General features: G+C 41.9%; 1 long non-coding RNA gene across 1 annotated transcript; it reads left to right on the top strand.

Annotated features, from left to right (window-relative positions):
* The first annotated feature begins 24,514 nt into the window (after window positions 1-24,514).
* Window positions 24,515-48,451, top strand: LOC110075244 (uncharacterized). The gene is made up of 2 exons (XR_013545509.1): window positions 24,515-24,723; window positions 40,336-48,451. It is a non-coding gene; the product is annotated as an uncharacterized LOC110075244 (long non-coding RNA).
* Window positions 48,452-54,298: the final 5,847 nt, after the last annotated feature.

Genomic DNA, 54,298 nt, shown 5'->3' on the forward strand with positions numbered 1-54,298 from the left:
AGAGGCATAGGGTGGTTACAGGACCCAGCTTGTTTACAATGTGGTGGAAATACTGATTAAACCACGTTTCCATACTGAATGAAATGTGGTGGGATACTATTTATCATGTGATTTCTTCACAAAGAGGAAGTGTGCTCAGGTAAACCTTTATCTTGATACCCAAATGAATTTAGACATGACTTATATAGTTATCTGATTTCACATTGGAATTAATCCTAAATGTCAGCTGTAATGGACTCTTACAGACACAAACTAGGTTATAAATCTTATAGTGCTCTGAGGACTTTGAGTGTCATACATTTGATCCTGACATTTGAACACAGAGATGTCTACTAACCTAATGTACATTGACACTATTTAACAGAAAAAGGAACACTTCCCACTATTCCTGGCTGTTTATTCTGCATGAGGACAAAGTACTGTATAATAAAAAACCCAGCAATGGGTCAGAGATTTGCTTGCAAGGCCCAACAACATGTCTAGCATGCTCTGGCTGTGTGTGTTGTAGGTTATTGGAAGCAACTCAATTTATACTTGAGAAGATACATGCATTTGCAAGCAGGAGAGTATAGAATACCTCCTTGGGTTTCTTAGGGCCTATCCAGACTGGCCATTTTGGGTGTGAGCTGGATTGGGCTACAAAGAATCTTTTGAGGTTGTATGGCAAGGGAGAAGTGATGTTCCATTTGGTATGCTCCTCCTGTCTGAACATCAAACGGCCCCTTTTAGCTCAAGCAGTTGTCCATTAAGCACTTCCACTGATCGTCTGTGGAGGGTCAGGCAAAGTGAATTTCTTTTTTTTTACATCGCCCAAGTCTCCCTCTCTTGGTGGCATTCCCCCCCCGCGCTTCCCTTCCCTCATTCTCCCCCACTTTTTCTCTCCATCTCCCTCAGAATCTGCAGTCAGGATAGCTGAGTCTGTAGGGTGCTGTTATCTCCTGGCTAAGCAGGAGCGTGCCAAAAAGAATGCATGCCCTACTGCTGGGCCAAAAAGATGTGTGACAGCTCTTAAAGGGGAAGGATGGATCAGTCTAAGTAGAAGCACATGCAGATGTGGTTTTTTTTTAAAAAAAGATCCTAACTATGCCATCGGTGATCCATATATCATGTCTATGTGCTGATGTCACTTCCTTCCTTATACTAATCTCTTGTGTGCCTCCAAGAATGAGGTATCATTATTTAATTCTCTAAAGATGAAAGGGGGAGCCATGACTCCTGACATCTCCAACTTAGTCAACTAGACATAGAACTTTTATTACAAACTTCCTTTTCAAAATTGTATAGATTGTTGTTTAGAGGCTTTCCCCTTCCCTTTCACTAATACAAGGTCATAGGCATCCTTCAGTCTTGAGAGACTATGGTAGTGTGCTCCACATGGAGGACTTGGAACAATGTCTAGTGTTTTGATGCTGTACGCGAAGCTGAAGTGTCCTCTCCAGAGCACGAAGCCTGGGTAAAATAATATGGAGGATAGGCTGTTACCCAACAAGCAAACCCCCCCTCTCCACGTCACTGAGATAGTCCAATGGAAAGGCAAGAGCCAATACAACTGGTTTCAGCAACATCGCAGGAGTTGACGGAATGACACGAACTGCCTCCGGGACTCCGGCTCCAGATTTTGCCTCGAGGTTCACTCCTGAAGCCTTTTCCATCAGTGGATATAGCCACAAGGCAGTGGAGGTTTGAAATCGGAGTTTTCCTTCTCCTAGATGGGCTGCCTTCCAGGGCTGAACGAGTCCCACCTACCCGGCCTGTTACCTCACGGCATGGAGGATGATGGCGGCGCCTCAGTTGGGGTTTGAAATCAGAGTTATGGGGTGTATATTTAGTGTACAGTACGAATTTAGTGTATAGTAAGCACTATTATTTGTATTTTTGTGTTTTTGTATTTGTTTTCTGTTTTAAAAATAATAAAAATATAAACTAAAAAATTGGACTTTTACCACTTTTCTTATTCCAAGTGTATTTTTTCTAATAAACACAAACTTTCTTCTTTTCTTTGAAAGAAGAATGGATGTCATTTCTTCACCAAGAGGTAAGTGTGCTGAGGTCAACGTTCCAAGTCTCAAGGGCTAATGCCACAAATTAATGTTGTCTCGGTACGGCTGTGTGTGTATTCTTCAACAGTCTGTAAGGTGCCTGGCACAAAGAATGGACCCTCAGTGATGAATATTTCCTTCAAAAGACACTATTTTATCATTGGGGTAACAAACAATCTCACAAGACCATTAAGACTCTTCGGAGTTTATTTTGTTTTCCTATTTTGAGAGGTTCAAAACAAGGCTTCTATTGTTTGGAGCTGGAAATAATTGTGATACTATCTTTAAGACATGGTATTTGTGCTAATTATATTTTTTCACAGCTACTTGAAACAAATGTTTCTGTTTTCATGAATACATGTCTCCTAGATTTGGGAGTTCAGGTGTTACAAAGTACCCTTGCTCTTGGTTCATAACCATTCCTGTGGACAGGGGCATTTTGATATGCTGCAGTACACTGAAATTCTCATGAGATGAAAAAAATACTGCAGAGTTCACTCTGTGCAAGCTGTTTTTTAATCTGCCTGGATGAGCACTGATGATTAATACTTCAACTTGGGTCAGAAAACACGCTGGTACTCTATGGAAGTGACACCACAGAGATGGTTACAGGTCCAGACTTTCTGGTTCCATTTAGCAGCTAGGTGGCTTCGTTTTTCCCCAGCTGAAATTTCCAAGCAGTTCTCAAGAGGTCTCATATAGAAGGTGCGGCAGTAGTTCATTATGGAGATAATTACAGCATGTGTAACAAAGGCTAGATGCTGCTGTCCCTAAGAGAGCTGCAGTTGGTATAACTAGACTGAATCAATTGCCATCATTTAAACTTTTGCATGCTAGTAATTGGTCTTTGAGATTGATTGTTTTTTGAATGTCATTACCAGAGTCAAACTAATATTCAATCAATTTACCACCTATAAACACCATTCTGCATTGTCACTCATTAATAGTATTTCAATTTCAAAACCTTAACATCTCTTTTTTGGTGTTAGTAGCAGGATGTTAAGAGGAGAGATAGAAACACCTGTAACAGATGTGCTGGTGTGATAAAGACAATGTTTTCTGGCAGGCTATGATACATTCAATAACTGCCTTTCCCAATACAACATTGCAATCACAGATCTTATCTGTAAATATATCCTATTTTAATTTTTTAAAAAGCTAATGACTAATTCCTCTGCATTTCTTCTGTGACATGTCTTGTTAAACAAGTGTCCTACTTCTCTTGGGCATGAATATTCAAGACCTACTTTTTCAGGTGAATGACTCATAGCTTCAGCAACATGTGGACCCCGTAGTAAAAGAATACAGCATTACCAAATCAAACAGAGTCTGAAAACAAGGTTGGCATTTTTTTATTATTATCTCACAAACAGGCAAGCTGTCAGGTGTTCACCAGACTGGGCATTACAGAGAAGAAGAGTGCAGAAAAAAGTCCCTCAAATCATTGTGGCCAGATGTTCAGGACAGACTGTCTAGTTCAAATCACCATCCAAAATGGAGGCTGCAGCTTTTTACAACCAGCCTGAGGTAGTAACTTCCAGGTTTCACCTCAAGCAATGTAGACTTCATTGTCCTTCCTAATCTTTCTTTTAAAGGTCCATGGGAAGAAAAGGTTACCAGTCACTCAATACCAACCCATCATCCTGTCTTGAAGTGTATGGCTTCTGCTTGACTGGGCACACAGAACTACAGTGAAACCCATAGTGGAGAAGTTTTGGACAAAACTTAGTTTACAGTTGTGGCAGGCACATGAAGAATATTACTCACAGAGTGGAGGAATATGCAACCCTCAGGACAGTGCAGTCCTTTGTGGGCAATGATAAATGCCCTGTTAGTGGTTTGATAAAGTTATCACTCAGCTGTGTTTTTGGACTGTGTACAAGAATCATACATCTTTTTTCTTTTTCATTGGACAATGGAAAATACTCTGAATAGCCAACAAGGGCAATATTTACAACCAGGCAAAGACATTTACCATCACCCAAGAAGAACTGCACTGAACTGAGGAAAGCCGGTTCCCTCACAAGGCTGCAGACTCCATTCTGGAACTTCCTTTAAACAAGGCAGCTTGACCTCAACATCTGATCATGAGGATTTGGGGACATTTCCTGTTTCTTCTGCATCCCTCTTGCTTTGTAATTTCTAGTCTGGTGAAAAGTCATGCAAGATTCTAGTGGTTTAATTAAGGTATCACAATATTTTTTTTTCCAGATTGAATACAAGAACTATATGGCCTCTTCCCTTCCCTTCCCTTCCCTTCCCTTCCCTTCCCTTCCCTTCCCTTCCCTTCCCTTCCCTTCCTTCAGCCAAATTAACTGTATATTGGTGATTAGCAAGCAACAGCACAATCTGCTAAAACCTCCTATTTTTCTATGCAACATGCAAGTACTGTTGCTACAAACGGGAAGAATCCCAGTCCATGGTTGGGAAATCTGGGATGTTGCTTTGAGACTCAACCCCAAACAAACATCACATTCACTTTTGTGTTTTGGATGCCTTATCTGGTGTTTCTCTGTACTTTAACATTGCTGTTCAAACTAGGTTTGCTACAGACAACAAATAAGCTAGATTACTTGTAAAGCAATTCAGAGCACATCCTGTGGTGGAGTAATTTATTTATTTATTGGATTTCTATCTTGCCCATGTAGACCAAAGGTCTACTCTGGGCAATTTACAAATTTAAAAATGAACTCTGGCACCAACTGGATGTGGGTGAAGATTAATACCCAGGTTTTAAAGTCACAAAATACAGAAAAACAAAAATAGTGTGGCATTCACCCTTATTAAGTTAAATAGTCATGCAATAAAACCAAAAACATATGTTTATAAGTTTTTATGAATAAACATATATTTATATGAATAAAGTGGTGGAGCACCTTGTGCAGCAGTTCTAGGCATGTATGGAGACAAAACTCAGCCATTTTGGTCTGACTGGGGGGGGGGGGCGTGCAGCTTCTGCAACCAGTGGCCATCATGGCTGAGAGGAGTTGTAATTTAAAGGTGTGACATATCCAACAGATTGGGTCATACATTTTTCTGGTCGTGTAAAGTCATGTCCACCTAGATAGCCATCTCACCTTTTTTCTTCACATGATGATAAGGGGCTTCTGCGAGTTGTACTCCAACGAGCAACTATTCCAAACTGAGAGCCGCATGTAGCCAAACGGAGTATGCTAGCCCTACATAGGATAGTTTACATAATTCTTGCTTGCTCTGTCTTGATAGAAAATCAAGGCAAGTGCCAGCAAGCCGCGGAGAAAGCACAGACCTCATGAACTGTGTCTGGCTTTGCAAATCACAGATGATACCTCTTAACTCTTTATCGTGGGAGAGTAGCTGAGAAAGAAGCAGCACAATCTTGCTGAGGATGCAAACAAAACTTTGGAAAAGAAACATCAATAATTGTGCCAGTGCAAGTGGATTACCATTTTACCACTGTCGGTTAGGATCGTTCTTTGATATGGGGTGCTGCATTATCATCAGTATTATCAAACACCCTTACATAAAGCTGCTTATAAGGATGCATAAACACACACACACAAGTAGCCCAATACAGTGACTTGCTAGCTAGATTTAGATAGGCCGCTATTGGTTTCCAGATGTTCTGGCCCTGCAGTATCTATCAACCCTAGCCAACACAGCCAATAGTTAAGGACCACAGGAGTCGCAAGTCGAAAACACCTGGTCTAACAATTACCCACCACTGTGATAACCTCTTGTGATTGCCTACCTCTGAGTTTGTATAGTGGGCCAATACAATCCTGACTCTGAAGTGCCACAAATAGAGAACAGGAACTGAAAACTCACAGAAGGAGACTTAAGCCACACCCTGAAAAGCAAGCCAAACGCATATGGTCCTTGGATATACACTGTCTTGCATTTGTATCATTTCAAACAGCCTTCTCCAACTCAGACCCTTCATAGGGTTGCTTCATTCCTGGCCATAGGCCTTACTGTGCTGGCTGAATATGGTGAACATGAGTGTAATGTACCTGGCAGGGTTTGGCTCTAGAAGACTGGTTTAGACACTAGTCCTGTTTTGTAGCTGAGGAACACTAAGGCTTAGCAGTCAACAACTACAAGCCAGTGATTCCATGTCATGGATGCTTTAAGCAAATAATAAAAAGGAGAGTGGTTCTGAGCATTCAGAGTAGACATGGGGATGAATAAAAAAAAAAAATAAAATCACAATATTTGTTAAAAATTTCTGATTCATTAAATATTCATCCCTTCACATTCGTCAATTCCAGAGACCCCAACGAATACGAAGGGACGAATATTGCCCCATTTTTATTCATCTCCCATAGGGCCTTCCCATTCTATCTATGGGTCTGCCGATCAGCTGATCGGCGGGCTGATAGGCAAGCAGCCAGCCCCACAGCCGCCCACCCCGACAGCCTATACCTGCCCCCTTCCTCTCCCTACCTTAGCTGCTGCCACCATCCAGCACTGACGTCATCCATCGCCACCTGCTGTAGTAGCCTCCCCAGCCATGGCCTGCGGTAAAGGACAGTGGGTGCCCTTTGCAAAGATGGTGGCTGCGGCTTTATTTAGGGTAGGGAAGCTGCAGCTTCCATCTTTGCAAAGGGCAGCCAGTGTCTCTTACTATAGGCCATAGTGGCGGAGGTCAGCTGGAGACAGCGGCAGGGGTGGTGGTGGTGGTGGGTGGCAGCGGCAGCACAGTGGCGGCGTAGGTGTGGCATAGATGGCACGGCAGCAGGAAGGCAGTGGCAGCAGTCACAGAGTGGTGGTGGTGGTGTAATGGTGGCTGCTGCCGCCAAGGTAGGGAGGCAACAGGGGCACGGGGGCAGGTTGTGGGGGGGTTTCAGTTTTTTTTTAAAAGAGAGCCTCTCGCTGTCTAACCCCTCCCAATGAACCAACAAATAAATTTGTGTTTTGTCATTTCATGGGGGGAGCTTTGTGCTTTGTCAATTTTGATGGATCACAAAGCAGGACAAATCGCCAATATGGGAATTTGTCCCCATCTCTAACTCAGAGTGCTTTCCTTCCTTGACTGAGCAATTAAAACCACGACCACCCCCAAAGAAAAGGGAAAGGATTTTCAAATCAAAGTCCTGGTACTGCTCTCTTCTTAAATTAAGCGCAGACCCCACCACAGCTTCAATGAATTATAACTAGGAAACATGTATATTTTATTTGCCTCCTGCAACAATCTATTCCTAATTTTCTCCTCCAGAAATTCTTCATCATCATTTTTCCCCTGTAACCCACTCCCTCTTAGAAAGATCAGCTTGCCTTCCTCGCCCCCCTTAACATGTGCCAGGATCTCACCAGAATTCAGCCAGGCTACTGGAATACAGTGCGGTCTCTACTTAAGAACGTCCCTACTTAAGAACAATTCCACTTAAGAACAGCTCCATTTGCTAAATTTTGCTTCTACTTGAGAACAAAAATCTGAGATAAGAACAGGAAAAAAAACTTTCCTGCTCTTTTTTTAACCTTAGGTCATCTTAGGTTAAAAAAAAGTTCTCCCCCTAGTGGTAGAGTACGTATTAACCAGCTTTGCATTAGTTCCTATGGGAACTAATGCTTCAATGTACGAACGCACCTCTACATAAGAAAAAAACAGCCAGAACAGATTAATTGGTTTTCAGTCCATTGCTTCAAAATTAGCTTTGTCAGAAGTGCTTTTAACACTGTTCCCTGACCTAAGGGGAAAAGAAAAAAAAATATTCCTCTCTAGTGGTAGAAGGCGGAATAGCAGCTTCCCATTAGTTTCTATGGACGGAAAAGAGCAGATACAGATTAAATGGTTTTCAATGCATTCCTATGGGAAATGCAGATTCTACATAAGAACTTTTCCACTTGAGAACCACCTTCCAATACGGATTAAGTTCTTAAATAGAGACCCCACTGTATGGAAAACAATATGTTGAACCCTTCTTCCTCAGCATTAAATTGCTACAGTATGCTGCCTCTTTACAAATTTAGAAGCAGGTTGCCTTTGAGACATGCCTGGGCAGGATTTTTCTGATGAGAGCTCAGGCCAGAATCCTTTATCTCCACCAAAAAAAAAAAAAAAGAAAAAAAAAAAAGGAAAATGATGATAATAACAATAGCACTCTTTGTTACATCTGCCCCTGCTTCTCTCATGCCAGCTGTCAAAATGATATTCTTTTGCTTTATACATAAAGAGCACAGTGAAGGAAGGTAGTTCTAAAATTTGAAACTGTATTACTAACTGCTTATTTTCAGGTCTCAGTGTGCTGGCTGAGGTCCCAGGAAATTGCTCTGCTGCTCTGGGTCTCCAGGAGGGAGACAAATTTCAGGTCAAGCAGTAATGGAGGAGGACACTTGTGGCATTTGCCCCTAGTTACCCCTGGTTATCTTCCAACCACTGAGCCCATGAAGGCAAACCAAACTCCTCTTTACACACTGCCACCAGTTGATCACTAAATCAACATACTTTTCTAAAGAAAGATGAGGGTCCATTCATCACTGTCTTTTAAATAAAACAGGTTTATTGATTACAGATGTTTCGATTATCATTCATAGGTATCTTCTTCAGGTTTCTCAATTATCAATAACAATCTTCTATTTCATCTTCAGTTAGTATTCACTCTTCTGCCTAATCACACCTCAGATCTCCCAAATGTCACTCTATCTCTCATTCTACTCTGACTCACTCTGCTCTGCTCTTCACTCTCAGGCTCCACCTTTTTAAATCTCTCTCTCAGCTCCGCCTCTCAACAATATTAGCCTACAACATGAATAATGCATGACTAACATAATAAGGGACGTGGTGGCGCTGCGGGCTAAACCGCAGAAGCCTGTGCTGCAGGTCAGAAGACCAAGCAGTTGTAAGATCGAATCCACGCAATGGAGTGAGCACCCGTCGCTTGTCCCAGCTCCCGCCAACCTAGCGGTTCGAAAGCATGCAAATGCAAGTAGATGAATAGGGACCACCTCGGTGGGAAGGTAACAGCGTTCCGTGTCTAAGTCGCACTGGCCATGTGACCACGGAAGATTGTCTTCAGACAAACGCTGGCTCTATGGCTTGGAAAGGGGATGAGCACCACCCCCTAGAGTTGAACACGACTGGACAAAAATTGTCAAGGGGAACCTTTACCTTTACCTAACATAATAAGGGTGAACGCAACAACACTATTTTTGTTTTTCTGTATCTTGTGACTTTAAAACCTGGATATAAATCTTCACCCACATCCAGTTGGTGCCAGAGTTCATTGGTTCAGGAATAAACTGAACTGACATCCCCCTTCCCGCATGGCAAAAGAAGCCAACATATCTGCATTCACCTCATTTTCTCCCCATCCTTCTTCCCCTTACTCCTGGCTTTTTGTTATACTGACATTATGTCATTTGCAGCAAGGCAGGGATTGGGGCATCAAAATTCTAACTTGTGAGCCTTCTTGTTGCATATTTTCCTACCCATCGTTGTGATATCATAAGGATCCACCTTGTAATCCCATATTTTGGCCTCAGATCACCAAGAATAGGATGCTGCTGACCTGTTAATACAAAGGTAGGTAAATATAAGAATAAGGAAAATAGTCCTCTTATACTCCTACCCTTCATCCACCTTCCCTACAGGCTGTGGGAATTTTATTTCCTACTGTCTGTAGTTTGACTGCTTGAGACTATTCTGATTATCTATCCAGCACTAACCAATTGTTCCTTTCAGCCTTTGAATTACAAGAGTGCCCTACTTCTTTGCTGAGTGTCTTTCCCCTCTCTTTCTTCAGCTGGTGGCAGTTGTTTTATTTATCGTTGACCTGTTCAGCTGGTTGCTAAGAATAGGCAAGGAAAACACCATGTACAAGTCTATAATTTCAAGCAACTGCAAGTTAAAATGTGTTTTTACTGTTTCTACTACAAATGTCTCAGAGTGAGTTATTGAGACTCTATCAATCAATGAGAAAATGGTGGATTCTGGGGAACTTGTTGCTATTCTCCTCTGTGGGTCTTTATAGTTTAGAATGCATACCGAAAAGAATTTTACAGAAATTCAAAACTTCTGCAACACAAAATTTCACAACAGGGTAGATTTGGGGGAGGCAAAGAATGTTTACCAATGGAAAACCTTCTAATTTTGCATTGGAGTCTTAAGACTTTAAGCAGGTTCAGGGTGGGAAAATCCAGGAAATATATTTAAAATAATACATTTTTCACATTTCCTTCTTTTCCTCTAGCAAAAGTACTTTAAAAAACCTGTTTTTACTTTGATTTATTTTATTCCTTAAAGAAAAACATAGTTAAAACAACAAAAATATAATATCCAGTTGTGTGATCTCCCCCCCCCTTTCTGCCCCCATGAGCCCTAAAAATTTGCTTTGGGCATCTGGGAACTTCTTGAAGCCAGTTTTCAGTGCCTAAGAGGACTTTATTTGGGGAAGGAGGAGGACAAGAAAGCCCCTGTTCTCCTGGTGGTGATAGATATGGATATTCATTGTTTGATTTTGGCCAGAAGAGCTAATGACCTCAATATCTAACATAAGGCAAATACTGCAATTCTGCTGCAGCTTTATTGCAAATCTTTCACAATGGGTTTCCTCAAGTGCTGCTGGACTGGGCAAAAGTATTATCAGAAAACCAAACAGCACTCTGTTGCTTTAAATAGAAGCATGCCCATTTGGATTCCAACTTACCATTGCCTTGTACATCAGCGAAGTCAAATTGTCTGAACTCCCCCCAAGCCACCTGGATATATTTTAGAAATTGAGAACTAAGATTTGTCATAGTTGTTGCTATATCACTGCCAATAAAAACAGCTGTCTTGCAAGGAGAAAAAATGATGCATTTCTTGGCTGTTATTCTAAATGCAGCATTTCAAAAGCCTTGTTCAAAAGATGGGAGAAATAGAGCAAGGGCTTGGGCCTCCTGCAAGCGTCTCACTGTCTACAGGAAGGCTTGGATTAACACCTCTAACGCCAAAAGCAACTGTTTATTATGTGAGCCATAGCTTCAGGGTATGCAGATTGGGAGTGTTCATCATCTCAGAGTTTATCATGCCTTTATAAATAGAGAAGTAAATATATAAATTATCAATTTATAAATATAGAAGGGAGTTTGCTGAAGACAGATGGGGCAAAGCAATCCAACATCTGACTTTGTGTAATACCTGCCTTAGAGAAGAGAGCTTGATGCAACCAATTCCATGCCAATGAAAAAAAAGCAGTAGGGAGATGCAGGGCTGACTAAAAGCAAGGTGTGAGCTGCAGTCTACAGTTTGCTGACCTATCATGAACATCAGAGCACTGCTGCAGATCTTTCAAATCAAAAATTTCCCTCAGGGCTTGGCTGGATGTCGGTAGGTACTTCATCCAGCAACTGGCTCCCAGCGCTACTGTGCAATTTCCTTCCACCTGCACAGACAGTTTGAAAAGCCGTTCTTATCTGAATGAAGCTGGATCACACCCAATGAGTACGTACCATGGAATATAAAATTTTGTTGGGAACATATAAAAGCAAAGGTTGGAAGTAAGTAGTTGCAAGTACTTCATTACTTGTAACTACCTTTCCCCCCCCCCCCAGATGAATAGAAGTGGCTTATCATTACAATTCAACGAGGGAAACTATCATTTGTTTTGCAGCATTACTTTCCCCATGTTTTTCTATTTTAGTTTAAGGATGTGTGTGGCCTTACCAGATGGTGAAGGAGGGCACTGCATGGCCCCAGTGTTGCCTTGGAGTCTGTGGTGAGGTGACGTCAATAGCTGCCTCAAGTGACTGGCTCAGTCTGTCTAATGGTAGGGCTAGTTGTATATGCAAGCTATTAGGAATACTCCCAAACAAGATTAACAAAAAAGGATATGAAACAAGAATTATGAATGTATCAAGAATGTAACAATTCATTTAAATCATAACATGACATTAGCAACCAATGAATTAATCAGTCTTATTATAATTTTTTGTTTAATGTGAGTGAGATTTTAGAACTTGAGAAGTGCACTATGTTATGCCAATTAATATAACATATAGGGCTTCAAGGGATATATCTACAATCAGCATTTGTCGAGTCAGCAGTATTGGAGTGCCTCAAAGATAAAACAATGCAGAGTGCTAACTGAGACACCAAATTTGGACTACTAATTTGTGCAGTCCTCAAAGTCTGTGAAATTTGCATTTTCCAATGGCAAACTGAGTGAAATGGAATAATTACTAAACAAAACAGGGATTTAAAGTGTTTACAAGGAAGAGTGATAACCATGTTGTTATCACACTGCAGTACGTAGACCACTGCATAATCAGGTGGGAGCCACTATGTCTTCTTCCCACCCTCCCATAGCAAAATTTGAAAGAATGTGAAATGGGATTGTTGTAAGGGGGCACAAAATATGATGGAATAGGCTGATGAAATGTGCACTGTCCGTATGGTTCCAAGATTCCAAACACTACCGTGAAGTCATGGGCAGAGATATAGTGGTAAATTTAGGATTAGAATTTGCCATGCAAATCCCTGTGCTTAATCCCTACCTCCATCAAGAAAGCCCATAATTGCAAGCAGTTGAATCAGTCCATATGAACAAAGGAGAGGTGCGTATTTTGTACAGTTAATGGCTCTTAACTACTAATTTAAGACCAAACCAAATGTTTTGCATTGCAATAAAATTTTGTAAAATATCCTGTTTCAAACAAAAACCATTTCTCGCCCGGATATTGAGAGGGTTGAAGTTAAGGTCAATGGGAAAAGGGAAGCCTAGTGAGGGTGGAAGATGATGTCATAGTACCACTCCTCAGAATGACCTGGGGTTTTGACCCTGTGAGCCCTGGTTCCACTACAGCATTGGTCATGAGGGGAAAAAGAAAGATAAGTAGGTCACTGTTGCTGCATTAACATTCAATGAGGCCCTCAGTACATGACTGTCAATATTGCCCATCATTCAGCAAATATTTGCTTGTTCTAGGTCTGCTTTCTCAGTTGCTACTATGCTACAATCCCAGCCCTTTTGTTAACTGCCTTCACCTTCAGAATAAGAGTTTTGGGAGGAATATAAATCTATACAAACAATCAGCTATGTCACTCTTAAGTGAGAAATGCTCCTTTTAAAAAGAAGAACCACAGCTTATTTGTCAGTGGAGAAATTTCCACTTACAATGAGGGTGGGGTGGGGAAGAGAATATTTCCTACCACAAGAGCAGTTGTGGTCCAGTTTTGAAACCTTCAGTCCTGTTGCTAGGTGTGCCATGCAAACAACTTTCGTTCTGTAAGTACCGCCCTTTAAACAATAATGTTAACATGATCCATCCAAGGAATTTGATAAGCTTTTCGGCAACAAAGGCTCAGTCTAAACCGGCCTTGTTACGCAGGTTTCTTATGTTCTGAGTTAGGTGAAACATATAGATACCACCAGGTGGATAATCTCTTAATGCAAATATATGTTTATTGGCAAAAGCTAAAACTGTTTTTTTTGCCAAATAACATGGGATACTTTCAATTTGGCTTTCTCTCCTTCTTCTCAATCAAGACACATGTGGCTTATCCCATGTCTGACTGAGGAGAAGAAGCAGGAGGGCAGGGAGCAGAGACGGTGTTGAAGCATTTTTAAAAACATTTTCTGATTATTTATTTATTTATTTATTTATTTATTTATTGGACTTATATACCACCCCATAGCGCTACAAGCACTCTCCGGGCGGTTTACAATTTAATTATACAGGCTACACATTGCCCCCCCAGCAAGCTGGGTACTCATTTTACCGACCTCGGAAGGATGGAAGGCTGAGTCAACCTTGAGCCGGCTACCTGGGATTTGAACCCCAGGTCGTGAGCACAGTTTTAGCTTGCAGTACAGCGTTTTAACCACTGCGCCACGAGGCTCATTTAGGGTAAGACTACCTTTACTCAGTTGTTCAGGGTAGTAGAAAATTGGAAGCATGAGCAGAGGGAACCGAGTAGCCTCATCTCCTTCCCTAATTACTCTCTTCAGGTGAACAACAAAATCTGAAAAGAAAGTGGGGGAAACCTAATTTACAGAGGTCAGATTCAGCTTGTTACTTTCTAGGTGAAGAGTGCAACAAATAAAGGGACAGGGTGGTGTCCACCCTTCCTTTTGTGTGTAGTTAACCCTTCAGGGGCCGCTTTCAGGAGGACCAGCAGGAGTGCCTTGCCTCGTTTTGAATGAATACTGAAATGACCAATTACAGAGTAGCTGCCCTCAATCAGAACTTTTGTGTAGATTTAACAAGACCCTAAACAGCCATGCTTATTGAAGTCGGTGCTTCATTTTTTCCATAAAATTTTTAGAGGCAGACTGTAAAATGTGCTCATCTGATTGGATTCACTCATCCTCTTATCTCCCTTGTTCCAAATGGTGGTGGACTGTAATAAGACTGGAGAAAACTGCATAAAGTTCTGTTATGTTCCTCAGCTGTCAGGACATTGTAGTCCTATATTCAGGGGATGGAATACTTTGGTGAGTATAAACAATTTATGTTTTGATTGTTATTTAAAATGTGTTACCTTGGATAGTTACCTGACAGTGACCTTTTATTGCATAGAACTGTTTGCCCATAGATCTAAGATTATATTTTGCATCCTTGATATTTGAAAGGTAATATGATCGACCTCTTTCTGGATGATGGGGAATGAACTCCATGTTTGGAGGTTGTTAAGGGAAACACACAGAGGGATAGATAAGATCTCTCTGAGTCCTGTGCTTTATACTGTTGAAGGGAGTGTGGGCTTTAAAAATAAACATGAAGGCTGAAGCCAACAATCCCCCTTAGCAGTATGCGGCAGGAAGGAAGTAAATCTTATTTGATGGTAGATGTACCAGCTCTATTTTGAGCAACACTCACTGACAAAGGACATTTTCTAGCCAGGGAGAAGACATACACACATTTCTGTGCAACAGTTGGTTTACTGCCAGTGGATCTGGCTCAGCTTCTGCGGTTGAGCACTGACAAAGCATATGGATTGGAAAAAAGTGTAACAGGCAGGCAGGGGCTGGAGGAAGCTGGAAGTCAAAGTTGAAGAAGGATGATGGGACTATTGACAACCTATGCAAGTGTGTGTGTGCGCATGTGTATACATGTATGCAAATGTGCATGCGTGCATGCGTGCGTGCATACACACACACATACACACAGAGAGAGAGAGAGAGAGAGAGAGAGAGAGAGAGAGAGAAACACCAAGTAGAAGAGAGGTTTCAAAGAGAGCCATCCTTTAACAAATGCAGATCTTGCAGATTGTAGATTAAAGTACTGTGTTTTCCCAAAAATAAGACAGGGTCTTATATTACCGTACTTTTTGCTCCAAAAATGCATTAGGGCTTATTTTGGGGAGATCTTTTTTTTTCATGTACAACAATCTATATTTATTCAGATACAGTCAGACTATGGAATGCCCTCCCAACTGAGATTCGTCTGGCGCCTACGCTGATGACATTTCAGTGCCAGGTCAAAACCTTCCTGTTCCAGAAGGCTTTTAATTGAAATAATATCAACTGTGGGTCCTGATGGCAATTTTTAGAGTATATATTTTAATTGTATTTTAATTGTTTTTACTGTATTTTAATTGTTGTAAGTCACCCAGAGACCTTTGGGTATTGTGAGTGGCATATAAGTTAAACAAATAAACAAACAAACATGTCATCTTCTGGTTGCTGTACAATGGTGGAGGGCGGGGTTTCACTTAACTGGGGCTTATTTTGGGGGTAGGGCTTATATTACAAGCATCCTGAAAAATCATACTAGAGTTTATTTTCAGGTTAGGTCTTATTTTTGGGGACACAGGGTATGTGAAATGAGTGGTCCCGAGTTGAGGCTGGAGTGGCAGTTGGGATCCCATTGAAGGCAGGTGGAAAAAGAAGATGGAGGCCGCCACGTGGTAAGCGGCAAAGAGGGGTCTGGTCTGAGAAAACCTGCTCCGGGCCTGGCAGCACAACCCTCTTCAAGGATTGGCTGGACAGGGCAATGGGCATGGGGTTGCCTGCTGGCGGACCTGAAGAACAGGGTTTTCAGTCCGGTCCACTAGCACGTTTAAAAAGGAGGGTGAGCTGAGGTGCGGATCCTCATCAAGCCCCCCTCCCCACCCCATAACTGGTAGCATTGCATTTCTCTGCTTGTATGTTGATTTGGATTGTTAATTTGTTGGTTCCCCAAATTTGTGTTTCATTCATCACAACTTGGTAGAAATTTTCAGGCATTGTGACAGATCTATCCATTGGCTGGACAGCAGGTGGTGACCTGCAGGTCTGGGTGGGAGAGAAATCCCCACACAGGAACTGGGAGTGGGGCCGTTATCTGCCCCAGCTTGGGAGGGAGATTTGTCCCTGCCCCAGAAGGCAAGGAACCATGGAGTGGCTTACGTCCGTGTGACCTCCTGAGGGAACTGCCATCCCAGAGGTCTCTTAAGGAGATGGTGGCTTGCATCAGGTGGGCATGCGGGCCTCCCAATGAGGTAGATCCAACCCAATGCCTGGCCAGGATGATTGCTGCTGTGATCAATAGAAGTTGTGGCCTTTTTCTTCCAATTACGTTGTGTGTGTTGTGTGTCTGTTAATTCAGGCCCAGTCAGCTCAGCAGTAGGTCGTCAAGATGTATGAAGAAAGGAATCAGCAGATTAGAGGAGCTATCTTCTTTTGGCTGGGAGTCCCTGAAATTGTTGCACAAAATCTGTCATCTCTTATTTGGCAGAGGATTCATGTTAATTCCACCATTTTAATTTGGTAACACAGGTATGTACAGAGCTTGGGTGAAACTTTTGTTTTACTACTATTTCCAGAATCCTTTGTCTAGCATAATCACTGGCCATGATAGCTGGCCAGTTTGGGGATCTTTGATTAAAAATAATTAGTTGGCCAGATAGGGGGTTGGGAAATCAGCTGTGCCTCTATGGAGATAAGCCAGTCTGTATAGCCTTGGGCGAGCTTCAGAGTCCCAGAATGCCTCTGGAAATGACAATGGTAAACACCTTCTAAGCATCCTAAACCTGGAAAACCCTGGAATGTGTTGTCAGGTCAGAACTGACTCATGGGAAGATAATAATAATAATTTTAGTAATAAGAAAAGAGTAACTCCTTAAAGCTCTGTTTTCAGAACCTGGAATTAGGTCAGAGAAGAAATCTAAATACAGTGGTGCCTCACACAACGGGTGCCTCGTAGAGCGATGAATTCGCTCTACAAGGCCGGTTTTGCGATTGCAAATGCGATCGCAAAACAGTGCCTGCATAGGGCGAAAATCGCAGAGCGAAGGGACTTTCGCTTTGCGACCCGCCGATCAGCTGTTCGGCAGCTACAAAATGGCCGCCAGAAGCCCCAAAATGGCCGCACACAGCGTTTTCGCGCCCTCGTAAAGCGAGGGGAGGGCGCAAAAATGGCTGCCGGCCATCCTGAAGCATCGCTGAACGGTGAGTATTCGGCCCAATTGGACCCAATGGGTTTTTACGTTCTGTTCAACGATGCTTTCACACAGCGAGGGTTAATCCGGAACGGATTAACCTCGCTGTGCGAGGCACCACTGTACAGTCATGTCTAGTAAGTCTCAATCTACTGAGCATACACAACACTAGAAAATTAGTTGTATGCAAATCTGCTGAAATATAGTAGGACATAGTAAGACTGCCTTAACTGCTAGATCAGCATCCGTGGATTCACTACTCTGCTGCCTGAAAATATAAAATAGCAACACAGAATTATGTATTTATATGTATTTCCATGGTGCATTTACCAGAACTACCAACTAGATGGAGCCAGAGTATAGCGTTCACAAGTTCTGCATTTTTGGCATATATTGGGGGGGGGGGGGTTTCCTATTGTACATTTAATGTTGGTCTTCTAGGCTTAAATTTTTCTTAAACTTTTCTGAAGATTTATTCTCTGCTGGCCAAAATCCTGCTGTGTATGCACACTTACCAAAGGTAAGCAGCATACTGTAATTTGTTGCAGCTTCTCTCTGGCAATTCACAAATGCCTGCTTGAATTTTGAGGTTTGTACCCACCTGCTGGCTTAATCCCTGGCCAAAAATCCAAGCAGGGTGTAGTGGACACCCTGCCTTTCCACATATGGAATGGTATTAGCCTGCACCAATGGGAGCTGTTGGGAGGTGGAGCCAGCTATATAGAAGGGAGGCTGTAGCAGATAGGGAGGTAGAGAAAAGGTCTGAAGAGAAAGGAAGGTAGTTTGAGTTTGAGGCAGAGAAAGAATTTAAAGAGGAAAAAGTCAGAGTGTTATCTGTATTAGTTAAGATAGAAAAGGTTAAAGGAAAATACTGAAGCTTTGTGTAACTTTAAGAATGTGCATAAGAACTATTCCTAAAACAACTTGTAATCAATAAACCTGCTTTTATTTCAAAGTTAAGTATGAATGGACCTCAGTCTTTCATAGGAAACATAGTTGATAGTGATCAACTGGTGGCAGCAAGGTAAAGGGCGTGCTGGGATACCTTCATGAGCTCTGTGTTTGGTGAAACAAGCAGGGGTTACGGGGTAAATGTCCACACAGGGATTCCTTAATCGTCAGTGAGAAGCACCTGTAAGTTATGTTGTTTGCCTTCCACAGGTGTAACTGAGCAACAGAGTTTTGGTTTGTTCATTCCCATATATGCATACAGACAGATCATGTAGGGCAAATGAGACACTACTTCACCTCAGCCTCCATCATGTCTCCAAAACACACCCCAAACCAAAATCAATGTAAGAGTAGGGAAATTGCTAATCATGATTCATTTCCTCATTCTTCTCTTTATCCAGAAAGTACGTTGCTACCTTGGAAGCAGCAAAATTATTTATAACTTCATGCATTATTGCTTCTGAGCATGCTCCCAAATGGTTGGTCCTCATAGGCATTCTTGTCTCGAGAGACCATGGTGACATGCTCTGTATGGAGGACTTGGAATAGCGTTTAGTGTTTTCACGCTGTACACGAAGTCCTCTCCAGGGCACAAAGCCTGGGTAAAATAATATGGAGGATAGGCTGTTACCCAACCAGCAAATCCCCCCTCTCCACGTCACTGAAATAGTCCAATGGAAAGGCAAGAGCCAATACAACTGGTTTCAGTGACGCTGCAGGAGTTGACAGAATGACACGAACTGCCTCCGGGACTCTGGCTCCAGATTTTGCATCAAGGTTAACTCCTGAAGCCTTTTCCATCGGTGGATACAGCCACAAGGCAGTGGAGGTTTGAAGTCAGAGTTTTCCTTCTCCTAGATGGGCTGCCTTCCCAGGCTAACAAGTCTCACCTACCCAGCCTGCTCGCTCATGGCATGGACGCTGATGGGGGCGCCTCAGTGGGGGGTTGAAGTCAGAGTTTTCCTTCTCCTAGATGGGCTGCCTTCCAGGGCTGAATGAGTCCCACCTACCCGGCCTGTTCCCTCATGGCATGGAGGACAATGGCGGCTGTGAGGGCTGCGATGACGTCACCTGCCTATCATGGTTATGCTGGAACCCATCTGCCTATAGCAGAGCAGGAGGTGGGGCTCCAGGAGGTGGAGCTGTGTATATAAGGGGGGGGGAGTGAATGATGTGAGTCAGTTGAGAGTTGGGAGTTAAGAGTTATGGAGAGTTAGTTTTGGAGTTAAGAGTCATGAAGAGTTAAGGTCTGAGTGATAGTGTGTATGAGGGGATACTTTATTATTACTGATTGCCTTTTTATTTTAGTTGATAAAGTGATTTACCATTCCTTCTGTTGTTATCAATAAAATACAAGTTTTTATTTTTAAAATCATACATTTGTCTGAAGAGTCTTATGAAGGAGTGGTTGGTGGCAGGGTAAATAAAGTGTGAATGAGAGAGTGTCCTGACCATTGTGACGTGAAAGTGGGACGTCACAGCGGCGCCTCAGTGGGGGTTTGAAGTCGGAGTTTTCCTTTCCTAAGCACAAGCCGCTTACAAAGTGCTGGATTAAGCTGCCTTTCACCTTCCATTTCTGATTATGGTGTCATGCCTCCAATTTCATATCTTCTTCAGAGTCATTGTAACTTGTGGTCACTAGTGATCCTTCCCCGCCGCCTATTTCAGTCTCCAAACTGTTAGAATACTTCACTTGATGTTTTGTTGGAGGAAAGCTCTTCTGCTTTTGGCACTTTTTGGTTTTCAGAAGTTACCACTTCATTGCAGAAGATTTTGGTACTTCTGCAGTGAAATCAGGCTGTTAAAGCAGCCCTTTAGGATCCAAAAAACAAAGGTATATTTTAGGATGCCCATTAGGATGTTTCGGGAAACCTACAAGCAGATTTTTGAAAGGAGCACCTGGAAGAAAACTTTCCTCAACCACCTCTATGTCGGAAGCACCCTGCTCAGGTCAGTGAAATAGATTTGACTTCCTCACCCCAGTTGTTTTGTTGGAGGAAAGGTCTTCTGTCTTTTCCCCTTTTTGGTTTTGTTGCCAAGCTGCTTTCCTCTGTTGAGGACATGATGACTCTAACCTAAAGTCTCTGCTGGAGACTTTATAAAGTTGACAAAAAGTGACATCACAAAGTGTGGTCAAGGTATTGTTACCCGGTGTGGGGGTGCCATTCCCAAGGTTGCTAAGCCACATGGGTGTTGTAGAGTACCTGCACAAACATCAGTCCCGTCCATGGGAGGCAGGAGGGCTGCAGCTTTAATGAGAAACTGGGGAACAAACCTTTTCAAGGGACCCATCGGTGTAACTGGGCATCTGATCATCCATATGTTGTCTAGTGCTGGTGTAGCAGAATGCAAAAAGGTGACGTCATCCCTGCCTGTCCATCACAACAGCTAAGAGGGAGGAGCCTAGGATAGAGCAGGAGGGGCGGAGTTAGAATGACAGAGGGAGTTGAAGGACAGTTAGAGACAGAGATAGGGAGAGGTAGAAAGAGTCAGGGACCAGAAGATGTACAGAGAGTGTTAGGGTTTAGGAATAGATTAAAGGGGTTTAGGAGGGAAAATTGAAAGTAAAACACATATAACAAGCTGGAATGAATGTATAAGCGTAACAAGAGAGATATATAAAAGTGATTGACTACATGATCTTAAAAGTATTAACACCTGATCCAGTTCACATATGATTTTCCTGTTGAATAATAATAAAAGAATAATTAATCAATCATAAACCCTGCTTCCTAGAGTATATGACCTTTTGGGGTGGCAGTTCCTGTGTGGGACTTGAGGTGGTATTAAGAGAATACCTGGTGGCAGTGAAAAGGGCATGTTTACCTGTGTGGAGCCCAAGGATATAGGGGCCACAAAAGGAGATCGCCATAGCTGGTAATACTGCATAAGGCTCTATGGCACAGATAAGAAACCTGATGCCTCTTTCATGTTTGAGGCTACAGTTAGAACAGGCCTGAGGCAGTTAGATGCCAATAAAGAGTTCAACAGGGTGGAATGCAAGTATCTGCATTTACCATAATTTATCTGTCTTTTTCCTAATCGGTGTTTCTATCCATCTCTTTGCCAATATTTTCACAGTCATAAAAAAGGAAAAAAATCTCTTTACTTTCCAAGTGTTTAAACAAATACAGTGTTGTCACTAATAATGCATTTACAATATCTTCATACTTGATGAGCACAGTGTCAACAAAGACCAGAAGAGCCTTCACATTAGCAAGACTTAATGTTTTACCTCATGGAGGGAAGATTTCAACATATACCTGTCTTGGATTGCCTGTGTCCATGTAATGATGGCCAAGTGGAAGCTGTAGGTCATGTTTTACTGCACTGTCTTTTCTATAGAGATCTACGCACCAACCTCCTGAGTTCAATCATTCTCAGATATCCAGGAAGACCTGATGAATTTCATATCAAGCTACTGTACTTCTTTCTGATCAAGACTCCCTTATTACAAGCTCTGCAGCAAAATTTTGTGGAGCAGCAATAACACAGCGCTCCCTTATAGTCTCCTGAGTTCACAGGTTGACTGGTTTCAGCATGAGGGTGGTTTATTGTCTAGCGTAGAGAAATGTTGTGGTCCCAACCAAAGGGAGGAAATATTTACAGATCTTTACAAATATGTTGGAAAGACTCCCTATAACCCAAAGACCCTGTCCAAATTAGTTTGCCCTAGATGATCCAATAGTTCAAAGGATAGCTATTAAAATGCTGTATTTGATTCTCCCCATAGTTTACAATCAGTACACAATTAATTATTTGTTGTATACTTTTAAATTACATTTTATATATTTTAACCATATAATATGTTTTATGAACTGGCTGTACACTTTTTAAATCGCATTTTGTATATTTTAACCACATAATATGTTTTATCAACTGACTGTATATTTTTAAACTGTGTTTTGTATATTTTAGCCATAAATATGTTTTATGAACTGGTCACCTGACTGTAATAAATAAATTCATTCATTCTTTACTTTCAAACGGGTTATATCCTTAATGGTGACTGACAAAAAGATATGAAATATGGTTCCAACTTATCCTTAAGAGTAACAGTGACTTACCAAACACTCTAGCTACAAACCCCAGGGGAAATTGAGAGGCAAACATTGTAAGAAACCAGGGAGCAGCATATAGACTGGGCCCAATTTCATGTGCTTCAAAGTGATTGTAGAGATCTCTGTGGTAATCATGAAGGAGCCGAGAAAGTTGATACATCTGAATTTGGCAAATGCCCGGTGACTGATATGGAGGCTAGTGGAAGGGCAGGTTGCCAAGGCAATTTCTTTAGGGTTGTCTAAACATGACCAAGTGGCCAACACTTGCTTAATAGTAAGTAGCTTAATAGTAAGTACTGAAAACTAACGGAAGGACAAATTAAAGAGTGTTTTCCTGAAGCATCCAGAGTAGAGATGGGCCCAAATTAATTCAAGTCCCTTCAGATGAATATTGGTGCTGTGTTTAACCTTGTCACCCTCCCAACCCCGGCTGGCTTGCCCACTCACCGTTCTTTGCAGATTACTGGGGTTCTTCTACTCTGGCAGTGTGCCAATCTGGGGAGGAGCCTAGGATGCCCATCCCCACCTTTCCCAGCAGCCAACCAAAGGTCAGCTGCATGGGGAGAGTCTCCGTTCTGCCTCCTCTTCAGAGTGGTCAGTTGCTGGGGGAGGTGGAGAGGGGCAGCATGGGCTCCTGCCCAGATTGGCATGTTGCTGGAGTGGAAGGACCCCAGTGACACATGAAGAACTGTGAGTAGGCCAGCTGGCTGGGGGTGGGTGGGATAAAGTTCCTCATGGTGGAGATATTCATCTGAAGGTACCTGAATTAATTTGGGTCCCGTCTCTAATTCTGGAGCCATTTCCCCACAAAATAAGCATTTTATTTTAACTCAAATGACACCCATTCCTCTCTTCCTACTCAGCAAAGGAAGAGTAAATGGGTGAGAACCTGGAATGATTTAAGGACTAATAAGAGTTTGGGCAGTTTTTTAAAAGTAGTTAAATGTGCTGGTGGCACATTTGCTGTGGCATTCCTGTATGAGGCCAGCAGGCATCAAAGCAGTTGGGTGAACAATAGAGAGACAACAGGCGGGGAGAAGGAAAAGACTAGATTTTCTTCCATCTTTGGAAGAAAACACACTGGCCCTTTCATTATTCTTGCTTCAATTTGAATGTGGCTTTTTGTGAGTATTCCCTATTATAGAGAGAAGGTGCATGCACTTAATTAAAAAAAACACACACAAATTGAACAGGTTATATTTGCTACAAGGTCCTGTTTGGTGATTCTGATTCTCTTTGACCTGAGGTAGGAATGTAAACATAACATTTTAAATGGGGTATACTTCTCCCTTCAACCATTCTGGGGTTAGGGGTGCCAGACCCCCAGTGTAGTTCAAAATCCATGTATAACTCTTATGCCCCTAAAATGTAACTACAAAGCAGAAACAGTTGATAAGTGCACACAGACAGACATACAACCAGTTCTCTCTATTGGGGTTCTCTTTTATAGCATTGACAATCCTTTTCATACAGTACTATGTATTATGAGCCTCAAAAGTCCTTATGATCCTCCAATCTAGAGGCTGAATTAGAAATGTTGTGTTCAGGGGCAAGTAGACCACTTTGGCACCTTTGGTGCAGCACTCATGGGGTTCTGGTTGATCACAGGCACAGTATTTATTTATTTGAATAAATATTTATTTATTTTAAAAAATCATATATGGCCAAAACCATGCTGTGTGTACCTATGCAATCCAAGGGAGAATATACTGTGTCTCTTCACATCAGATTTCTGTGATGATAATGTGTATGTACATTTGCTGGGACCTTCTCATTCCCCTCCCTGAACTGGAATTGGCCCCTGTAGTCGCATGGCTATATATCAAGGGGGCTATTGGACAAAGGTCTCGTTCTCTTGGTAAACTCCTACATTGCAGAAGAGTCTTAATTGTTGGTATGTCTAATTAACTTGGAACTGGTTGGATTATGTCCCCGTGAAATATAAGGGCTTAAGAGAGGTTAGAAAGCTGACTGAATTGTTGTAGTAGTAGTAGTACTTTTGCCTTGGTTATCCATATATTCTTGTTAGATGTTTGTTTTGTGTGTCATAATAAAAATGACATTTTTTTAAAAAAGGAGGGGAAGCGATGTTCTTAGCTAGTAGACAGGGATAGTTGTAAATGGTGGAGGAGGCGCACAGCCAGCTCTTCTGAAATAAGGTAAGAGGTTATTTCTTAGGTCAACTGCTATTCATTCATTGCAGAAATCTCCTACTTCTGCTGTCAAGTCCAAGAAAATGGGAGTTTCTTCTCCATCACTGTCAAAGCTGCAAGAGGAGGTATTCCAGCCAGTCTCTTCCAAGCACAGAACAGAATCAAATGTGACAAGGCCACAGCCATTCAGGACCAAGGTAAGAGACTATTCTCCCATTTAGATACTGTATATGCCAAATGCAAGTAATGCCTTGCTTACATGATTTTATGGTGTGGCAACTGAGAATGGTGAGTAGCAAGGTAAATGTAGTTGAGTCCATCTATGTGGACCTCCTTGACCCCACCTCTTATGACCCTTTGGCTCTACCTCAGCTAATTCTGCCCCATGCTCCACTACCCCCCTACAGTAGTACCATCCACCATGATTGTTTCATTCTACTCTTTTGTTTTTATATCTTATATTGTGATCTGTATTATTTTTATTCTTTTTTTCTGAGAACATTTGTGAACCAAAAATATAATTCCACTAACTAATGGACCAAACAAAGTCCAATAAGTTTCTATGAGCTAGGATACCAGATCTTTGCCCCCTCACTTAGGTGTAGATCTCATGGAACTCTATCAAATCTACTGAGTAGACATATATAAGATTTTGCTGTGAGTACTAACTGGTCAGAGATATTATTTTTAACCACAGAATGGTTTTATGCCATGATACAGATATTTCTATCAAAAATAAGTGCCATCTCTTGTGGCCATGTGGTTTTGTAGCTTTGACACTATCCCTGTATTTACATTCATTGTGCTCCCTATACAGTACCAAAGGATTGGAATGGACTACAATTTAAACCAGACATGCTGCTAAGCTGTTGTAGTGCACGTGAGACTTACCAAGGCTTGTTTGAAGAAGCCTATAGCTGCCAACTCCTACAGTAGAAGAATCATGATTTTTACCCTTCCCCTTCTGCTCATTCCCATTGTCCTAGAAGTTAGTCTCTTCCTCCATCCATCGTTTCCTCTCTACTCATTTAGGTCCACTTTTTTCCACTTTCTACTTTTAGCTTGTTCTGAGTAGGCCACTTTCTTCTCCAAGCCAACAATCTTGTCCAAAATTTTGCTTTTGCCATGGATTTGCTTGGCTCTTTATCTAGAGAGGAAGAAACCTTCAAGTATGCCTTGAAGTTGGTGGTTTTAAAGCCTCACATGCTGTCTGAAGTTTGTTTGGCTGACAGGGGTCTTTCTGGGCTGGGTGACAGACAATCTAACCAGCACTAACCAACTGTTCCTGCCTGCCTCAGAATCCAAAGAGAGTCCTGTCTCTCTGTGGAGAGCTTCCAGCCTCCCCCCCCCTCCCTTTTGCCTGGAGTTGAAGTCAGTTTGGACAATTTGTTCTTAGTTTGCTCTTACCTGTTCACAACTATAAGCAATGAAACATGTTTATTCTTTCTACTACTAATGCCTCTGAGTGAGTTAGTGAGACAGTGTCAGTTAATGAGAAGGAAGTGGACAAGCCGAGGAACTTGAAGCTATTCTCTTCTGTGAGTCTTCTGCTGTGTATCACAAGGATAATTTTAAACAGAAATCCACAACTCTGCAACAGAAGTTTCACTTGAGATGAAATTCAGTGGCATTCTTAGGGATAGAAAAATCTCTCAGTTTTACTTCCACTGAATTTTTAAGCCACAAGAAATGTCATCAAAAATGAAGACATTTGCAAATTTTAAAATATTCTTCAAAATAACTTCCTCAAAATGAACTTCATTCCTGTTTGCACTGATCAAATTCAATAAGTACAGCTGTGCTGTGGATACTTCCAAAATTCACAACAGCTGTCTCCTGCTTCGCTTTTTTCTTCTATTTTCTGGGTTGAAGGTGGGCAAATAAACAATTTTAGAAATAATGTTGATGGCATTGTGCAACACCTCACCCCACCTGAAGTCATACCTGCTTGCATTTCTCCATTCTTGGGAATAGTTCACTCTCACAAGACCTGGTAACAAGCAAGTGGACCCAGAGAGGGAATGGATCAGAGTGGTCAAAAGAACACAGGCACCAAAATGTGTGCCATTATTCCAGAGTGAACTGGGCTGGAGACAGCGCACACAAAATTATACAGACTAAAGTTTGTGTAATGTGGCTGGTACATGACGACAACTGGCAGTAGTTTTTTAAAACTGTTTTGCTCTCCCTAGCCATCACAATGAAAATAATCCTTGGGAATCTCTCCATTCTGGACTTGTGGGGCTAGACTAGGTTTGGAAGCCATTTTATCAGCTCAAGGATCAGGCTATGCGTGTGGCCCTAGTCACACAAGGGAAATGTTATGTAGTATTTTATTTCCTGGTCACACGATTCGAGAATCAAGACCAAGACATTTTTGTGGCTAGCGGTGTAACTGCAGAACATTTCTCCATCGCCAGGACAGTTGCGTTATTTTGTACCTTTGTTGTACCAATGCACTCCTTACTGGGATTGCCTGTGTGCACGACCTGCCCTGCTCCTTTTCAGAATTGTAGTCAGGAAGATGGCCGCCATTACTGTAGTGTGCACATTCTTTTTAAAAAAACATTTTCATGGCTGATACATCAATAGGGTGGTAAAAGTATGACACTGGGGGAGGGCTGCTACCATTACATTACTGGTGAGTAATCCCCCCCCCCGGGGAAATACATTGAAATATCAGTATGCCAATGTCACGGGGGGGGGGGGAGGTGATGATTGCCAGTACTGCTGCGCGGATATCCCATGTCCATTGTTTTCAATGTATTTCTGGAGGAGCAGCTGGTGCAGCAGAGGGACCCCTTCCCAACCAATGTTCCCTCTAATTTCCCCCCCATGTGCGAGTCTCCCCCCCCACTTGGAGTTCCATTGTGTACATATTCTTTCAGTAGATTGTCTTTATACACCCACTAGTTCATATTTTAACATAATTAATTAATTCTTTTAAAAAATATTACATGCCAGCAATCCAAATTACTTCCCATATCACATTCTTCTTTTCCTGAGCTAATTCCTTATGTTAATAATGGTTGCCAGGTTTTCATACATTTATCCTGTTTTATTTCCCCTCTATATATTTTAATTTGATTGGTCAACTTTTCCATCAGGACCATTTGCCAGATTTGGTTCTCAATTTTTTTTTTACTGAAAGATCTTGTGCATTTCTCCAGTTTTTGTGCAATTTCAACTCTTGCTGCACCAATAAGATGTGCAATTAGTTCTTTATTGAATAATTTTTTCATTTCCATCCTTAAATATTGAAAATAATAAGAAAGCTTCATTTTTAATCATTTTTTGATTCAACAATGTTTCTATCCATTTAATTATTTCCCACCAATATGCTTCCACTTTGGGGCAAAATATCCACATATGTTCTAGTGTGCCTTTACTTCCACAGTTTCTCCGGCACCTATCTGAGATTTCTCCAATAATTTTGTGGGGTACTAATACCATCTGTGGACTACTGCCAGAACCATTTCTTTCGCTTTGACTGATATTGATTTATATGGATATGTAGTCCCTATTTCCATCCATTTTTTCTTTGATATACCGATATTCAAATTAGTTTCCCATGTTATTTTAGATCTCATACCCTTGGGAAATGCTTTCTCAACCAAATGTTTATACAGTATATTACTGAAGTTATTCCCTTCCTTTTATTTCGATCTTTTTGTATACTATATTGTTCTAATTCTGTGAGCGTTCTCATAGATCCACAACTTTGGTATAAATGAGCTGCCAAATTTCTTACCGGTATTAATTGTAGCCAATTAGTTTTTATTTCCTTTGTTTTGTCCTCTGACTGTCTTATTGTTATTGGTTTCCCTGCATCAAATAGGTCTCTTATTCTCTGAATTCCCATTCTTTTCCAATTTTTGATTTGTACATATTTCTCTCTTGATTTAAATTTTGGATAATCCAGCATAGGGCATAGAGGGGATATAGGTGGAGCAAATAATCTCATGTATTTATATCATATTTTCAATGTCTCACAAGTATAAGGATTTTGTACTTGCTCCTTCTTTCTAATTGGTTCTATTGTATAGATATAAGTTTTAACTACACCAATATCCTCGTCTCTTTCCATTTCAACCCAATCTGGGATTTCTTCTGTCTGTATAAAATTTATTTCTTGAGTAATTATTTAAGGATTAAAGCAGGATAATCTCAGAATTCCTTGTGAGAACACAATAATTTTTCCCTGTGATGTTCTAGCTTTTTCATGCCATTATGTACTTATTTATTCATCACAAATATTCTTAGGTAACACTTCAGTCAATGAAATTGTAGCACAATAAGAGAAACAAGGAAATCAAACTGGCCAAAATATGATGCAACCCAAAACAAAAACAAACCTGAACATCCTGTAATAAAATGTGATTTTTCATCATAGACAACAGGGGGCACATTTTGAATCTATACTCACATCTGCATTCAATCTGAATTGAACCAAGCAACCATCAAATCAGTCAGAGCTGATTTCTGAATTGCTGGATCAGGGCTGTAGTTGGTGAACACACTTAATTCATAGGAGTGTATTGAAATAGCTCACACACTACATGCTTATCATTCATTGGATCAGTGCTATATTCACCTCCCTCAAAAGATGATGTAAGGGATATACAGTCTTGCAGCTCCCTTGAGTGAACCCTCTCCAGCAAACTTGAGCTGGCTTTTTGACATCTCCAGATGCTAACCCAAATCCAAGCTTCTACTTTCCGTAATTCTTTCTGCTCTGGGAAAGGGCAGTTTTAACATGATTCCACAACTGCAAATGAATTACAGTTTTGTAATTGTGATCACTGGATTGTGATCAGAATACTCAAGCTATCAGACACTGTGAGCCAGTCATTTTGCAATAATAGTTTGCTGCCCTAAGGCAAAATTAAAATTAATTTTCAGCATACATATGTGTGTGTGTGTGTGTGTGTGTGTGTGTGTGTGTGTGTGTGTGTGTGTGTGTGTGTGTGTGTGTGTGTGTGTGTGTGTGTGAGAGAGAGAGAGAGAGAGAGAGAGAAAGAGAAAGAGAGAGAGAGAGAAGGGGGAGAGAAGAGTGAGTGATGTGGGAAGGGTTGTGTGACTAAATGTTATTTCCATGCCCCATAATGTATAAGTAAACAGAACAAAAATAATTTCATCAATGGCTTCTTGTGCAGAACAAGAGAGAAAGAAAGAGCTTGGCTCCTTGATTCCTAGCACTTCTGGGGAGCATCCTGACTCAAACTGACTATAATTGCCTGTGAACAGAATGTAGTGTTCTGATGTAGTGAATATGAACATTTTGAAAAGCCCATCCTTTAGCAGCTCTGAGGCAGAAAAAGAATTTTGTTAGACTGTCAGAAGAACAGAAGATGTTTGTTTTCTTTAGTTGTTAAGTCATGTTTGACTCTTCGTGACCCCATGGACCAGAGCACGCCAGGCCCTCCTGTCTTCCACTGCCTCCCGGAGTTGGGTCAAATTCATGTTGGTAGCTTCGATGACGCTGTCCAACCATCTCATCCTCTGTCATCCCCTTCTCCTCTTACCTTCACACTTTCCCAACATCAGGGTCTTTTCCAGGGAGTCTTCTCTTCTCATGAAATGGCCAAAGTATTGGAACCTCAGCTTCAATGTCCTTTGTCCTCAGGGTTGATTTCCTGCAAAATGGATAGGTTTGTTCTCTTTGCAGACCAGGGGACTTTCAAAAGTCTCCTCCAGCACCACAATTCAAAAGCATCAATTCTTTGGCAGTCAGCCTTCTTTATGGTGCAGCTCTCACTTCCATACATCGCTACTGGAAAAACTATAGCTTTGACTATGCGGACCTTTGTCGGCAAGGTGATGTCTCTGCTTTTTAAGATGCTGTCAAGGTTTGTCATTGTTTCCTCCCAAGAAGCAGGCATCTTTTAATTTTGTGTCTGCTGTCCCCATCTGCAGTCATCATGGAGCCCACTGCCTCCATATTTTCCCCTTCGATTTCCCAGGAGGTGATGGGACCAGTGGCCATAATCTTAGTTTTTTTATGTTGACTTTCAGACCATTTTTGGCACTGTCCTCTTTCAATATCATTAAGAGGTTCTTTAATTCCTCCCCGCTTTCTGGCATCAGATTGGTATCATCTGCATATTGGAATTGTTGATATTTCTTCTAGCAATCTTAATTTCAGATTGGGATTCATCCAGTCCTGCCTTTCTCATGATGTATTCTGCATATAATTAAATATGCTGGGGGACAATACTGTATACAGCCTTGTCATACTCCTTTCCCAATTTTGAACCAATCGGTTGTCCCATATCCAGTTCTAACTGTTGCTTCCTGTCCCACATATAGATTTCTCAGGAGAAAGATAACTTTGTCAGGCACTCCCATTTCTTTAAGAACTTGCCATAGTTTGTTGTGATCCACACAGTCAAAGGCTTTTGCGTAGTCAATGAAGCAGAAGTAGATGTTTTTCTGGAACTCTCTGGCTTTCTCCATAATCCAGTGCATGTTAGCAATTTGGTCTCTAGTTCCTCTGCCCCTTCGAAATCCAGCTTGTACTTCTGGGAGTTCTCAGTCCACATATTGCTGAAGCCTGCCTTGGAGGATTTTGTGCATAACCTTGCTAGCGTGTGAAATGAGTACAATTGTATGGTAGTTGGAGCATTCTTTGGCACTGCCCTTCTTTGGGACTGGGATGTAGACTGATCTTTTCCAGTCCTCTGGCCACTGCTGAGTTTTCGAAACTTGCTGGCATATTGAGTGTAGCACCTTAACAGTGTCATCTTTTAAGACTTTACATAGTTCAACTGGAATGCCATCACCTCCACTGGCCTTGTTGTTAGCCATGCTTTCTAAGGACATGCTTTGTAAGAACAGAAACAAAAGGCTAAAAGAAGATCAGTAGATTAACCTTAAATTTGCTAAGAAATCTGATATGATGAATTGAGGGGTGATGGAATGTGGTGTTAATATATGGATTTGTCAATTAAGTTAAAATATATTATTTTCTGCTCTGGGCAGAGTTCAGTGGTGACAACACTGTCCCAAGTCTGTCTTCCAAAAGATCAGATTACAGAACTGGGTCTCAGGCCTTTCCTTGCCAAAGCACATTTTATTTACACTGCGTGCTTCATAGCATGAATGTCAGTATAGTTAACTCTCAGTTTCTTGTCCTCCCCGCCAAAAATCTTACAAAACATTATTAAACAATGCTTATTTCTTGTGTCATTTCATGATGTTAAAAAAAATAGCATATTAGAGTTTTGGTATTCTGGTAAGTTATCTTTTAATGAAGTTACCAAGTATGGTATAGTGGGCAGAGTGACAGTTTTTCGTAAATGGGTACATTGTTCTGTGTATACTTTATTTCTGTTCTTTCCATTTTCCTTTGCTTGACGTTGAGTAGGTGATGCTTCTTTCAATGTGGCAAAAGTGTGAATGGAGGATCAGTTGAAGCACACTCATTCTTGTCACTGTTGCTGGATGAAGAGATTGAGGAGGGGACATGAAATCAGAGTATTTCTTCTTTTAAACCCATCTTATGTATTTAACTGTAGGTGAATGCTGTCGACTGGGAGCTGTGTGAAGGCTGAGAAGCTGAAGCTGGCAGACATGCCCTCCAGAGAAGGCTGGGAGGTAGTCTGCCTGTGGGACCCCCGAACACTGGGCAGTGGGTAGAAGAACTGACTGTCTCGTTGGTGCAACTGAGCCCATCAACAGTAGGATTGTCAGCTGGAAAACCAGTGCTGGGCTCAATGCTGCAATCATAAGAAGCAAAAGCAACTACCCTGGCGGATTAGAGTCCTTTCTTCTTAACAAGGTCCAACGTGCCACACAGGTGGGCAAGGCAGGAGATGCCACAGGTCGGCTATTGGATGCCGGCTGAGATCTGACTCTGGAGACAGACCATGTGAACACCTTCACCAATCAGGTTGCAGTGCCTGGCAATGGCTCCCCTGGATCTGCAGATTCAGTAGCTCTTGGCTGTGGCCTAGCTGAAGTCCAGTTGTACCTACCTGGTTCCCTCAGAAATTCAGAATGGTAGGCAGGAGACAGTTGAATCTCAGTGTTTGTTCCTTGTGGGTCAAGGAGGTGCAGGAGATGGTTTGGCCTGGAGTGATCGCTCCTGTTTCTTATGGTTGTAGCACCAAGCCTGACACTGGTTCTCCAACTAGCAAGCCAATGGGCTTGGTAGTGAGTGACAGAGGTAACTTCTCCTGGGGGCGGTGGGAAACAACAATCAGTTCTACCTGCTGGCCAGTGTCAAAGTCTCACATGAGGACTAGTTCCCAGCCTTCTCTGGAGGGCACTGTTACATAACAGCACTGATGTTACCTGTCTGTCATGGGTTTGGAGGGAAAGTTCCATCCTATGGGGAGTGGAAGGCGGGACATCAGGAGGAGGGGCTGTACTGTATATATATGTGATGCCTGTGTGGTGAGAAGAGATGCTGAGACAGACACTGTGAGACACTGGGTGTGACGAAGCAGCAGCTGGGAAGAAGAGGCTGTTGTGGGAGTCTGTGTGTCAGACAGGGTACTACTGTGTGTCAGAGTACCAACCTGATAGGTTCAGGTGTCTGTTGGTGAGCCAGAACTGATAGGTTCAGGGTCTGTGCTTTAAGTTAAGGGTTCTGGGTGAACCAAACTGTATGCTTGTATGAGTGAGAATAAGCCACGTTACTTTATCCTATTCTCCTGATTGTTTATTTTTCCCTGTGTGTATTTAAATAAACCTTATTCTTTTTATTGTTTAAAAATCCATCCCTTGTCTGTGTGACTTATTAAAGGGAATGGTTGGTGGCAGCTTAGTGTAACTGTGTGACCTATCCCAGTAGGTCTGGGTTTGTCACATTGATTGGTGTCCAGCGTGTGGGATACGACTGGTCCAGTTGTCCAGTGGTCCAGCAAAGCCTTGGCAAGTGTGCCCAGAGCAAGGGGGGTCTAGTCAGGGACAGTCTGAGGCGCGTAGGTAATCTTCTAGGTGTACCTCACGGGGAGGTGCGCTAGTAGAAGAACGTGCCAACTGGGGAGACTTAGATTAAGGTGCTCTGAGGCAGCCTAGTTTTGGCGGGAAAACGCTGAGGCAAAACTGCATAGCAACAGCGAGCTAGCTTGCCAGCTGAGAGGCCCAGCAGAGGGGGGTAGGCTCTGACTCGATACTGTTGCAGGCTGGTGCTGAGGAACAGCAGCAATCTCTAGGGAGAGCTGGTTCTGGGGCAAAAAGAAAAAAAAGTGGTCGTTTTATTTTGAGGCTTGACTTTTTAAAGCAGCCTGTTCTGAGGGGGGATTATGCCCTTGACTCGAAGCCAGATGGCCGAAATGAGTGAAGTGAAAGACCCCCAGATTGACCAAGGTTCTGAGGATGAATTTGGCTCAGTGCAGGGTGACAGCACAGGAGAGCAGAACCCAGAACTTAGAAAATTGCTCATAGCCCAACAGCATGAACTGAGGATGAGGCAATTTGAAGTGGAGGAAAGAGAGAAACAGCGGCAATTTGAAATGGAGGAAAGGGAAAGAGAAGAAAGATTAGAGAGAGAGAAAATTGCTCTGGAAAAAGAACGGATGGCGTTTGAATTAAGGAGATTGGAACTGATGAACCAGAACAATAATAATAATAGGGATTCTGAGGGAGGCCAACTGTCTAAAGCTGACCTGAAGAAATTCCCTGTGTACCACAAGGGAGATTGTCCTGAGGTGTTCTTTTCCTTAGTGGAAAGAGCGTTTGTGGACTTCTCAGTGAGGGAAACTGAGAAGATGACCATCATGCGATCTTTAATCAGTGGTAGCCTGGCTGAGGTTTATGCCGAGATGCCCGAGGAACTGATGAAAGATTTTGCAGAGTTTAAAAAACTGGTGTTTGCCAGACATGGGATAAATGCAGAGCAGCTGAGACAAAGATTCAGGTCCCTCACTAAAAAACCAGAACAGACTTTTACCCAAGTGGGGGCCCAATTGGTGAGGCTGCTTGAGAAATGGCTATCGCAGGAAGGGACAGAGACCTATGAGCAGCTTAAAGACTTGATAGCCCTGGAACAGTTCTATTCAGTCCTGCATGGGGAATTGAAATTCCAGGTGAGGGAAAGGAAACCGAAATCTGTGGCAGCAGCCGCAGAGATCGCAGATTTTATTTCTCAAATAAGAAAGCCCTTGGGTGAGGGGAAATCTGTGGGTAAACCCAAAGAAACCTACAGCAAGTACTCTCAGGGACCAGGGAAAAGCCAGCAAGGGGGAGGGGCCCATGGTGAAGGGAAGCCCTCAGACATGAAACAAAGACCTCAGATTTTGGAGGGAAAACCAAAACAAGATGAGAGAGAATCAAAATACACCAGAAAATGCTATTTCTGTCAGGGAAAGGGTCATCTAATCTCAGAGTGTGAGAAATTAAAGCAGCTAAAAGGAATGGTGCCTCAGAATGCTAGTGGGACCAAGCCAAAAGCTGTGTTCTGTGTCCAGAAAGAGCAAGGCTCAGTGTCACAGAGGGAGCCTGTTGCCATGGCTACTCAGTCTGGAACAGCTACCTCTGCTGATCAGGCTGAGGAAAATGGTCCTCTTATAGAGGTAAAGCGCTGCTTGCTGATAAAAACAGATTCTCAGTTGTTTGAGACAGCAGGGGTGGACGTAGGAATACTTGACCGTCAGTATAGGGGGCTGCGGGACACTTGTTCCCAGGTAACCCTGTGCCATCCAGATATCATCCCTAGGGAGTTTATAATCCCAAATGAGAGCATGAAGGTGGCAGGGATTGAGGGGCAGGTCATCTCTCTGCCAGTAGCAGAGGTACCTGTCAACTTTCAAGGCTGGAGGGGAGTTTGGCGGCTAGCAATTTCATCGACTCTGCCAGCAGCCGTGCTCGTGGGAAATGACCTGGCTGAACATGTGAAACGGGTGCTAGTGATTACACGCTCACAAGCCACCACAGGGACAGTTCAGGGGGGTAATAATGAGCCAGAGACGGAGGCAGAGGGGAGTTCAGAAGCTGTGGTGGAAACCTTAACCACAGACAGCAGATTTGGACAGGAGCAAAAGGCAGACGCCACTCTCCAAAAGTGTTTTGAACAGGTGACTGACGCCCAGCTAACACCTGAAACCCCAGTGAGATTTCTGGAGAAAAAGGGGATTTTATATAGAGAAACCCTGAGGAATATCTCAAAAGGGGGAGATGGGATCAGAAGTCAGCTGGTGGTACCTGAAAAGTATCGCCCCATGATCTTACAAAGGGGGCACTCTGACATGTTTGCTGCACACTTAGGGGTGAACAAAACACAGCAGAGAATCACACAGAATTTCTACTGGCCTGACATAGGGAAGCAGATCAGGGAGTTCTGCAAACAATGTGATGTGTGTCAAAGGCAGGGGAATAACCGCGACAGGACCAAAGCAAAGTTGTGCCCTTTGCCTGTGATTGACACTCCGTTCAAATGCATAGGGGTGGATATTGTGGGACCTTTGCCCAAGGCCACAAAGAGGGGGAACAGGTTCATTCTAACAATTGTGGACCATGCCACAAGGTATCCTGAAGCCATACCCTTGACTAATATTGAAACTAACACAGTGGCCGATGCTTTGGTGGGGTATATGTCCAGGATGGGATTTGCCTCAGAGATAATCACAGATTTGGGAGCATCGTTCACATCAAAGCTCATGAAACGCTTATGGCAAATCTGTGGAATAAAGCACAAGGAAACCACTGCCTATCATCCGGAAAGTAATGGGTTAACTGAGAAGTTCAATGGGACTCTAATGCGCATGATTAGGGCTTACTTGGCAGAGAATCCAAACAATTGGGACCAGAAGCTGCAATCCCTTTTGTTTGCTTATCGATCAGTGCCACAAGCCAGTACCGGGTTCAGTCCATTTGAACTTTTATTTGGGAGAAGGGTGAAAGGGCCTCTTGATTTGATCAAACAAAATTGGGAGCAGATCACCCAGGATGACCCACAAGACGTTGTGACTTACATAGACACCTTGATGAATGACCTAAAAAGAAATCTAGAGCTGGCAGCAGAAAACCTGCAAGCTCAGAAGGTCAGACAGAAAACATGGTATGACCACAAAGCTAGAGAGAGGCACTTTGACCCAGGGGAGGAAGTGCTTTGGCTTAGGCCCTGCAGAGAGAATAAACTGCAGCTCAAATGGGCAGGACCATATAGGGTCATTTCCAAGTTGTCAGACCTGAACTACCTAATAGAGCAGGAGGAGAACCAAGCAAGGAGGGTGGTTCATGTGAATGCCCTAAAACCCTACTACAGAGGGGAACAGAGGGTTTTATTCGCGATAAAAGCAGCTGAGAGTGAGGAAGCGGAATTACCCTTCTGGGAGGGTAGAGGGGAAGTAAAATACAACCCAGAGGAGGTAAAGATCAGTCCTGCACTCACCCAAGACCAGCAGCAAGAACTAAAAATGCTGCTTAGTAAATATCAGCAGGTGTTTTCCAACAAGCCGGGGATAGTGAAGGGAGTGATGCATCGGATCCACACAGGGGATGCACCCCCGCAGGCAGTATCCCCATACCGAGTAACGGGACCCTATAGGGACAAGGTGCGGAAGGAGCTGGACGAGATGCTGAGGGAGAACATAATCGTCCCCTCTTCTAGTCCTTGGTCCTCTCTGATAGTCCTTGTGGACAAGCCTGATGGGAGCATTAGGTTTTGTGTTGATTACAGGAAATTAAACCGTGTAACCACTCCTGATGCCTACCCAATGCCCAGGCTAGACAACCTGATTGAAACCATAGGGGGTTGTCGGTTCATTTCATCATTGGACCTGGTAAAGGGATATTGGCAATTAAGAATTGATCCCAGGGATCAAGAAAAGACTGCTTTTTGCAGCCCTTTTGGTCTCTATGAGTTTCGAGTCCTGAGCTTTGGTCTCAGAAATGCACCAGCCACATTCCAAAGGCTGATGGACCAGACCTTGGCAGGGCTCAGTGACTTTACAGTGGCCTACATTGACGACATAGGGATCTTCAGTAATACCTGGGAAGATCACCTGATACACCTGGAATTAGTGCTGCAGAGGTTAAGTGCAGCAGGGCTAACAGTAAAGGCCAGCAAGTGTCAGCTGGGTAGCCCAGAAATAAAATACTTGGGTCACATGGTAGGGGGAGGAATGATAAAACCCCTGGAGGCCAAAATAGAAGCTGTGCGTGATTGGCCTAGACCCAACACCAAGAAAAAAGTCAAATCATTTCTTGGGTTGGTGGGCTACTACAGAAAGTTCATCCCGAGGTTTAGCGAGATTGCGGCTCCGCTGACCGATCTGACGAGGAAGACGGCTGATGACCGCATCCCGTGGACCAGCGACTGTGAGGCGGCGTTCCAGAGGTTGAAGGAGGCGTTAATCAACTATCCTGTCCTGCGTGCTCCAGACTTCGACCGGGAGTTCATCATCTACACCGATGCGTCTAACAGCGGGGTAGGAGCAGTTCTGTGCCAGGAGGATGAGAATGGTGACCAGCATCCAGTGTCCTACCTGAGTAGGAAACTTCAAAAAGGTGAGAGACATTTGGCAACCGTGGAGAAGGAGTGTTTGGCCATAGTCTACGCGATCCAGAAGGCCAAGCCTTACATCTGGGGAAGACATTTTATTCTGTGTACTGACCATTCACCATTGCAATGGTTAAAGACAATGAAAACCCACAATAGCAAACTTATGAGGTGGGCTTTAAACCTACAGGACTATGACTTTGAAGTGAAGGTGGTCAGAGGGTCAGTGAACTGTGTTGCTGACGCCTTATCAAGAAGACCTGAAGATTGAAGACGTCGAAAGAACATGGACTATGTGTATATAATGATGACAAAAAGTAAAATGTACCTGGTTTTGAATTGGTTTGTATGAATAAAGGTAAATTGATGTAATGTATATGGTAAATGTTTAAATGCCGAATTGCTATGGTTTAACTTAGAGTATAAGTAAGTATGGTAAGGTATGTATAACTGTTGTTGTGTATTTTATACAGGTTGTTTTTTGGTGAAAAGCACCTTAGCTTTCCCCCTACAAAACAACTTATAAAGAGGGGAGGTGTTACATAACAGCACTGATGTTACCTGTCTGTCATGGGTTTGGAGGGAAAGTTCCATCCTATGGGGAGTGGAAGGCGGGACATCAGGAGGAGGGGCTGTACTGTATATATATGTGATGCCTGTGTGGTGAGAAGAGATGCTGAGACAGACACTGTGAGACACTGGGTGTGACGAAGCAGCAGCTGGGAAGAAGAGGCTGTTGTGGGAGTCTGTGTGTCAGACAGGGTACTACTGTGTGTCAGAGTACCAACCTGATAGGTTCAGGTGTCTGTTGGTGAGCCAGAACTGATAGGTTCAGGGTCTGTGCTTTAAGTTAAGGGTTCTGGGTGAACCAAACTGTATGCTTGTATGAGTGAGAATAAGCCACGTTACTTTATCCTATTCTCCTGATTGTTTATTTTTCCCTGTGTGTATTTAAATAAACCTTATTCTTTTTATTGTTTAAAAATCCATCCCTTGTCTGTGTGACTTATTAAAGGGAATGGTTGGTGGCAGCTTAGTGTAACTGTGTGACCTATCCCAGTAGGTCTGGGTTTGTCACAGGCACTTCTCTCAATTTCTCCTATTCGGCTTCGCACACCTCCCAGTCAACAGCATCCACCTAAAGGTCTTCCTCTGCAGCAACTGTCCCCTCCTTAAATAAGAGTCCAACCATGGCTGCACCTGCTGCTTCTAGGGTGTTTTTCTCCACCTCATCATCACCTCTGCAGTCCACTGAGGAGCTGAACATGGGGAAGGTTGTCACCCTCCCTGCTAAGGTGGGGAGCCCACCAGTTGGGCCAGGGAGGCTTTTTATACCTCCACACCCACCCAGCATGTAGCCTGGATAATTAAATTGTAAACATGCCGAGAGAGTGGTTCAAATGCTATGGGCAATATTTTGGTGGCAGTCACTGTCTATCAGCCTGGTCTACCTCAGAGGGATGTTGTGAAGAGAAGAACCAGAAGAGAGGTAGAATGGAACTTCCTGTGGTCACACAGTATAAAAAATACTGAACCAGAAGGCCCAGCAGTTCTCCATGTTCCACAGGTTCTTTACGTACTGCAAGACATGTAGGTGTGACTATCAAAACATTATGGGAACTTGTCTACAAGTATAATGGAAAAAGAAGAGATTGTATGGTTAAAAAGACAGAGAATAATAGCAGGCTAAGTTTTCTTCTTCTATCCCTAGTGAGGAAGGGGGTGGTGGAATTAGGGAAATATTCATGCCTAGTGCATAAAAGACTGGGAAACTTTACTCCAAATACAAAAGTAAGGACAGTGATACTGTTCTTTCCCATCCACAGTAAAGACTAATATGGAGTTCACTTATCTCCCACCACCACTAGGTAGGAATTGTAAAAGAATGGTGGGCTTTCTCTCCTCCATTACACTATTAGGACTCATACTATAGGTCGGACAGGCAGTCATTTTGGGGGTGGGGACAGAGGTACAGCCTTGGCCCACATTATCATGAGCAAAGCACCCTGCCAGCAAAAAAATAGTTGCCAATAAGGATTTTAAAGTGAGAACCAGTTATGTCCACATTAAAACAAAGAAACTGCCCCAGCTGAACTTCTGTAATGAATGACACTATTATTACTTGGTTTCCTAACTTTGACAGATAGATGAATCTCTCTCTCTCTCTCTTTTAATATAAATATTTTGTCTGTTTTGTTTTTCTGTTTTTCAGAGTAAGGGTTAAATGAAGCAGAAACTTAACATGTATGGGTCTGGCTTTGAAACAAGTTACTGGAGAGCATATCTTACCTGACATGTTGCATTGTGGATTTCACATAAGGGTGTGGGAGGTCTCACCTGACTTTCTTTGTGACCTACACAGGTGTGCACAGAACTTCAAAGACAGCAGCAGCATTTACAGCTTAGAGAAAAACCACCACCACCAAAATCTGCCAAATATTCAGATGGGACCTCCCTTTGTGTAAGACTTTGGAAACCAGTTTTGAACATATCTCCACGTGAATGGAGGTTTCCCCATAATACCTGAAATGTGAATCAATCTGAAACAGGTTCCACTTCTTTCACAACAGCTGGATTACTTTTGCCCATTAAATATTATCTTGTATTTTCAATCTAGTTTAATACTAATGAAGCACAACATTCACAAGTACATTCTTTAGAAATGGCATTATAACATATTTTCCATCCCCACTTTGACACAGCAGTGAAAGAGATCTTCAAATATCCAGTGCAGATGGTTGTCAAAAAGTGTGTGTTAGCCTTCAATGCAGAAGTTTGGGTTTTAAGAGGAACAGTCCATTGTGCTATGTTTTACATCTTTCCAGCTGCCCTTGAAAAGTGGATTATAGGCCACATTTCACACATCAGTGGGGATGTTGACAAGGAAAGCCTTTGAGAAAACATCCGAAGTTTGCTCAAAAAAACAAAACAAACAAACAAATGGGAGAGCTCTTAAATGCTGCAGAAGTAATTTACTGCTTTATGGCATAAATAAACAAGCACATGTGTCATCTAAACAGCTCCTGCTCTCCCTTAAGAACACCAAGTTCAGAGTCTAAAACTATGTAACTTCACAAGTTTAATAACTATTATTGTGTAGCATCAAAGTGATTTTAGCACATGGCAGTCTTTTCCGGGATTTCCAGAGTACAAAGTATTCAGAAGTGGTTTGCCAGTCCTTCTGTTGGCACTCTATGACTGTGCTACTTGCCCAAGCATACAACAGGCTGGCTCTTCTCCTGGGAAACACAGTGAAGAATTACACTCAAGACCCCATACTCCAACCCACGGAGCTGTTCAGTCGCTTAAGGTGCCATTGTGAACACGAATGCTGAAAGATATGCTTTTCCTGCAAAGCCCAAGAGCAAATATGAGGGAACATAGTGTTATGTCTATCTCCAGTAAAATGGTAAAATAGTACAGTACTGTGCCATGATTTGACTTTCAGTTTTCCAAAAGTCAGTTCTCTCACAAAAAATGCTTCGATTCTCTTGTTTCATTGTCATGACCATTAAGATTTTTTTTTTCTTGATGGTATTTTTGAGCTGACTAAAACATCTCATTTCTTTCTCTTTTTTTCTCCTTTTTTTCCCTACTACCTCTTTCAGTACCACTTTATACCTTCCCAGTCCCTTCCTGATCTGAAAAAAAAAAACTACTGGAGAAATTACCTTATTAGGTCTTTCATTGAGCTTTAACAGACATATGGGAAGCCATGGTTACTTATCACAGACGTTATAAAAAGGGAGGCAAGGTATTTGCATAATTTTCATCCACTTTCTAACTAAGGTAAGCACACGAATCCTTAATCTCTCCTACTGGAATTTCTCCAACATTCCCCTTCCTTAGCAATTTTTTTCCCGTAAGGATTTTTTCCGCTTTATCAAATGTGAGGACAATGGTCAAAATTCTCATGAGAGGAATTTTTGGCACAGCACTAATTGTAAAGAGCCATGGCTACTAGTATGGATCTTCTACTCAATGAACTTCTGAAACAGAACTCAAAAGATACTGTCATGCTTCTGCTACATGTCCATGGCAAAGCCATATAACCACTCTGCACTGGGAATGCCTATGTGGGGGCCCGTATTCTCACAGCCGCTTCCTTTGGTTAGAGCTGCAGATTTTCTTTGAGTCAAAGGAAAAAGCTTCCATTTATTCTTATATCAAGAGGCGCAATTTTCAGATGTACACAAATAAAGCATTTAATCGTTGGTTGTTGTGGGTTTTTTGGGCTCTTTGGCCGTGTTCTGAAGGTTGTTCTTCCTGACATTTCACCTGTCTCTGTGGCCGGCATCTTCAGAGGACAGCACTCTGTGCTCTCCTCCTGTCCTCTGAAGATGCCGGCCACGGAGACTGGCGAAACGTCAGGAAGAACAACCTTCAGAACACGGCCAAAGAGCCTGAAAAACCCACAACAACCATTAGATCCCAGCCATGAAAGCCTTCACGAATACAAAGCATTTAATCTATTGCCCTTCTGTGGTGCAATGGATTAGTGTGTGTGTATGTCCTTTAAAAACAATCTGTATTATCTTTATTATTATGCAAGGTGAAAAAATGAAGAACTGGAGATAAGAGCAGGTAGGTATGCTCGAAGAATGCACTCTCTGTGTGTATGGGTAGCAGAGATGGGCACAAACTACTGGTTCAGGTAATGGCCAAAAAGATGTTCCATGAGTTGGTGCCCTGTCCACTCTGATGGGCACCCATTTGGAAACAGCACCCTGGCTTCTCTGGCCCAGCTCCTCTAGGGACTGCCTCTGAGTGGGCAATCTCCAGAGGGAGTGGGGTACCGAACTGCAGGACACCTGTTCGGCCAAACTGGTACGAACTGCTGAACTGGTGATTTGTGCCTATCTCTGATGGGTAGTGGTGCAACAGAGCCAGGGCTCATAGGATCAGCGTAACAGAGCCTTCTGATTAGCAGGGACAAGGGCCTGCCCTCAAAAGAGCAAGGACAGTGGTTTTTATTTTTGGATTCTTCTTGGAGCCATGGCTATAGAAATTGGCATGGTGGGCCCCTGCATTTCAAAATTTCTAATGGTCTCTCTGTGTTATGGCAATGCATGCATGCACTCCTGAAGATTTTCATCAATCTGTAATTACCACCACACAAAGAAATGCGCCAAGCAGGACACTGTATTATGGATAAGACGTACATTACCACCAATGCACTAGGATTAATTTAGACTTAGGGAGCAATAGATGAGATATCTGCTACCTGCTTCAAGGGCTGCATTCTTAAACTGTCTTTAAAATACATGACAGAGTTTACACTGTTGTTGTTTTTAAAGAAATAAGGATTAAAATATGAGAGTTGGAATCGTGGAATGCATGACTTTGTAGGGTGCTGTGTGGGTCAACCAAAGACAAACAAACAAAACCAGAACAAACAGATTCCTTTGGCTCACGATGATGTCAGCCTCCCTAGAGGCTTCAGTGTTTTCTGGTTGCAACACACTAGCTTGTATTAAGCAGAGGGATTAGTCAGGGATATCCATCACATATGGCTCCAACAGGGTGTGGCCCTCCAGAATGAGGGTGTGTCAGAGACCCACTGTGTGCATACCTTATCTACTGCAGTCAGCTGTGTTTGATGAGTACATGTAGTTTCTTTTAAGGGAGGGGGCAGTTAAAGGACCCTAGTTAAAGAGATTCTTTTCTTTAATGTGAAAAAATCAGTTTAGAAGCAAAAAGACTGAAACAAAAATAAAGAAAAAAGGGAAAAAATTGGAGCAGGAAAAGTGTGTGTGTGTGTGTGTGTAAACAATAAAAGAGAAGGAATTAAGACTGCAAGCATACACCAGTTTTATGGGAGTAAGTTTCACTGAAAGTGGAACTCATTTCTGAGCAGAGATGCATAGGATTTCAATGCTCAGTCTTGTTCACACTATTTTGGAAGTAAACTCCTTTGAACATAGTAGATCACATAAGTGTTACATGAGTAAAATTTCTCTTCTGAAAGTGTCATTCTCTGAATGACTGGTTAGTCCACATCTGGGTTAAAAGAAACTGAGAACAGGAAGCAGAGACCTTGAAATTGCCCAACTACACTTGCCATACAGCTAGAGGACCAAAGAGACACTTAGGTCACTGAATCACAGATTTCCCCACTATGGTGAATTGTACTGTATTTCAATTTCTATTTTAAATAAATAAATAAATAAATAAATAAATAAATAAATAAATAAATAAATAAATTGGCATGTAATTGTGAATTTAATTTGAATTACAGCAATTATTTCTAACATTTGTGCTTATACATAACAATTAGCATATATAAATATTGTATACTTGTGAATCTTCTCTCCTTTTCTTTTTTGGGCTGTTACGTCACATCTTTCCTCTCCTTTTTTCATTCTGCAAGTGGCCATCTTATTTATTTGAAAGGAGGTTCACTTCCCCAAATAGCTTCAAAGAAACATTCAGCTAAATAGCTTTGGCACTAGACCTGCATAAATTTGTTCTGTCATGTAAAGAACCACCCTACCACACATAGACACATCTGTAGGCACCCACACATGCCTACAGAGCAGTTGTTTCCAGTCTTGGGTAACCTAGGTGTTCTTGGACTACAGCTCCCAGAAGCTTTCAACAGTAGCTGTGCTGGCTAAGGTTTCTGAGAGTTGCAGTCCAAAAACATCTGGGTCCCACTGCTGTAAGAGGACTTGTTTGGTATTTTTCTAATACTGGAGCACAGTCAGATGGTGACAACTTCAGTGCTTTTTCTTTTTCTTTTCCTCCTAAGATAACTTTGGGAGGCCAGGCACCTAGCCCACATCAGAAACCATTTTGAGGGTTGTGTACCGAAAGGCACATCATGCAACAGAATAAAAGGCAATGGCATCCTCTCTAGATGGCACACCATTAGTCACAAGTCTATTTATACAGCTTCCAGCTCAGTCAATTAATGGCAGGTCTCTTAGTTTCTTAGGGTAAAATTGTATTTTAGAATCTATAGCAACAGAAATGCCCTTTCTGAGACAGCGGAGCGCTGTAAGAAGAAAATCTATATATTTTATTTCTGAATTGGTCAAGTTGTTTGTGGATGACCTTTGAAGGCACTTACTGAGGTTTCACAGACTTGGTTAATGATCTTACTGAAACTGCATGCTCATACAGATGTGCAGAATCAAAGCTTTGGATCAAAACAGGCCTCCACGCTGTCAAAGATTTCAGTTTAAGAGCACTCATTGTTGCCCCGCTGACTTCGTGAGATGGGTGTCTGTGAATTGCTGGCATGGTCATAAAGTCAGGATAAAAATAAGAGAATGCCCGGGGAGTTTCGTGCTGGAGATGCTGATTTGCTGCCTCTCCAGGCCTGGCACCAGAGACTGGCATTGCTGGACACATGATATGTTTGCTGAAGGTTGGGATATGATCCCAGCATGGTGATCAGATCCCAACTGAAAGAAGCCCTGTCCTGCTTTTCCTCCCTGCTGCCTCTGTCCACCTGCCTCCTCTTCTCCAATAACCACTTACACTTCATCAAAAAGGATGATGAAAGAGAACAATTGTCATTTGGCAGTTTGTTAAAAGGAGGACTATTCAGGAAGGAACCCTCACTGAAGGCATCTTGTACAAGGTCTTCCAAAACCAGGAGATGGCATTGCTTGTACCACCGGGGTCGCAGCATTCTACTGAATAGGATCTCATGGCAGTTGCAATCCCTCCCTCTGAGCATGGCATGTGTTCCTCTGGGAGGGGTAGTTTCTCTGCAGTATGTAGGTGCTCTTTCCATGCCCATCATAACAGTAGTTCGTTTTTGCTGGTCTCTCATGTTTAGTCTCTTTTATCAACAGGAACTTGTTGCAGGTAGTGCAATCATCCATCCACTGATTTGCAAGTAATCCTCCTGGCTCAATTCTGAAATGTATCAGGTTTATACAAAAGAGGAAGTAGCTGCCAAATGTACCTACCCTAGCCCAAGGCCCATCAGGGACACTTTTGTGCGCATATCCTCAGACCATACACCTGCTGCTTGACGTTACTGAACAATTTGTAGTCCTTTCATGTTATCTCCACTGAAAATGGAGAACATTTCTCTAAAGCCACTGTAGTGGAGATGTGTGTGTAACCAAGAACAGTTGTTTCAGTCTCAACTAAATCAAAACATAGCTGTATCTTTTTGCTTTGCTTTGTTTGCCAGAGTCACAGGTTTTTCTATGTTTAATCTTCCTATAATTTATGGAAATCTTATTTGCCACTGTCATGGATCCCCAATCAGGACTCCCTCTCTAAAGCCACTTAGCTACACTACTTCTGCACATTCTGGGATGGGAGAGTGCAGGATGGAGTCATATGTGGTGAAGACCATGGAAGTTGAATGGAATAATATCACTTCCAACACCCCTGTCTCTCAAACTTGGGTGTGCTCCAGGGAGTTTAACACACACACACACACACACACACACACACACACACACACACACACACACACACAGAGAGAGAGAGAGAGAGAGAGAGAGAGAGAGAGAGAGAGAATTCCCAAGGCTAGGCATCTAGAGCTAGCACACAAACCTTGCAAAGCAGCTGCCACCAATCCCCCCCAAAACTAAACAATTCTAATAAATGGTTAAAACAAGGACTGGTGTTAGTACAACAAACTGTCTCAGCCAAAAATCCAGACAGCTGCTTGAAAGAATTTTGTAGTTTATTAAAAAGAAAGAAAAAATTCCTAAGTGACACAGGAACAAAAGTTTCAAACAAGAAAAGGTTCCAAAATTGCAGAAAAAATGTAGAGATGGACTGAAAGACATTCAAGAAGAAAATAATGAAAGCTAATCTATCCTATCCAATACTTAAACGAGTGTATTTCTGAGATGGCACAGTATTATAGGACTTTAAAGAGATATAGTCCCCTCCTTAGAGTTACATTAAGCACCTTCTAGGCATCATGAAACAGCACATGAGGAAAACACTTTCTCCTCAGAGATAGGCTTGAGCCACTAACTAGTTCTCCTAATTACCTTTTATACAAGTAAATGGGGCATTACACACCTATTGCCAAAACAAATTTCTCATGTTCCATAAAGATAAAAAATGGGTTTTCCCTTTGCCACAGCCCAAACCTGCATAACTCTAGGAGAAGGAAGTAGACTGGATCAATTCAAAAGTTACAGTTAATGTTTTCAATTATTTGGGGCTGCTTTGATATGACCTTTGATAAAAGTAAATATGGAAGTATCAGTTCCTCCCTCAGTCTTTTCTTTGAAGTGTTCAGTAAAAGGAGTTAAGCTGAAGGTGTGAACTGTTCAGCCAACTTCCCAGAAGTTTTGATGCAAAAGAAATATCAAAGGGGCCAGTAACTGAATTCCATACTTCATATGTCTTGGTTCTTTTCACAGTCACATATTTTTGTGCATGCTATTGATGATAAGATGAGAGACTGCACACTGTTTTCCCTCCCTTTCATAATATAAGGTGATCTGACTAATTAAAACCTGAGTGGAATACAATTCAGAAAATTGTGATAAAGTGTGTCATAATAATGGTAGTGGAGGCCATCTATACATTCAAATAAATCACATGGTACTTGGGACCTCCTTATACTTGATTCTAGTTCCTTCATAGGTGCCCTTTTGAGTCTCAGTGTTCTTCTGGTTCCTACAGTCCCATTTGGAGTGATGATTGATCAAAGGTATACACATTTTTAATTACAGTAAATTTCATAATTGTCAGCATTACCCTTACATAGGTCTTTTGTAATCATTATTTTTATTTTCTTAATGTTCTGCTTCTGTTCTGTTTTTTCACTTTTTTCCACTTTCATAAGGAGTCTTTTAAAGTCATTGCTGCTTTCTGCCAGTAATATGGTATCATCTGCGTATCTTAAATTATTGATGTTTCTTCCACCAATTTTCATTTCTCTTTCATCTAAATCTAAGCCAGCTTTCTGTACATTATTTTCAATACAGATTGAACAGAAAGGGAGATAACATATTTCCTTGTTTGCCTATGGGAAACTCTTCTGTTTTTCTATATTCTGTCTTCACACTAGCTTCTTGTCCAAGATTTAGGGTACACATTAGGACGATCAAGCATTAAGGCAGACCCATTTCTTTTAAAACTATATTTTCATTGTTCAAAAATGTTTCATAAGCCACACAATCAAAGGTCTGCTGTAGTCTGTAAAGTGCAGACAGATCTTCTCAAATTATTTGGTACTCTCCTGTAGTCAATGTATATGTGCAAGACAATCTGTAATGCCTCTCCCTTTTTGGAATCCAGCTTGAACATCAGGCATTTCTTGTTCTACATGTGATAAAAGTCTTTGTTGCAAAATCTTAAGTATCAGTTTGCATGCATGGGGAATTAATGCAATGGTCCTGTACTCCTTGGTATCTCTTTTCTTTAGAATGTATATTGAATGTATCCAGTTTGTGGGTCATTGCTTTGCTCTCCATAATGGTTGGCACATTCTTGTTAGCATTTTTACAGAATCAGTCTCCATAACCTGGAATGTCTCATTTACTTGTGGTGATTTGTTTCTTGCAAGTGCTCTGAGGGCTGCTTTCACAATCGTTTCTAAAACTGGAGGTTTTTCATCACAGGATTCTTCTTCAAAGATATCTGCCATCCTGTATCTATGTATTTTAGAAATGTTATACCTAAAATTTTTGTAAAAATAATATTTTTGTTATATTTTAATAACTGTATTAGAGTAAATACAATTCTACATACTTCAACCACACAAATTTAAAATATGATTTATTTTTATGTTTATAATGTAATACATTAAATATTTGTATAACATTTTGTTTTTCAAGTGGGAAGATACGTCCAGCTTATTTGTGTACTCTTAAAACATCTTAGTTGTGATGACAGAATTAAGAAGTGATATCAAATGGATAAAGATACACAGTATAAGTATTGGAACTGACACTAAATAAAAGTTTAATACTGAGATTTAATCTGGTCTCATAAAAGTGGATTTATAGTAAACAATGTGGTAAAAGGCTCCGTATTATCAACATGATATAAAATTAGATGTTTGTTAAGCCACAGCCTATCACTTTAATGTCCATTTTGTATAATGAACAATTTCATGATTTATTTTCCTTAACTGATTTTATCATTTGGGGAAAAGGGGAATTGAATACACTGGAAATGTTAATCGACCATCAGTAGATCTTAAATTGTAAGAAAATTATGAAAAAGTTCAAAGCGAGTAGGTCCCAGATCTTTCAGCTTTTTAACATTACAAAGTAGTGACTACTTTGCTATAAAAATGTGAAGAGCTTAGATGAAAAACCTTATTTGAGTTAATAATAACTGAAAAGTGTATGGCTTGGAAGAGTAGTAAGTCAGATTTATTCACTGTTCTTAGAATCAGATTCTACTCCTTTAAGTTATATGATAAAGAGGGGGAAAGATTTGTAATTGAATATTAGTTTAACAAAATGGACATTGATTTGGGAAAATGCAATTCAAAGATTTTCAATGAGTTTTCAAGATAATTTTTGTAAATATTTTAATGGTCTCACACCTTAAAAATTAGCACTTATTATATAAAACATTGTTGGAGAAATGCTAGAGATGCATGTAGAAATATCACATGTATCTTGGTTTAATTTGAAAATACATTTTTGACATGTTGTGATGGTGTTTATTAATGATATGTTACACAGTAGAGATGAGTATGAACCTCACTTCAGAGGTTTGTGCCGGTTTGTAAGCGTGGCACCACAGTTTCCCTGCCCTGCCTCCTTGGCTGATTACCCACTCAGGCAAGGAGGTGGAACAGGCAAGCTCACGCTCCTGCTTGAGACAGTCAAAGAGAAGAACAGAAGTGTACACCAGCTGGTGAGTGGGGCATTGTCTGGGGAGGTGGGGAAAGGCAACATGTGGTGTTTGTGGTACCTCGCCTACAAACTGGTACAAAGTTCCAAACCAAAGTTCATGCTCATCTTTATTACATAGTAGTATACCACTGGATGTGAGGGTAACTCAGCTGGGTTGTATGAAAGGATTGGTTAGTGAACTGGTTTCAAGTCTTCTTGTTGCTATCAAGGGGGCTATAACAACAAACTGGAAGAAAAAGACACCCCCCCCATGTAAAGGACTTGTTTAACACTGCCTTGTTATATAAATTGACATATTATCTGAGGGCGCAAAGAAGTTATTTGCAAGGTACACATAAATGTAATCAGTGATGAGCAATATTTGTTATGTACTGGAATGAGAAACTAAGAAACGGAACACAATCTTATCCCTCTTATGAACTGTTATGGAAGTTTATATTATTAATAATTCTTGAAAACCAAAAATCACCTGAGTTCTGTGCTAAAAAAAAATTATGTTTGATGTATGAAGCAGCCCATAGAATTCCAAGAAAAAAACCTTGGCACAGGACAAGCTTTAATTCCGCACAGAAATGTGATGCATGCGTGCAGCGGAGAATTCTCAAATAGGATTGGGGCTTAATTTTCAGGATGAAAGGATGACTCATCTTTACTGAACTTGAACCTTCTTTTTGTGTTCCTGAGAATTCTGGCTCAATACCAGATGGGTTAATCAGGAGAACAGCCTGCTTTGAGAAAACCCCGTAACTGATACACGGCACCAAGATGCATCAAGTCTTTCCTTGGCTGTTTGGAAATTAATTTTGAAGGGAAACAATGGAGGAAGTGGCTTCTTTGACCTGTGTGGGACTCTAACTTTTATCCTTTCAACTTCTATTCTTTCCCACAAAGGTACTTACAAAGTGATAACTGGCTGGAGAGAGAAGAAAAAGATGTTAGCTGTATGAGTAGGAGCCAAATAGCGAATATGAGAGCATCTGCCATCTCTAAAAGATGTGGATAACTACAGATTGTAATCCCAGCTTTCTCTCATTAGCTCAGATTGGATGTGTACTGCAGCATGCTTTACTGAAATGTATGAGCTACTAACTAAGGAAAAATCACAGAGAACTTTTTGAGTGATGCTAGTAGAAATACATAAAAATAAATGAAACAAGCGGTCCCCAAAATTAGTGTTCTGTATAGTTATAGGTCCCTCGGTCTCTCCATCTCTGATAAATTGCTTGAAAGCACTACCCAGAATTTGTTTATTCTTCCAAAGTAGAGATGGTGAACGTGTGGCCCTTTTGATGTGGTGGGGCTGCAACTTCCCTTTCCTTCATATGCTGACTGGGTATAGCTGAATTGCTGAAGGGAGTTGTAGCTATAGCTCAAGAACAATTGGAGAGCCACACATTGCCTTTCCGTGCTTTAGAAACAGCCCTTTCCGGATCCATGCCATACTCAAATAGCTATGCAGGTGCATGAGAGCATTGTGAAAAGGTGCCACATTCTGGCTGCTAGCGTGTGCAGATGCTGATGAGCACCAGATGTATTGTACTGTACCTGCCCAAAGTGGTTCACACAAGCAGTCACCCACAGGCATACACACCTCTTTCTCTAGCATTTTTCCCTCTGACTACCATATGGAGAGTCATGTGGGGCAGAACTCCCCCCTCCCCCAGGCTAATTTCTTTATATTCTCTGTTGTACATTGACTGCTAAACCACACCCCCCCTGGTGTTTTTCTCTGCAGTCACAACAAATGGGCTGAATGGGTAGAAATGTGAGGATAAAAATCTGTGGGCAGATAAAGAGTATACCCTGGAAAGAGATCCACTCTCTTCATTCTTCTTAAATGGTCCCTTGGCTCTTAAATTTAGACTCATTCTCTCCGTTATATGCATGGTAAGAGAACACTTAGATTTAAAATGTGTCACCATCACATGTATTGCTAGCCTTAATCTACAACAGTTGGCTGGCCATTTTATACAAACAGATTCTCATTTAATTCAGAATGCTTAACATTGAGGGGGGGATTTCTAGTGCTGGCTTCTACTTAACCTTCTCCAGGAAGACCACAAGACCCTCAAGACCACAAGAATTTCCTGTTCTTCAGCATTTCATCGTTTTCATTGGACTTTCAACAACCATGGGAAAAATTGCAAACTATCCAAACTGGCTTTTCCCTACCTTAAAAAAATGTGCAGATGAACTTATATTTGCCTATCTTTTCTGTCAAGGAAGGCTCGTCTGTCTCCTTTGTCAGGACACTGCTGCCTCGGGCCTAAATCTAATCATTAGTCCCAACAAAAGACTGAAATCTTGTTGCTTAGCATAGTATGTTGCAACTAGAGTAGGACTGTTGAATCAAAGGAATTTATGGAGGAGTTAACTCACCAAATGGCCACTGATTCAATGCACCTACTCTAGTTGTGATTTGCCACACTAAACAATAGCATTTCAGCTAATGAAACATATATGTACTCACTTACCTAGCTCCCATTGATTCCGTGCTCTCACTATGATTGGTGTGATCAATAATTATTCATTGTTTCCTGCTTTGCTTTGGGGCAAGCTGATATAATCCATGGATACCAGATGTCCCAGCTTCAAACTGGGATATATAAACATATGTGCTTGGAAATTTTTTGCTTTAGACTAGAAGATGTAGTCCAAGAACAAGTTTCCCAAGATTTGCTCCAGTTAGTGAATCAAATAAAAGGTCATTGCCTGAGGTCCTACAAGGAGAGGGGCAGCAGGGCCATATAGCCATGAAAGGACCTCACAAGGTAGTGTCACCTCAGGTGAGAGTGCATGGCTGTCATGCATTCTATGAAAAAAATAATTTCTACATGCCATTCCTTACATTAAAAATACTTCTACCCCTCTTCTCAAATACTAACGAGGGAGCCTCACAGTGTGAAATGGCCCAGGTTTCATCTGAGCTCTCCAATGACCATCTCCGCTTCTCCTGACAGGTTTATAAAAATAGACAATACTGTGCAAGATAGACAAAACAGTCTTACTCAGACCTACGCAGCCTCTAAGTCTAGCACATCAAGAGAGCACCAGGTTGGGTGAGGATGACTTGAGGGTTCCTTATCTTGGTTAGATGTTCCACCCCTCAACTGGCTCAATGTGTGGAGAAGAGCGATGGAGACTGCATTTTTAGAGAATTACTGAGTTGGGAAAGAGTTAAGCAATCCAAGTAGTCTACCAAATATATCCGGCAAATGCAGAGCTTAGTAAAACAACAACAAAAACAAACAAATAAACAAATAAAAAACACAAAAAAAACGGCCACTTCCCCAATCATCCAGCCAGCATGGCCACCAACCCTACTGGCTGTGGGGAATTCTGGGTGTTGTAGTTCAAAAGACAACTTTTAAACGCTCTTCTTTCCATCCCAACATGAGTGTTATGAAGGGAACAGAGGGGTGTGGGTCCTGCCTTTACCCTCAGAATGCAGTGATCTAAATCTTAAAGCTGTGAACTGATCTCGAGAAACCATTCTGAGTCATTGGGGCTACTGGAGTTTACTGGATTTGTAAATGCTTATAGACCTTTCTTGCCCCTCCCCTTTGTTTTCTCCATTCAGTGGTTTTAAGATGATGGAATCCTCTTGAGAAGGTGGGTCAACTCCCCTGGAAAAGGCTCACTGGAAGCCAGGTGGCCTGTCCTCTGGCAGTTCATTCCTCTTCGCTCTTGCTGCTTTCAGATCAGATGTGAGATTCACTTCTGCTCCGAAAGCTTTCAAGGGCCCATCCATTGCATTTGGAGCAAGTCATTTCCGCTCTCATTTTTTTTGTCCATCCCTATCCCAGCACTTTTCTCTGGATGGCGGCACTGCCCATGATGCCACTTCCTTAGCATTTCCTTCAGCAGGCAGAGTAGTAAGGAGGAATGGGAAAGAAACTTGCATTGAATGATTTTTTTAAAAAAATGATTTACCATATTTTTCGCACCATAAGACGCACTTTTCCCCCACAAAACCGGGGGTTGGAAAGTCTGTGCGTCTTATGGAGCGAAGAAAACAGATTATATTTTCCTGTTTTCTTCTCCTAAAAAATTGGTGCGTCTTATGGAAAGGTGCGTCTTATGGAGCGAAAAATACAGTATTTGGTTAGATGTGTGTGAAACTCTCATTGGTGGGAAGAAAATGTGAGGGTCAAATTTATGTTTTTCGGTTTCAAATTACAAGAATGCAAAGATGCACAACCCAAAATGTGCTCGTTTGCAAATGGACACAACAATATGTCAGTTAATGGGGAAATTGTGCAAAGAAGATAATATTTTAAAAAGTGTGCACTGAAAACTGTGCACACATGATCCAAAGGATCATGTTTAATGAAAATACAAGAGAGAAATAGGACAGAATGAGATCCTGGTGGGATTCCAAGAAATGCAATAAAAATGAAAACGACATATTTTTCAGGTCACTGCTGTAAATATCAGACTCCCCACATAAGCATTATTTTCAGCTTTGGGCTTCAACAGAACCTTTTGTTTCTACCATGTTGGAACAGCTATAATTAT

Source organism: Pogona vitticeps, chromosome 5, assembly GCF_051106095.1.
Source record: "Pogona vitticeps strain Pit_001003342236 chromosome 5, PviZW2.1, whole genome shotgun sequence".
Lineage (NCBI taxonomy): Eukaryota > Metazoa > Chordata > Lepidosauria > Squamata > Agamidae > Pogona > Pogona vitticeps.